At 35.6% G+C, this 72,089-nt stretch overlaps 1 protein-coding gene and 1 non-coding gene across 2 annotated transcripts; both read left to right on the top strand.

The window, feature by feature from the left end:
* Positions 1–7,764: 7,764 nt before the first annotated feature.
* On the top strand, positions 7,765–10,985 carry LOC112720533 (probable LRR receptor-like serine/threonine-protein kinase At4g37250). Its single transcript, XM_025771498.3, has 2 exons — positions 7,765–9,619; positions 10,155–10,985. Exons 1-2 carry the CDS (start codon positions 7,780–7,782, stop codon positions 10,838–10,840), a joined length of 2,526 nt encoding a protein of 841 aa, XP_025627283.1. The 5' UTR covers positions 7,765–7,779; the 3' UTR covers positions 10,841–10,985.
* Positions 10,986–63,087: 52,102 nt separating this feature from the next.
* LOC112724704 (small nucleolar RNA R71) lies at positions 63,088–63,195 on the top strand. The gene has a single exon (XR_003163854.1). It is a non-coding gene; the product is annotated as a small nucleolar RNA R71 (small nucleolar RNA).
* Positions 63,196–72,089: the final 8,894 nt, after the last annotated feature.

Genomic DNA, 72,089 nt, shown 5'->3' with positions numbered 1-72,089 from the left:
TAATTAAGTAATATAAATTATATTAAATTATATTGATATTTAAATATTTAATCAAATCAATTAGTTGAAATCATTAAGTTATTGAAATAAATTGTATTGAATGAGTTAAAATAATTAAATCGAGAAACTCTTCAGAACATCCCACATCAGTTCTATTATTAAGTACAGAAATTCGATTTTTATATAACAGAATAGATAGATATTTTGAATTAACACTTTATTTTTATACCATTAAAATTTAGAATTTAATGCATAATATTTAAGATTCAAAATTAATTGCTGACATGGGGTTGGTATTAATGTTTACTTGTCTTTTTGTTTTAAATTGCCTGACTTGGATGCGGGTTAGTTGGCATTTTGATTTGCCTAATATATGTTCCTTGCATAATTCAGAGCAGTACTATGGGAGCTAATTTTAGTTACACTGGAGTCAAAAATCTTAACCGTTCATTGGTTTGGTGCATCTTAGATCATCTCCATAATCTAATCTATTTCTTGAAGCTACCTTTTTTGGTCATCCTCCTTGAACAGCCATGGCCACCAACCAATTCTCCTTTCTAGTAGCTCTTAATTAGCATCTTTTTATATGTGGGAATTGGGAAGAGAATATGTATATGTGAATTAAAGAAAAGCACAATGTATATACTTTGCGAGCCTTTTTAACCTTTTAGGGAAAAAATGGATGCGATCTAAATAAAAAATAATTAAAGCAGCTTTTACTATTAGGGAGCTTAAAGTAAAAGATGAATAAACTTTAGTCTAAATCATGTTGGCAAATTAAGTTTCATTCCCTCCATATTAAAATAATAAAGCAGGTGTTGACCTTTTGGATCTTGGATTTAATCAAATTTTAAAGGGGGTAATTTATTTATTCTATTAAAATTCAAATCTTAATGTTAAAGATGAACTTATTTAGTTCACATAATATTTACAACCAATTTTTTTTATCCATTTTAACAAGTATATTTAGCAAAAATCGAATTCAAGATAATTTTAACAAATATATTCAATAAATTGAATTCCAGATTTAATTACATTAAAAAATATTCAGTTATATTTTGAAAGTGGTAGTTTCCTATACTTTTTGTTTTTGTGCAGATGAACTTTTGAGGTATAACTTATCTCTTATATTGTTATAATATGCTTTTTTTTAAATAAAAATAATTCGGACATAAAAAAACACAGTGAATGGTATCCTGCAAAAACACTTTCTTTATCATAATTCTTTATTTAAATATTAGGTCAATAAAGCTGCCACCAAATATTTAAAAAAAAACGCAAAACAGGGAAGCTAATAAAGAATATGATGACAATGTTGTTATAATGCAATCCCATGTGTGGTCTGAAAAATCTGAATGCCCTACCTATAATTCCTCAAGTGTGAAACAGATATACTGCAAGATCAAAACTGTTTCCCAGAATTTGTATTGGTGCCACGTTACTACTAATCTTAGGCAAATCTATAGCATATGTCTATGTTTCATAAACTAACACTAAATTATGTGAACAGATAGGTGGTGATTCGTTTGGTTTTTGTCCTCCGTCAAAAAACAAAAAGGACAAATCTTTGCACAGAATCGTTGTACAAAATAATTATTTTGGGCAAATCCTCATCACTGTTACGGACTATAATTTCATGGATAATTAAGGAAAAACAAAACTGTATGTCACGCTGATTAGTGAGCATAGGGCTATAGCATTATAATTTTTAACATTATTGATTATTGATTTGTATTATGTGTTGTCAGCATTGCTAATCAATGGGACCGTGCTTTCTCGCGGTAATGAAATTCAATGGGGTTGTTCCTTAGACCTTAATACTATTATTACTATATAAGTAATAACAACCATATATAGCAATATAATACTTACACCCGTTATTATTATTGGTGACCCGCCACTCCGCCAGTCAAATTGAAAATGGTGGCCATTTAATTGAGACCATGTTTTATATTTATGTTTTGTCTATCTATTTTCTTTTTATCCCTTTTCGTTCATTCAATGAAAGATTTCATATAATAATAATAATAATAATAATAAATCTTAGGAGCCAGTTATTGTTACCAACTTTGATCAGCATTTAGGTAATACAAGTGTTAAATTATTTTTAATATTGATTTATGTATGTAAATTTTAATAAATATAAGTATAAATTGTGTTGATTTATATGTATAAATTTAAATAATATAAATACAAATTATTATTAATTAAGTGATGATCTAATATAATATTTACTGATTAATAAAAAACGGAAATAATAATGACGTTGTGACTTGTGACGGGGTAATAGCATCGTGTTTTGGGACCCTCTTCAATAATGGTACTACTAGTCTACTACACTATATGTTTCTGCTAATTCCATTCATAAATTTATTTATTAAGAAAGAAAAAGATACAGTAGCTAGTGATGCTGATCTTCCTTCCGCTTGTGTGTGAACCAATCTCGAAGGTAAAAATATCAAACTAAGGTTATTTAACAAAATAAATTATTGGTCATGAAGTCTCATGCATGATATATTAACTATAATGCATAAGTTTGTTTCTGGTGTCAAAATATAGATGTTAAATTTTTTTATTATTCTTGTACTGTGAGATCTATACAAGATGAATGATTAAGATTTTAATATTATATTTCACAAAAAACACAAATTTTAGAATAATTATTGGTATAAAAAGACTCATAATTAAACATTATTATTTAACTAATAACTAAAGCATATTCATCACCTTCATATTTTATGGTCTCGCAAGTATTTCTCACATTATAAGCTATAGGTAGATTTTTCATTTATACTCAGGTCCATTTGAAAAGATTTAAAAGTAATTTTTTTTTAATTACAAAAAAAAAGTAATTTTTTTGAGATTTTGATTTATGAAAGTAGTAGTATTAATGTTTGGTGCGATTTTTAAAATTAAATTGTAATTTTTTAAAAAATTATTTAAGAATTTATAGAGAAATTAAAAAAAATAACTTCTCTTGTAATATTATTATTTTTTATCATATTTTTATAAAATAATTAATTTTAAAATAAAAAATCTAAATACAAAATAATTTATTTATAAGTTATTTTTAATATAGTTATTTATTATTTAAGTTATTTTTTAAAAAAATAACTTAATCAAATTGTTTATCTAAACTGAACCTTAATCTTGGTCCAGCAAGAGTAAAGCACAAAAAAAAAGAAGAAGTATAGGGAGTATGTACAATGCGTATAATGGAGGTTTAGGGATGTAGAATATCAGATGTTTATTATCCCTTGTAGCTGCATGGTTATTTTGAATAATATAGGTGTATTGTGTTTAAAAAATTAGTAATATTTTATCTTAAATGTTTATTTTTTAACTCATATTGGACCAAATAAATAATTATTGTACAAATACTCTATTAACTTCCTAGCGAAATTCAAAAACAAAAAATCGAAAAACAAATGCCAATTGCCAGCGATGACTCCATTAGAAAGTCGTACCGTTTTCAATTTATCCACAATAAAGTATCAAAGTTCTTTTTGATACTACAACCTAAGAGATCGATAGTAGTAATTAAATTAATTAATTAATTAGATACAGGGATTTGATCATTCGAGGATTTTTGAAGTCAATCACTCCCAAACACCAAAAGAGTTAACACGAATCTCACAACTCTACATGCATGTCTACTAGTGAAAAAGATGCTATTCCCCGTTACTCCACCATTAGGGAGTCCTAGTCCTACTAGGAACTAGGAAGAAAGAGAATACAACGTAACAACCGCTACATTGAGCAACAATTAATTAATTAATTAAGAATAAAATATATTTTTTATTTTTAATATTTTTTAATTAGTTTAATTATTATTAATTTTACTAAATTTTTAATTAAATCTTTATATTTCTTTTAATTAAAATTTTGTACTGTTTTTAATTAGATTTTTTTTATGTAAAAAACATTAAAATTTACCGAAAATATTTAGATGCTACATCACTCAGGTCATTAATGATTTAGACGAGGTCAACGACTAGGAATATTTTTTTATCAAATTAAAAAATAATTGGAATAAAATTGAATGAAATTAAAATCTTAGAGATATTTAAAAAAATATATTAAAAACAAAAAACATACTTTAATTATTAATTAATAACAATTTTGAGCTCAACCATAACTTATAACCAGCGTACACATACCGGGAGAGAGGAAGAGATCACCAATAAAGAGCATATTTGTAAGAGAGGTTTGGTTTTTTGTAGAGCTGTTTGTTTATCCTACAACCTCCCATTTTTTTTAAGAATCTTGTTAAGATATGTTTTAAAAAAACAATTAAAAATTAAAAAAATATTATAATCGTATTACTTATATATTAAAATTAATTATCAAATTAGCAATCAGTATAAAATATACGTTAAAATACAAAAAATAAAATAATATTAAAAATAAATTAAATAACGTATATATTTATATAGACTGATTTAGTAATTTATTTTTAATGTACATAATATATATATACAACAATACTACATGATCAGCAAAATTTAGCATTTTAGATTAGTATTTGGCCAATAATAATTTGTACCTATATTTACAAGAATTTGCACATAAAAAATACGTAGTTTATACTTATATTTACTAGAATAAAAATTAGAGGTAACTACCAAATCAATACCCAAAAGATTCAAGCGCCGACAAAAATAACTCTAAAAAATGTTAAGGACAAAATAACTCTTAAAATATTATAAAATTTGACAAAAATAACCATACGTCAATTTCTCTTGTTTTCGTTAACAATGATGAGGTGGCAAACAAAAAGGGCAACATGACAAACTCTTTCCTATTTTTCACTACCAATAATTTTCTCTTTCTTCTTCGTACTCTTTCGTATCTCTCATTCTATCTGTAACGTCCATTATAATTTTTCATAAATACAAAGTAATTTTTTAATTTTCAGAATTATATCAATGAACACAAACACAAAATAATAAAATTCAAATTAAAATTGAATCATGTTTAGAATCTCAGCATCAAAATTACAAGATCCTTTAAAAAAATTGAAAAATAAAACAAAAACAGAAAAATCACAACATCCATTAACAAAAAATCATAAAAGAGAACAAAAAAAAAAGAATAAAGAAGAACGAAGAAATATACACACATAGAGGAGGAAAAGAAAAATAGGAAAAAAAAGGCGAAAAGAAGAGGCGACGACAAAGGAAAATGGTGCTGCTGCCCCTAGCTCTGGCTTACCGGAACGAGAGAGAGAGAGAGAGAGAGAGAGAGAGAGAGAGAGAGAGAGAGAGAGAGAGAGAGAGAGAGAGAGAGAGAGAGAGAGAGAGAGAGAGAGAGAGAGAGAGAGAGAGGATGATGTTGGCGTTAGCGAAAGAAACTATCGTCGCTAAAAACGAGAGTCATGGAGGCAGCAAAAGACGTAGCTCCTCTACTGCCATCACAATGTTGCCGTTGTCGTTGTCCACTGCTATCGCTGTCGTCTCAATTTTGCTCAGCAAACGCTCCTTCCTCTTCTTTACGCCTTTTGCTTGTCGCCGGAAAAGGTTGTTAAGAAGAAGGGTATGTGGCGCAAAAAAATGTAGAAAAACAAAAAAATTGCTGACAAACATTGAGATAATCACATGATATACGATAATTTCACAAATTGAATATGAAGAAATTGTGAAGGAATAGATTTAAGTTTGAGAGATAAAAATGAAAAAAATGGTGATTAAGATTATTAGGAATTAGAATTTCTTTAATTTTAAAATAATTAATAATATCGCATAATTTTTAGTTTGTCATGTCACTTTTTTCATTTGTCACCTTACTATTTTTTGTTAATAGAAATGAAAAAGATTGACATTTAGTTATTTTTGCTCAAATTTTAAAATTTTTTAAAAGTTATTTTATTGTTAACATCTTTTAAGATGTTTTTTTATCTACTTTTAAATCTTTCAAATATCGATTTAATAATTACTTCTAAAACTTATTTATTAACTAACAAATTGATATTTGTGCTAATTAAATTTCGACTAAAATTATTAAAAACTGATGGAGTCTAAGATTTCCATGTTTGAAAATTTATTATTATACTGTACTCTCAAAATATTTCTTTAAAGCCCAGTAAAATTAAATATTGAGTTAATAGTTAAAATCGTCTCTAAAAGATATTTTGATCTCCATTTTGGTCATCGAAAGACAAAATTAATCGAAATCGTCCCCGAAAGATACATGACTTGGTCACGTTAGTCCTTCCGTCAGTTTGATGATAATGGATCACGTTAAGTGCCACTCAGATCAGTGATACCTGGCACACTACGTGTCAGATCAGTGACACGTGGCACACCACATGTCATGTGACATATAAAAAAGTTATTTATAATCAAAATAGTCATTGAAAGTTCAGACGTAAGTCATTTTCATTCCTAAAATTTTAAAAATTAATCAAATTAGCCTTATATAATTTTTTTATTTTTTCTTGATAATATTAAATTTAAAATATTTTTTGATACTACTAATTTTAATAGAAATGTAATTGACAAACAAAAAATTAGTAATTGTATCTTTTCTTCTTAAAATTTTTTTCAATAAAATTATCTCACTCATTTAATTCTTCTCAAAATCTCTCTTATTCTTTTCTATTATAAAACCTTTTTCTTATATTATTACATTTTGCTGGAATATATATATATATACTCAAAATTAAAATGCATGTATTTGTTAACCTAAACAAAGTTATAGGCTCAAAATCAAAATTTATGTATATTAACCTAAATAAAGTTATACCACTATTTTTTTCTACTACATCTTTTTTTTTTCATTACGGTATTACTTATATATAGGGTGTAATGGTAGTGATATTAAAAGTCAAAATTCAAGAAGATCCACAAATTTTGCTTCAATTTCAAACTTTACAAAATATTAAAATTTGTTGCTTAATTATTATTGTTATTATATATGCTAAACGAATTGCTTCTTAAGCGTACTACATGCAAAGATCATAATAATTTTTTGTGTGTTTCATATGTTTGAGATAGATTATATACTTTTTCTTTTAATATCACTATTATTACATCCTATATGTAAGTAATACCGTAATGAAAAAAACAAGATGTAGTAGAAAAAAAATAATGGTATAACTTTATTTAGGTTAACATACATAAATTTTGATTTTGAGCATATAACTTTGTTTAGGTTAACAAATACATATATTTTAATTTTGAGTATATATATATATATATATATATATATATAATGTAAGAAAAATGTTTTAGAATAGAAAAGAATAAGAGAGATTTTGAGAAGAATTAAAAGAGAGAGATAATTTTATTTAAAAAAATATTTAAGAAGAAAAGATACAATTACTAATTTTTTATTTGTCAATTATATTTCTATTAAAATTAGTAGTATCAAAAAATATTTTAAATTTAATAATATCAAGAAAAAAAATTATATAAGGACTAATTTGATTAATTTTTAAAATTTTAGGGATGAAAATGACTTACGTCTAAACTTTCAAAGACTATTTTTATTATAAATAACTTTTTACATGTCAAGTGATACGTGGCATTAACCCACCACGTCATCATGCCACGTGGTATTTAATGTAATACGTCATCATCCAACTGACGGAAGGACTAACGTGACTAAGTCGTATATCTTTTAGAGACGATTTCGATTAATTTTGTCTTTCAAAGACCAAAATGGAGATTGGGATATTTTTAGGAACGATTTTGACTATTAATTCATTAAATATTTTATTTTATTTATTTTTTAATAATTAAATTATTTTCTTAATTCTTTTCTTTTTCCCCATTTCACATGGCCCTCTGTCCCCATGGCAATAAATACCCGCAACATCTTACCGTCCATTCTCTCTCCGTTCTCACTTGGAGAAGAAATGTGGCAAAATCATCATCATCATCTTCCTCTTCACTCTGTAAAAAAACCATGAGCAACCATCGCCACAAAACTCTTCCTCTTTCTCTCACTTCACGGTGGTTGAAAAACGTCCTTGCATTCCTTCTCCTCGTTACCGTTAACCAATGTTATGCCCTCACTAGAGACGGCGTCCTCTTACTCTCTTTCAAGTACGCCGTTCTAAACGACCCTCTCTCCGTTCTTGCCACCTGGAACTACAGCGACGCCACTCCATGTTCTTGGAACGGCGTTACGTGCTCCACCGTTTCCGGTAACGGTTTCCAGAACAGAGTAACGGCTTTGTCACTTCCCAATTCTCAGCTTGTGGGTTCAATCTCTTCCGATCTAGGCTCCATAGAGCACCTTCAAATTCTTGACCTCTCCAACAACTCACTCAATGGCTCCATCCCCGCTTCGCTATTCCAAGCCTCCGAGCTTCGGTCGCTGAACCTCTCTAATAACCTCATTAACGGTGTGCTTCCAGGTTCGGTGGTGCAGCTTCGGAATCTCCGGTTTCTCAACCTATCAGACAATTACTTGGCGGGAAAAATCCCTGATAATTTGTCAAACATGCAGAACCTAACCGTGTGTTCTTTGAAAAGCAATTACTTCACTGGCTTTCTCCCCAGCGGGTTAAGTTCCGTGCAGTTTCTGGATATTTCGAGTAACCTGCTGAACGGGACTCTGCCACCAGGATTTGGTGGTGACCAAGTTCATTACTTGAACATCTCATACAACAGGTTTACCGGAAGTATACCGGTTCAGTTTGCGGAGAAAATCCCGCGAAACGCAACTGTTGACTTGTCGTTTAACAATCTCACTGGCGAGATTCCGGACTCACCTGTTCTTTTGAGTCAGAAAACGACGTCGTTTTCAGGGAACCCTGATCTGTGTGGGGAACCTACGAAAAATCCGTGTCCAATTCCTTCTTCACCGTCGTCGGAGCCGAGAGCTTCCTCTCCTACTTCTCCGCCGGCGATAGCTGCGATTCCGAAGACGTTCGGTGATTCTCATCCGCTGGCGCCAGCCGGCGACGGTTCAAGTTCAAGTAACGAGAAACAGAGCGGTGGTCTAAGGAGAGGAACGATTATAGGAATCGCGGTGGGTGACGTCGTCGGCATTGGCATCTTAGCTATGATTTTCATCTACGTTTATCGGTTGAAGAAGAAGAGAGAAGTGGAGAGTGCGATCAAGGACGAAGCTTCTTTTGCGAGGAGCGAAACGTCGTCGTCTTCGGAGTCGAGAGGGTTCACAAGGTGGTCCTGCTTACGGAAGAGAGTAGAGGAGGAAAAAGAATCAGATAGCACGTGCTCTTCAGACAGCGACGTGGAAGCAGCACGTGACGGATACAACTACAACCAACACCAGAATGGTCGTCAGGAGAATTCGAAGCAGCACGAAGGGTCAGGGCAGCAGAACAAGACGGGGACTTTGGTGACTGTTGATGGCGATAAGGAGCTTGAAGTTGAGACGCTTCTCAAGGCTTCAGCGTACATATTGGGCGCCACTGGTTCAAGCATAATGTACAAGGCGGTGCTTCAAGATGGAACTTCCTTGGCGGTTCGTAGAATCGGTGAGAATGGCGTTGAGAGGTTCAAGGACTTTGAGAACCAGGTTCGGGTCATAGCTAAATTGGTTCACCCAAATTTGGTTCGTATTCGTGGGTTCTATTGGGGACACGAGGAGAAGCTCATCATTTATGACTTCGTTCCAAATGGTAGCCTCGCTAATGTTCGTTACAGTAAGTACTTCCATTCTTCATTCTTCACTCTCCATTTCTTCAAGCTTCACTTACTCCTGTGTATTTTAGTATTATAACGTGTACTTTGGCTAAAATGCGCCCTGATTCCACATAATGACGTTGACGGTGGAGTAGGTGCAACTGAACCCTTTTACTTTAATGCATAAATAGTCAACCCTGTCGTCGAGAAAGTAGTGCTACTGCTAATAACGATCGTTCTATGGCTTTCTTGACAGCGATGCGCGCAGCCCATAATTGGAAACAATTTAATATGCGCATTGTTTCTTTGCTCTTGTCAGCCTTCTTTCAAAATCTCAAGTTTAACTGAATATGTTATTAGTAATATCAATATGAATATCGCTGGTTTTAGTGTCTCTGCTCTGCACCAAAACAATCTTGCTTATTTCTGGAATTCTTGTGTTTAAATAGCCAGTAATTCTTTAAAAAAAGTAACTAAGGCACCGACTTTGGTCAGTGATTGTGGGTTGTGGCACCACGCTGTAAAGTAACTTACTTTGTTTGCTTGTAATGTCAGGGAAAGTGGGCTCCTCTCCAAGCCATTTACCATGGGAACTTCGTCTCAAGATAGCGAAAGGGGTAGCACGTGGGCTAGCTTACCTCCACGAGAAGAAGCACGTGCATGCGAATCTGAAGCCCAGCAATATTCTATTGGGCAGCGACATGGAGCCCAAGATTGGAGACTTTGGGCTCGAAAGGATTGTGACGGGTGATACTAGCTACAAAGCTGGAGGATCGGCACGTATTTTTGGGAGCAAGAGATCCACGGCATCACGTGACAGCTTTCAAGACATAACACTTGGGCCTAGCCCAAGTCCAAGCCCAAGTTCGATTAGTGGTGTATCTCCTTACCATGCTCCTGAGTCGCTCAGGAACCTTAAGCCTAATCCAAAGTGGGACGTGTACTCTTTTGGGGTCATGTTTCTTGAACTCTTATCAGGGAAGATTGTTGTCTTGGATGATATGGGCCAAGGGACTGGGCTTTTAGCTGAGGACAAGAATCGGGCTTTGCGGATGGCTGATGCGGCTATAAGACCTGAGATGGAGGGTAAGGAAGAGGCTTTGTTGGCTAGCTTCAAGTTGGGTTACAGTTGCGTGTCTAGTGTTCCGCAAAAAAGGCCACCAATGAAAGAGGTGTTACAAGTTCTTGAAAAGATACCATCGTCATCAACTTCTTCTTCCTCATTTTTTTACAGCCACTAAACCAGGATTTGCCACACTGGATTTGTAGAAAAAGATAAAAATTGTAGTTATGATTGACTAAAATAGGTTTTTGTGTTTTGTATTTGATGCGCGTTGTAATTGTTCCAAAGTCCATTGACTAATATATCTCTGTTGCTTGCACTAATTCATTTTCTAATTTTTCCAGGAGCAAGCAAAATCTCTCTTGTTCCCTTTTTCTTTGCTATCAAAACATTTTATTATTATGATTATTATTATTCTTATTAGAAAAAGAAAAAAAAATATACATCAAAGATCACATGGTGAATAAAATTTTTCATCAATAATTTAAAGGTCATTTTTAGCCAACCATATCATAAATAAAGGGTTAGTAACCCTTTATAACATGTAAATGGTTATTAGTATAGAAGTTCTATAAAGGTTGCTAACGTAAGAAGGAAAATGCAAGAGAGATTAACAAAAAGATTAGAATTAAACTAACTCTCTGGAATCTAAGCTTCACTCTCTATATATACAACTAGAATTAGACTTATATAACATAACTGATGTTGCCAAATTAGTTACAACAGTCTAATTGATTCTTGACAGAATCTTAAACTGCACCATTGTCTTCTGTCTTTATATCCCCCTCAAGCTCAAGTTAGACCTCGGGACAACTCTGAGCTTGGGCTTAAGCTTTTCAATGGTTGCGGTTGATAAAGGCTTCGTTAAAATATGAGTAATTTGTTCTATCCTCGGTATATGCACTACTTGTAGCTTCTTACTCTGAATTTTCTCCCTCACAAACTGAATATCTAGATGGAAATGCTTCGTTTTATCATGTAAGACATGATCAGCAGTTAACAAAACTGTACTTAAGTTGTCACAATACATAATTGGAGTAGTATGAAGCTTGATGTTTAATTATTAAAGTAGATTCTGAACCCATGTGATCTCTGCCTCACAAGCTGCCAAGCTTCGGAACTCAGCGGTAAAAATACAAGGATTAGAAGCATCTGAATGTGAACTAGATGCTGCAACATTAGAAAAGTTGTATATACCTCCATTTTTAAATCCCTGCAATAAAATTTGGTTAGTAGTTTCACATTTAACAAGACATACATGTGCATAAAATTGAAAATATACTTGGTTATCTTGTGCAAATTTAGAAACACTAACCAAGTTCTTTACTATTTCTGGTGATTGTATGAAATTATGTAAAGAAAAATATCTTTTAAAGTCGAGAATATAAGAAAGAATTGCTAATTCTTGAAATCTTTAAACCTGTTCTGTTTCCAATCTGAACTTAGTAAGGGCCTGAGTATTCAGATGATGACAAGAATGATGAGGAGTCTGGGATCACATAATGTGAAGCACCAGTATCAGGGTACTAGTTTGGACCTGTCACGGTTGATGGAGTAACCATGAATGCTGTAGGATGGTAAAATGTTGATGTAGGGGGTGGAGGTGTGCTACTAGAGTTGCTATTTATTGACGGAGTAGAATTGGTGACTGAATTTTGAAATTGAGATTGTTGTAATCCTTGAAATGTAATCAGATGCTGATAAACCAAGTTTTTTAATTGTCTTGATTTGTGCCTTAAGTTGTTTGACTCGATATTTTGTGATTCAACAAAATAAGCTTCTATTTTGCTCCAGATTTCATGGCTGTACTTGATTCCAACCATTTTATTCTTGAAGTCTGTTTCCGTAGAGACAAGAAACCAGGATTATAGATTATAATCATCTTGCAACCATTGTTTATATTAAGCAGATTCTTGGCCAAGAAGTTGGTCTTAAGCACTAGCAAATTTTGAAGGAACATATTCTTGATGAGATGATCCTCCAACTGTATATTTCATTCACTTCTAAAAGTGTACATAAACAACAACACTAAATTGTTTACGAATAGCATAAAATTGGATTTGTCTTAGCCAAATCCAACTCTAAATATTATTTGAATCTATTTTTGAGATTTTTATCCGATGTTAAATTTGATAAAATTTTATTATTTTTGGGCTAAAATAAAATCGGACCTAGACTAAGTAAAAACCGGGTCTAAATGAAATATTGAACTTTATATATTATGTTATGCTTGTATGACAATATAGGAAAATAGAAAAAAAAAGTGAATAGTTTTAACATTAGTTCATCACAGTTGAAAAACTAAACATATCTAATAAAGATCTACCTTGTCACAAAAAATGTATTAAATATCAAAATCAAATGATCAAAGAACAAATTACATGCATAAAAGTACCATATATTATTCTCATAAACAATATACATAAATGTATCAAAAAAAAAAAAGAATAGAATAAAAGATATAAAAAATAAATTACAAAAATCGAAAGAGAAACCTACATGAGAAAAAATAAATTGCAAAATTTTGGTTTAAATAGTATAGTATTTTACCCACGCTGTGTGGACCTTTTGATGCAACGTGGCATAAATTAGTTAACTAGGGTTGGTATACAGTTGAAACTAATTAGATGGTTACTTTAGCATGTTTTCGGATGGTTGGTTTCTTTTATACGGTATGATGTTTGGTTTTACTAAGATTTTCGCTTGTTTGACTGAAGTGTGGTTTGACGATTTTCTGTTTTTTCTTCTATTTAACCAACTAAGCTTGGTATCTGGGTTACATATAAGATTCTCTGAGCTATAGTAAATGTATATATGCTAATCAAGGCGAGCTACGTATTGCGAAAGTCAATAATTTATGAATGAGTTCTCTTTTTTCGTTGATGAAAATTCGATATAACCTTGTTGCCTTGATATTAGATGTATGATTTCATCTATATTTAATAATTTGATGTACGGATGATGAGATAAAGTACAAGTCCGATGGTTAGTTTGTCTATCAATTGGAATGTTGATTTTCATAAGGGTGATTGCAATTTTAATTTTAGTATATTGACAGCTTGGTTTTATAAGGTGATGTGTGATGGATGTCTTTTTTGTAAGTAAGCAAGTGTATATATGGTCAACAAAGTGGGTTTTAGTCTTAGATATTCAGTGCTGAGGTTAACTGAGACAGAAGGTTACGTTAATTTCTTTTGGGGTGGTTGTTTTTCACTGTAGACATTGTGGTTTAGGACTAACATGTTGTTGCGTTGTGTGAATCTAGTTTATCTTGCTGATTGTTGTGTTTATAATTGGTTGATTCGGTATTTTGGACCACTTAAATTCCTTCTCAAGACATGCCTTCTCTTCATGGTTCTTATAATAATTTTTATTAGTGGAATGATTACAAAGTTTATTTGTCATGTTATTAAAATTTTTTTTACATGGGTATAAATTGCAAAGAAGCTTGCATTGGATTGCAGAGGACCAATTGCGTGATTAGCTATTCACCGCATTCCAACCATCCATAATCCTACCATTGTTATGTGTACTGAATTGCTAGATTCGTCATGTGCATGCTTCGCAAGTCTTTTTAATATAAATTGGGTTTGATTAGAGTCATTTAAATTGAATGCATCGGTGATATTTTGTTCAATGATTTAGTTGTTACCTAAACAATAAGAATGTTCATTTTAGCATTTATATGAACGGTTATTGTAGTTCAATAAAGAGATGTTTGTTTGAATTATACCAATGGTTTTCGGCTTGAATTCCTATGTGGCTTACCCATGAAGAGGACCATGACACAACGAATTGAAGAATTATCCAAGAAAAAGATGGACAAAAGAAGAAGAAAATAAGTTGAATAAAAATGAAAATAGTACAACCCTCTTTGATATTGTTTATTTGTTGACTAGTTAGAGTTTAGTTATAAGACATTATGATGTTTTTTTAGTCACAAATGTCTAGATATTCCTGTTTTTTTTAACTTGTGTCTTAATCGAATAAACATCTAGTTAAAAATAAAAATAATCATCCGTATACCTAGTGAATTGAACATCCAGTGTATCTTAATTAAAAATTATGATTTAGAATTAACCATTTTACTAGTGATTAATGATTATGTACTGCAGTTAGCCAACAATAGCAAGATAACTATTTTGTGACAAAACTAACTCTTTTTGTTTAATGCATTTTATTATTCTATTATTTCTTTGGATTCTAATAGGTAAAAATTAATTACTTAACCTTTCATTTTTTTATTATTGTTACTTTTCATGCATTGATGATACAAATATATTATACTATAAAGAATTGCAATAATCTAAATGATGTAAATGCATGAACCACATACATAGATGTAGGTTAATTTAGAAAAACATTAAAATCAATGGTGAGTTCACTCTTATCTAATTTTTGTCACAATTTAATTTACACCATTATCTATAAAATTTATATATATTGAGAAGGATAAAATTTTCTAGTAACTCTTTCTAATGACTAAAAGATCAATTTAATTTTAATACATTGTCAGCGTAAATTAGTTTTATGCATGTATCTAATTATTGTTACTACTATTTCACTTTGATTGCATGAATAATCATCTAAAAAGATAGGTGTGATTGGTCGATTGGATAAAACATTTTACACAATCAGTGCATGAAAATTAAATTCCTTAAAGATATAAAAAAATTTTGCTTTTTATGTATTCACATAAGGTACATAATACTTAATTAATACATACAATCAAACACCCACTTGAAAATGAAAATAACCATTTGCATACCTATTAAACTAAACATCCAGCATAATTTAATTGTATCTACTTGAATCTAATACTAATAACCAAACATCCATGTAACAACGAAAATAACCATCCGTATACCTAGTAAAATGAACATCCAACATAATTTAATTGTATTTATTTGAATCTAATACTAACAACCAAACATCCAATGAACAATGAAAATAACCATCCGTATACCTTGTAAAATGAACATCTAACATAATTTAATTGTATTTACTTGAATCCAATCCAAACAACTAAACACTTAATGAAATTAACCATCCACAAATTTAGTAAAATGAACATCCAGCATAACTTAATTTAGTCTACTTGAATCCGATACAAAAAACTAAACATCACTTAGTTTATGAATCCTAATCTTACTTACGAAACCGACTTTATTTATATAGTTCGCATAAAAATCCTGTGCCAGTTGCAAACATCAAACCGCAATCCAACTCTTGGTATTTCGTCTTCACGGAGGCCACTGTAATTCGGTAAATATGTATCAATTCACAACAAACATTACTCAATATCACATATGAATATTACTGGATTGTAAAATCTACTTATTGTTAAATCAACGATAAGTTAAAATTTGAACCTCATGCCTCAGTTCCATCACATCCAACATAATTTATTTGTATTTACTTGAATCCAATCCAAACAACTAAACACTTAATAATGAAATTAACCATCCATTTGTCATTTCTTTAGTCAAAAATTTTTTATCAGATACCTTCACAACTATGGATCCAGTTTTCATATTGATGCCATCTCTTCGGAACTTGTCCTCAGCAAAAGAAGTTATTGTTTTGTCAAACCTAAAAATGAGCAAAATCACACATCACCTTTGACGAAAGTTTTATGGTCAGATTAGGTATTTAACAATTAATACAACTACTTCATAACTTTTATGAGCATTGCCTACTTTACATGAAAGAAATCTACCATTATTAAGAAACAAAAACCATTATCATTGTCTATCTCTTTAAATAACTATCTTAAATCCTTGTAGTTGTGTTATACTTTCAAGATTTTTACTATATAACACACAAGATTGTAAGCAGAATGTTAAATATATTTCCAATTGTTCCTTTTTAAACACTTCGGCTTGTCAACTTTTCAACCCAATGATTTCACATCCTACTCAACACTAGTAGCTGATTTCTTTGGGTCTAACATGTGCAGACACTACAACACCTATTGAACCATGTCATTATGTTACTAAATCACATAAGTTATTACCAAATTTTAAACAAACAAAACCACCACCCACATGTATAAAAATCCATAATTTAGTCAAATACTTCGGATGCCTACTCATAAAATGCAAATTGGATGGTAAGGCATCGTTCATCAATTTTCTAATAATGGAAGCAAAGGAATAACGAGAGTTAGATGCTCACATGCTGAAAATATGTTCCCCTTTCAACAGATGCGACGCAGGGGAGCAGAGGGCGATCTTCTTCATCGTCGGGAACGCGATGCAGGGATCAGAGGCGTTGCGGCTGCGCTGCTTGCGGTGCAGTGGCACGACTTTCGAGTGCCGTTTTGGCCTTGGATTTCTTCGTCGTGAGTGGGAGACTCGCGGTGGTGTTGGGGGTGGCTCTGTGCATGGAGAAAGCCGCGGATGTCTTGCCTCGTGGGTGGGGGAGTCATGGCGGAAAAGAAGTCGCGGTGGGCTGCATGCTGCGCCGATCAATTTCATGTGGGAAAAAAATTTCAGGGGACGGCGGGATGCTCGAAGATTATCGTAAAGGGGGGCGGCGTCGGTTGCGGATGCACGGCGATGGTTGGCGTCCAGCGGGTGGGAGGGTCCAGCGAGAGGAAGATAAGATGAGAGGCTAGTTGCAGAGCCTTAATTCACCAATGTGAAAATCTAATTTTTTTAAATTTGAAAATTGAAAATTATTAGCAATTAATTAGTCATGCCACTAATTAAATTTATGATTAATTTACTTTTTTAATCTCATTGTACACATTGTATACTATATACATTGGCTTCTCATACTTTCTCTTAATAAAAAATAATTATTAAATAATAATAAAAAAATGAGATGTAAAAAAAGGCAGTAACCCTAATCCTAATTACCCCATGGCCTATAGGATGTTGTTGCCATTCTCATACTTTTCATTTTCTACTCTCTAAGATTCTATCACTTTAAGTTTGCCAATCGCCACTGCGAAGTCGCCAACCGCGGCGTTCCACGCCATCGTCATATTTTTGGTGCCACTGGCTTTGTTGTAGCTGCTTCGGTATCATTTTCCATTTCTTCCCCTGCATTCGCTACTCGAATGCTCGCGAGACCACGACTCACATATGCGATTCTGAACTTTTATTTTACAGCATCACTAGATAGACCAGGCTCCAGTTCTCTAATCTCCACTCTTCAATTTATTCAATTTCTTGGTTAATTGGTTATTCTACAATAAATTCTCTAATTTTTTTTTCTACGATTGGATTGCTAAATTATTTTGTATTTTGTATTGTGCTTTTAGATTTTTGTGGGATTGTGAATTGTATTGCTATGCAGCATGTATATGGTTTCATTCAACTATGATAATACACGAAAAACAAATATTTTGGACAGAATTTGACTTCAAACAACCTCCAGGTCTCTTATATGTTCTCCTCTCCAAAATTGTGGTACTAATAACATGAAAACACAAATAAAAGGATAAAATTTTAATATAAGTTTTGAGTGAAGTTAGTGTCCTAAATCTTTTTCATAGAGTTGTTAGCTATTATGTAATGGTGTGTTCAATATATAACGTGGTAGATGTTTGGAGTCTTTGTTAAAAATATCTTCTGCCATAATTTTTATTGGTTTTTTTTTTGTGACTAAATAGAAAAAAAAGAGACAATAATTTTTATTGGTTTGTGAATTGTATTTCGATGAGAATATTATATTTATTAATCAATTAATTTATATTTATATTTTATAATTTAAATTACTATAGATTTATATTTTATTATTTAAATTACTATTTTAGTATTTTAAATTATTATTTAGACAATTTGAAGACTAATTATGTTTTATAATAACAAAATATAATTATAAAAATTATTGTTATATTATATACTTTGTCCTATGGTCAAAATTTTTAAGATCCGCCATTGTTGTACACTAGTATTTGAATTTAAATGCACTAAGGAATGGATGTGGCTTGCTCTAATTTATATTTTTTGTTTTCTTATTCAACTGAGTTGGACTAGGTGACCCAAACACTGATCCTAACTTGGTTGAGTAATTTAATTGGATAAAATTATTAGATTTTCAATTCAACTGAGTTCAAATGAAAGCGAGCCAAGTTTGACCCAAACTAACAAGGTTTGGGTCAAGTCTTCATGGTAGACCGAGAAACAAATATCTACATCTATTTTTTAATGCACTTTAATTATTCCAAACTATTGTATTCAATAAATTCTTCACATCTTCATCATTCTTTTTAGCAGAATAAGTTATGCCTTATTTTTACATATGTTTTCTATGAAAGTTTTTTTCAATTCTTTCTTGTACACCCAAGATTTATAATAATAGCTTCAGTTTTATTAGTTTATATAAAATACTCACAAATCACATCTACAATAGTTTCTTTGTATTGATAAAATTTAGTAGTGAAAATTTCAAAAATGAAAGAAACAAAAATTAATATCATGGATAGAAAGAATAGAAGTTAGCATAGAAAAGCAACAATGTATCTCCCATAAAAGATCTCAAAAGAATCATCTTCCATAATTTCACTCAGTGGCAAACTTGAGTATTAGTGTAATAAGACCGTGTAAACACTTGTCCTTATTGTAATCATCATCATCTACTACTACTATTACCACCACCACCACCACCACCACTACCACCACTACTACTACTACTTAGAGATGAACCACTATAAGCACAGACACAGATTTTGATACGAGTTCAAGAGAGCATTTTTCTCATTCTAGAATCAAAGGACATAATGTATCGTATATATAGGCAGAACACTTTACTTTTGTATCGTATACTTTACTCTTTCGAAAACCTATTGTTCACTCCAATACTAGTTCTCTGTATTTTCAATTCTTCTTATTTATTTTTCTTGCTGTTGGTTCTTTCTTGTTTTATATTTTTTTAGTGTTCATATAAGAATCTTTACATGGACGGCAAGTCAAAACATTATATTTATAGATTCAAGAAAATTTTCTATCATTAGTGATTTATATTTCACCAGATTATTATCTCATATGGTTTTTTTAAGATAAATGTGGTTGATAATATATACTAGTTTAAAAAAAGTATGTTTTCGTTAGCCTTGTGTGCTAGTAACATTCCTCTTTCATATTAAGAATTTGAATACATTGAGATAATTCTCAAAGTATTTTCAAATTATCAAAAGGAATTATGTTGTAATACTTTAAAAGGATTTGACATACAAGATGACAAATAAAGTTATATTTCTTTAACTCTAATAGAGACAAGTATGGTCTCATTAAACGTCGCAAAAGTATATAAATACTAATTAATTTTAAACTCAAAGTCTTATAACTTTGATTTAATTACTTTTGGTAAAAAATAACTTTATGAAAATAAAACTATAAATAAACATAATAAATTACAAATAATTCATTATTTAATTTCTAAAAATTTGAGATTTTACATTCTAACCTACTTACAAAAATTTTTATCCTCAAAAATTGATATAAGATGAAAGAGATTCATATTAACTTTATTTTCGAACACATTAGAGAAAAAGCAAAAAGTTTTGGCATATATAATTTTAAATACCAAAAAAACATATGACATGAATACAATGGAGAAGGTGTGATGCGAAGTATAAACTACAAGATAGGCTCGATACAAATCTAACCTATTAGAATCTAAAACTTAACAAGTAGGTTCAACACTCGGTCAGAATCCTTTTAGCGAAGCATAGTCGTCTTACCTCCTCCTTACATCCAAAATTAGAATTTTCTAAAATATTACTTTCACCAATCTCGTCTTCTAATCAATCACCCAGCTCATTGTTACCCAAGCTCACCTTTCCACATGCTTTGTGTAATCCCAAACCCAATACTTCATTAATCTCGTGACCATCTGATAACTCGACTCCACCTTCTGCGTCCACAATTTGTGTCCTAAAGAGCTAGTGTATCACCAATTGTATCTAAGGATTGCACGTGATATCAAACAAGCTCAAGTTTAATCAAAAGGACATAAAACCCAAGAGAAAAATAGCAAATATCGCAGATAGTGTTTGCAAGATTTTGGAAGAGTGCTTAAAATCGTAACTAAACAAGGATATACATAAACAATGAGATGTGCTAGGAAGTGGGTCAAGTCATATCTTAAGGAGGAAATCTAAATCAAGAAACTTTGATAAGAACAATAAAGCATAACAAATCAAAATAGTTTCAGCTGATTCAAGGTCATACGAGTTCATAAACGAAGGCAATTCAACTCAATAGCAAGTTTTCAAAGATTCAATCTCACATTAAAGAGTACAAGATTCATGAAGAGAAGTATAATAACAAAGACAAATATTCCAAAAATTCAAATAGTAGTTTACAAATAAGATCAAGTAAGGATACATGAGAACAAAGGAATAGGATTGGAAAATAATCAAATCATTTTTCAAGAAAGGAATCTGAAACAAGAAACTTCAATACAAACTATGAAAGAAAAGATATATCAACTCATAAAGATCCAAGCAAAGATTAAGATTCAAAATCAAGCTAACTTTGAAAAGAAACTTCTAACGTTCTCAAACCCCATAATTCGCATTATCTATTATTTCAATTTCGTCTATGGTAACCCATTAGTGTTTTCAAATACACATACCAACAGTATTAGGTTGGCCAGACCAAATACCATGAAATGTACATAGTAGACTAACAGAGTTAATCAATAAGCAGTCATGTACATAAAACTCTAATTCTTGTTATCTGGATAGGACCTACTATATGATAGATACTTAGAGTATGCAATGAAGCATAGTCAGTCCATTCCCCAAGCTCTACAGGAAAGACTGCTCTGATACTATAATGTAACACCTTCACCACCAGAATGTCATGCTTTCGACTGCGCCACTCTGATAACAAGGATATTACGATGACTTCTATATATAACTATATTAAGTAGGAGCCTTTACCTGAAATCCTTATTGACTTTTCTTTGAAAAACTGAAAATATTTTTTTTATACGTACATGTATACATACAAATTCTCACAATACTTTTACATTTACAAGAATAATATATACAAGTAATATACAAACATATAATATAAAATCACAACTCCTATCCCTCTTTACAAAATATAAATAATGATAAAAAAAAGTGAGAAAAAATATCTAAGATAAGACAACAAATAAAGCACTACCAAATACTCAGGAAACTCTTCATAGGCTTCCTTGTAAACCCTGGGTAGTTAGTAAATAATTAGTTAATAAATTAACTATTATTCAAAGAAATTAAGAAATTAAATTTGATAAGTTAGAAGGATAAAAATAATTAAAATATGATTTTCGATGTTAATTTTAAAGGTTTTGGCCCAAAATTGGGCCAACGGACTAAATCGAGCAAACGAGCACAAGTTGTAAGACCCAGAACTTTTCAAGAATCTTATTATGAGTTGATTTCAAATTTATTTATTATTAGAGATTTTACTTTTAGAAATTATTTCATTGAAAATAATTAAATTAAGTTTTGATAATTAAAACGAAGATTTTACTTAATTTCATAATTATTGAGTTATTTTCTATGGACTAAATAATTAATATTTTAAAATATTAATACTGCTATTTTAAAAAATAAAAAAATTAATTATATTATCTTTAATTATTAAATTTTAGCATTTTATTGAAAATAATTTGTGAAATTGATGAACAAATAGTATTTTATACATTATTATTATTGGATTAAAATTTACTTCTAATTACTATATTATCCCTATTTTTATTTAAAATTACAAAACTACCCCCTAAACATAATTTTACCTAAACCCTAATTCCTAAATTGGAAAAACCCTAACCCTGAAACCTTAACCCAGTTACCCGTTTCCCCTCCTTCAGCAAACAAACAACATACACCTATGCTTGCAGCTTCAGTTGAAACAGAAGGAGAGGAAGAGATGCGAGCCAGCACCGTGGGCCTCGCCGTCGCCGCCGAGCTGCTCGCCGCTCGTCGCTATCGCGAGGAGGAGGTGTCGGCGTCCCGTGGAGCCGCGTCGCCGTCGTCACCGCGAGGAGTGTAACACCTCGATCAGCCTAAGCCTTACTTCGAGTCGTAAAGTAAAAGTTAATCAGAGGTTACAACAGTTCTAAGCTTATACATATAATATATAGAAGAATAATATAATATCTAGAAGCCCGATGAAAGATATAGCTCAAAAACAGGATTTCAAAAGCGCAAGCGTACTAGCGAAGCTACTATCTTAAGGCATAAGAAACAGAAGTGATATGAACAAGGTAACAATATCATAGTATAATATCATAAGAAACTAGCTTTGACTCGCGGAGTTTAAGCCGACTAGCCATATACAAGTATATAGAACCACATAGATACCTGACAGTTTTTAAAAAAAAAGCTTATACAAGTTGTTCTCTCAAATACAAGCCTCTAGGCTAACCAAAATACAAATGTGAGAGACATAAAAACAAAATAAACCAAAAGACTCCAACGGAAATCAAGATCCTTCGCTCCTGTCACCATCCAAAATAACTCACCGAAGTGGGTTGCGACCTGCATCTGAAAAACACAACAAAGATATGGTATGAGAACCGGAGGTTCTCAGTATGGTAACAGTGCCCAATGATGTAGGATATAAGACCCCGGGACGCCAAAGGCAATCCTAAGCTCCATATCCATCACAAGATTCAAGCTTAAAGCATTCTAAAACAGATAAGTATAATATAAACTTTATCATAAGTAAACCGGGTGATCTATCTTAAGGGATTTTCTATTCTAACCAAACACCGCTGTCCCACAGCCTTCACCAACCTATCCTCCATGCGATCCCATCACCACCGCCTTCCGAACCTCCTCAATCCCAGTAGAAAACACATGTAATATACAATGCAAGTAAAACACAAGTAGAAGCATATAAGGCAAATAATTCAGATAGCAAGTAAGCATGTTATTCAATTAGGCAAGCCATTACAAGTAAACAAAGCATATCAACAGATAGAAAATGCATATGATGAATGCCTGCCCTACTGGCTGTGATATCACATTGTCGGTTCAACTGCCAACCCGACACATCTCCATGGAGACGTCCCCCTTCGGATTTCTCATATGGGAACCTCCGAGATATAGTGCCCAGATCACTGTCCAGGTACCGGTGCCTGCTCGCCTATAGGTTCGAAGGGATGCGAGCGGGATACTCTTGCCACAGACCTCACATCTCAACGCAAGCGGGACGAACCACCGCCCTTACGCCGCCGCTGCTACCTCGACAAGCAGGATCCAACCCTGTCCCTGCCGGGCGCATAGCGTCTTATATTCTCAGTAAAAACAATATTTCAGTGGTTTTCAGAAAACATTTTCAGTATACATGGATCCATCGTCTCAATCCGAGTCCTCGACTCATCTCAACCACTGTCCATTCATAACTCATTTTTCAATGTCAAAAGTTCATCATTCCTTATCTCATATATCAATCATCCTCTCCCAATCGTCAAATCATTCTCAGCACGCCATAAACCTAGGCCTCTATTTTCTAAGTTATCATAAAACCATGTATTAGGACTCTTAAGTTATATCCCATGCCCTAATACTCAAAACTAGGCCCAAAAGTCTTAAAATGGTGTTAAAGGAACTTGCAACCTTGTTGGGAAGGTAGAATAGTTGAAAAATAAAATTTTGAAAAGCAGGACGTGTGCGGCCGCACAAGGGTCTGTGCGTGCGCACACTCCTGAGAGTTTTTAAAATGCGTGCGTACGCACAGGGGTATGCGTACGCACAGGTGTCAATTTTATAAGGATCTGTGCACTCGCACAACCTGTGCCAGCGGCCCCAACAGACTGACCTTCTTGACGTGTGCGTCCGCACAGACCTGTGCATCCGCACAGGTTGAAGTTTTTCCATAGATGTGTGCGCGCACAAGCTGTGCTGGCGCTGTGAACAGAACGCACTTTCCTGCCTGTGCGTGCGCACAGATGTGTGCGTCCGCACAGGTCAAAATATTTGTTGGTTGTGCGTTCGCACGAGAGTGTGCGCCCGCACACATCAAAAATCATGAAATTCTTGAACTTTGCAGAATTTCAGATTTTTAACACCAACTTTGAAGGATCATAACTTCCTCTACAAAATTCCAATGTTCACAAATTTTATATCGATTTAAAGAGTTTTCAAAGATCTTTAATTATAAACAAATTTCAATCAGTTTCGAAAATCGAGGCAAAAGTTATGATCGAGCAAAGTTCACCAAAAACTCCATTTTACCAAAAGTTCACAATTTACCAAGTTACTTATTTTCACAACTCAACCCAACCAATACCAAATAGAACCATTCCAAAACTCTATTCTCATTAATACCTACACTTCATGACATTTTGCACCATTCTTTCCACATTTTCCTTCACATATTATTCTCAACCTCAATATCACATATATCACATATTCACCAATCAACATTATGTCACTATCAATTTTTCTTATCAACTCAACCATGATTCATATTAATAATCAACAATATTCATTCATCCAATCCATCATATCTCAACTTCATCATTCAATCAGAACAACAACAACATCAACTTATTATACATTATCAACCCAAATAATCATCAACAACATATAAATTTCCAACCCTATCCTATAGGTCACTAGCCTAAGTGTCCATGAATATTATATACTATATAGAGGAAACCAAAACTATACCTTGGCTGATTTTCCTTTATGCACCAAAACTCAATTTGATCACCAAATAGCTTTTAACAAATTTCCAAGCTTTCACTTCCACTCCAATAAGCACAATTAAGTTCCAAGAGCTCCCAAAGCCACAATAATCAAACTATATACATATAAATTAGCTCAAATCAAACTAGGGTTCTAATTACACATAAATTCACAAGAGGTTAGTGGTTCTTACCTCTTCCCACAGATTTACTAGCAAGAATTCAAGGCTAAGCAAGGATTAGAGCAAACCTATACACCAAGAATCACAAAAACTCATTTAGGCACAAACCATAAGTACCCGAAACTTTCAAGAGAGAAACTGGGAAGATTTCGTGATTACCTTGAGGGTTTCTTAGATGGGTTTTGTAGAGCTCTTCACAAGAAACGCGTAGCCGCTGACAGCACACAAATCGGAGCTCTCTAGCTCAAGATATGAGCTTTGGAAGAAGATGATGAATAGTAACCAAAAGGGTTTCTCTCTTCTTCTCTTTTCAGCATGTATGAGTGTGTTTGTTTAGTGTTGTGGCTGGTTTGGTTCATTTAATGAGCCTTTTATATGTTGGACTTGGGCCCAACTTGAGCTCGGTCCAACCCGTTAGTGTTTTTAACCCGTTTGGCCCAACTTTGGGCCAAACCTTTAAAATTAACACCCGATTTTCCATTTCTAACATTTTTCTAAGGTTTTTGTCGGTTTTCACTTTTTCTCATGCGGTACCGGGCAGACTTGAACCAGTTCAACTGCCGATTCACGGTTTTTTACGTTTTTCGCAGAAAGCACATTTTTTGGCTCAGAAAGACCTACTGAGTCCGAAAATCACCTCTAAATCCTCAAATTCTCACTCTAACTTTTCGGAATCTGATTTGGACAATTAATCACTTAATTAACCGGTTCATTAGTTACGGTTTTTACAAGGAGCGCCGTCACCACGCTACTGCTGCGGCCTAATCGCGTCGCCGTCAACCCGTGAAGCTGTTGCCAGATTGTTGCGCGTGAGGAGCCCGTGCCGTTGTCGCCATTACCGTCGCGGAGGAGGAAGCCAGAGGAGAGAGAGAGACCGCGCGACTCTGAGTGAGGAGGACGCGGCCAGTGACGCGAGGAGCGCGACCCACTGCACAGAACTGCGCCGCCGTGTGCTATCGCCGTTGTCGAGCTCCCAGGGCAACCACCGGCAAGATTCAAAGAGAGAGAAGCTCGAGGAGAGATAGAGATTGGCAGAGAGAGGGTTTCTGTTCGTGTGGCCGTGCCTCCCCTTCTCAGATCCGTCACCGTCTCCACTGCCTTTCACCGCCACTGATGTCGTCCGTCGTCGTTGCTTGCCATTCGGAGCGGCTGCACCACTGTTTCCACTGTTCTGCTCACCGGGTGTGGCGCGAGTGTTGCTGGAACCACCATCGGAGCTGCCGCTACTCGGTGTAGTTGTTCTTCCCTTGTTGTGGTAAGCTTTTTCATTTCAGAAAGTCGTTTTAGTCAGTATTCTATTATGCTTGGTTAAAGACTCTGAGGTTTGGTAACATAGGTTCGAGTTCTGATTGCTGCCGTTATAGTCATCGGGTGTAGCACGGTTGTTGCCGGAACCACCACCGGGGCTACCGCTACTTGATTTAGCCGTTCTTTCTTAGTTTCGGTAAGCATTTTCATTTCAAAAGCCCTTTAGTTACTGTTCTGTTATCTTACGATGAGATTTTATGGCGTTAATTGCTATAAGATTGAGTTTCGGTTGTTATATGTCACGATTAGTGTTGCTGTGGTTACCGCAAAAGTGGCTTGGAGCTGAGGTTGCGGTTGTCGGTGATTTCGGGTTGAGAGAGAAGGTTCCTATGACGCGTTTGGGTTATTGTTTCGACGAGTTGAGGTAGGGGCCTTTTCAGAAAAAGAATATTTTATATACTGGAATTATTATATATGGATATTTTGGGGTAAAATTGTAGCCTTGAGTGATTGTATGAGTCTTATGTGATATTGGTTGTCTTGGATGAATATGAATGCTTGTGTGACTGGATTATTATTCAGTTTTATAAAGCAGACTGTTACTGAAGTGCTTCTTTAAAATTGTTTCTTAAAAAGTTGTTGAAATCAAGTTTAATCTGTTGTAAAGGAATTGAGTCCGAATTTGTTTTTCTTGAAAGATGAGAATGATATGAATTTTCGGAATCGGTCTAATTTGAAATTGATTTGGTTTTGAACCCGTGGAAGGGGTTGTGGAATGGTTTGGTTGGGACCCGAAAAGGGCGGCAAATTCCAAGTTTTAGGGGAAGTGCTGCTAAAATTTCTATAAAAACCTTAGACTTTGTTTAAAAAGTTATTTAGAAAGGCTTGGGATTTGAGAAATTGTATTATTTGATTTATTAAGAAAATAATTATGTTTTCGAGTTTCATTTATTTGAGAAAACTATATGTCTTGAGTTCGATTTACTTAGAAAGGAATTACTTTACCATTTTGAATCACTGAAGAAAAGTTCTATGTTCTAATATTGACTTTTAATATAAAAAGGGCTTATGCTTTTAGTGAGACTTAAGGATTTCGTTCAGAGGAGCTTTTACTGATTTTGAAGGAAATTGGATTCTTGATTGAATAATTGCGTTTGTGACATTTTAGAATAAGTCAAAGAATTGGTATTAAGGAGGAATTTGAAAAGTGGTTTTGATTTAAAGGAATCGGTTCCGTTTCAAGTGAATTGGCTTTGGATTGGGTTGGGACTTGTGACTTTATATGATCCGGTTTTACAATAAACTCTGTTTTTATTTACTTAAACCAAAAATCTATGATTTTAAAAGTTTCAATGAATTTTTAAGAAATTGAGATAGGTTGTCCTTCCCTAAAGTCTTGAGACTCTGCTGAGAAATTTCTATTACCAAATTCAGTTTTGGGATGATTGATTTTTGGAGCTTTCATAAGAGATTTTTAATTTGGCCTAGTTGCCGAATTGTTTGGAAGTTTTAGAAGGATGTTGTGGAAATGTGGCTTGTTTTGAAAGAGGAAATTTCTTTTAAGAAAGATGGCTTATAAGCTAGAAGTGATTTTAGAATGCGGATTTTGAAGTTAAGGCTGAGATGAATTGAATTTGATTTTCAAAGAAAAGTGCTTTGAGAAAAGTGATTTATGGCTTGAATGATGATTTTATGAGTTTTATGATGTTGCATGGTGGAAGTGCTATATATTATGTTATGAGCCGGAATGACTGTATATGATAATGAATTATGATTGTTTGTGGAATATGTTATGAGCCGGAATGGCTGTATATGATAATGAATCATGGCTGGTTGGGGAATATGTTATGAGCCGGATGGCTGAGTTTGAATATGAATGGCTATTGAATTGATAAAGTGATTGTTTCACTTCCAATTATCTGATACAAGTTTTCCTGGGTAGAAGCAGTGGCTAGCCACTACGTATTCCAGGTTGAGACTCGATACTCTACTTACCCTATGTCGTAAGTGTGGCCGGATACTGTGAAAGTTCTGGATGAGCTCGCCCCTGTGAATATACACTATTGAGGGTGTTGGATGTGAATTATGATTATGACTGTGAATAACTCGAGTTGGGGATGCACGACAGAGGGACAGTCCAATGGTTAGCTACCAGGACTTGTCGGGTTGGCTTTATAACCAACAGATGAGACTCATCAGCCACTAGGAGTCTAGGACAAGCATTCATCATTTGCATCTATCTGACATTGTTTGGGTGTGCATATTTTACTTGGTTTGCCTATGTGATTGATTGTGTTTAATTGCTAATTGCTCTACTTGATGTAACTGCTTGTTTGTGCTTGAGCCTCCTACTTGTGTTTACGACTAAAACTCTGTTGGATTGTAGTGGATTGGCTGCTGTTTGGATTGTTTGGGCCTAGGGTCGTGGTTGATTATGAGATGGTCCGATGGTTGGTTTTGGTTTTGTGTTTCTGGTTTAGAAAAGTATGAAAAACTAATCTGGTTCAGTATAGATGAACTTTTTGAAAGGCTTTAGAACTTTTAGAAAATGAACAATTTTCTCTTTCAAAAAAGATTTTAGATTTTTTTTATATAGTAAGTCTTTGCTTTTAAAAAGGTGCATAAGGCGGTTATTAATCACTGTAACGATTTTATCTCGCGTATTCTACTATAGTAATTCTGCAACCCTATAGTGTGAACCCTTTCGAGGATGATATTCTCACTCCCCTACAGATCTTCTCTTTTTCAGGTTACGGATGATGAAGTTCAGAAGATATTATTTATTTTCTGTTAGACGATATTTTTGTATTATTTTAGTATTTATTGTTCCCCCGCCTTTATCTTTATACATTTTGTAAGAGGGATAGGAATTGTATTAGTTAATGCTTGTAAAATTATTTAATATATATACATATGTATGTACTCCTTGTGAGTTTTGTAAGTTGTATGGTATGTATGGATGTACGTTACCTAACAGAAGTATTTTGGAGCGGTATTGCGGTTTAAAGTTTTAAACAAGCTCATATTTTAGTATTAAATATTATAAGGGTCGTCGTAATACTCGAGCTATCAGAGTGGCATAGCCGGAAGCGTGACATTTTGATAGTTAGGGTGTTACACAAGTAGGCCCAAGCCCATTCACATAACCCATATATATAGCATGAAAACAGCTTCCTCCTCCCTCAAATGTTCATGAAACATGCTGATCTTATGGAAGAGGGGGGGGGGGAAGCAAATCTAAACCCTTGTCTAATTTTAAATCCACGTAACTTTCAATCCCAAGTTCCGATTGACGAGCCGTCAGTGGCCATGCGTTCGTCTCAGAATTCTCTAAACCGATTTGATAAGAAATCTAATTTTTCTCACCCAAATTTTCTCCCTTCAGAATTATAAAATTGAGAATTATGATGTTTTGATATTTTATGATCGAATTAGCTTGTGAAAATTATTGGTGTTGTTCTATTAGTCCGTGGATAAGGTAAGAAGCTTTTAACCCTTATTGAATTTCCAATTTATTAAATCCTATATTGAATTATGATGAAATTATATATTGTTAGATTAAATGCTTGAGGTTTGAAGTGATTGGTGGTGTTGGATACTTAATTGAACTTGTTGAGTGGAGAATTGGAGCTTGGAACTCGTGGTGAGAAGGACTTTTGAAGTGCTTTGTGGTTTAGGGAGGAATCGGCCAAGATAAAGTTTTAATGTCATGTGAAAACCTAGACTAGATGACCATATGATAGGTTGAAAATGTGGGAGTATGTTAATGCTAGTAACCTTGATGGAAATGTGGAATTATATTTTGAATGAGTTGATGAATGATGATTTTTGTTGAGTTTGGTGTTTGATGATGGAAATATTGAATGATGAATTTGTTTGGGTTTGATGGGAGTTGGTGTTAGAGTTAATTGAATCAATTGATTGGTCTTGTATGGATATGATTATGGAATGATTGAAATTGATTATGTGTTAGTATGTTGATGGTTAGTAATTGATGAAAATATTGAACTTGTTATGAGAATTGTTGAGTAATATGTATGAAATTGAGGAATTCTTGAATGGTTTGAGGTGATTGTGTCTTGATAAAAGGAATGGAAGTGTGTGGACATGTTGTGATTTGAAGTAGTACTGTTTGGGATTTAAAACATTTGGGGTTTTGAATGAAAAATTGTAAAGATAGAGGTTTGGAACTTTTTATGAAAAACTAATTTTTGACTGAAATTTGACGGGCTATAACTCGGTTTTCGGAACCCCAAACTTTCCAAACTTATCTGAAATGAAAATTGGGTCCGTGAAGTTTACACCTTCGTAGAACAAACCAAAAATAATTTTTTAAAAAAAGTTATGCTCATCGAAAGTTTAGTACATAAAAGTAGATTCTGCAGCACTTAGCAGCTTTTTTTACCATTCTGCAGAACTCGCGTACGCGAGTATAAACGCGACGCGGCCATTTTATTTTGTCTAGGGGGCTCGCATACGTGAGATCATGCATGCATACGTGAAACCCTATTTTTGGAAAAAATGCAATTTTTGTGATTTTAACTCATTCTAACTTCCAAATCTCTATAGTTACCTTCTAAAGTTCCTAATTTGGTTTCTAATCATATGAAAAAGGGTGAACCTAGAGAGGAAGGTAATTTGGAAGTGAAGAAAGATTTTGGAGTGATGATTTATGATGAGAAGTGCGAAAATGTTGGAAATATATGAATGGTGACAATGTTGAATGAATTTGAGATAAAATGGGAGATGAATTAACGATGATAATGACAATGAATAATTTTGAATGAAGTAAAATATTATATGATGACGAAAATGAACTTGATTTGAAATTGTTTTGTGGGATCGTGGTTATTTATTGCCCACCAGATTTTAAAGAAAAATATTTTGTGGGATTGTGGTTATTTACTGCCTACCAGATTTGATATGAAATTATTTTGTGGGATCATGGTTATTTACCTCCCACGTGTATGTTGTTTTCCAATTGAAAATATCTGTGGGGATCGAAGTGGTTTACCATCCGCAGATGGTGGGGATCGAGGTGGTTTACCATTCACCAGGCGAGGATTGTGGTACTATATTGCTCACCAGTTTTCAAGAGGACGATGCCCGGGTTAGCTACCGGACATGTCGGGTTGGCTATATAACCAATAGATGAGACTCATCATCCATAAGGCAGGCATGCATCATATGCATATGTTTGTCTTGTTTGATTACACATTAATTGGGTTTGCCTACTTGATAATCTAAGTTTAACTACTATATGCTCTATTTGCTGTAACTGAATTTTACTTGTGATTTCTTTCTATGCATTCTATGTTTGTGCAACTGAGATGCCCCTTCTCTGGTGGATGAGTGATGAGGACAATTTCACCGGAGTTTTGGAGGATTGGAGGTAGACGAGAAGCTGAGGGAACAAGTTAGAATTAAGTTAGAATTGAGTTAAGATGAAGAGCTTTAGACAACTACCCTACTTATAGTTTCCAGTTTTAATCTTTAAGTTTTAAATCTGAGTGTCGAAGTTCTAGGATCATCTCTGGCTTTTCCGAGACCTTATATATTATGTATGCAGGCACCATTACCATGCTGAGAACCTTCGGTTCTCATTCCATACATATATTGTTATTTTCAGATGCAGGTCGAGAGACACCTTGCTGGGCGTCTGAAATTTCTTTTGCAGGCGAAGTCGGATTTATGTATTTTGATATTTGGGCTATGTATGTATGTATGTATGTATGTATGTATGTATGTATGTATGTATGTATGTATGTATGTATATGTGCTTAGATTTCTCCTTTGTGTAGTTTTCACTTTGTACCTCTTAGATGTTGGATGGAGAATTAAGAATTTATGTTAAGTATTTTGAGTACTTTTGGGATGTATATGTATACTTATGTATGTAATAATCTCCGGCCGGCCTTGGCTTCGCAGGTCGAGCCTAGAGTTTGATATTTTGTATCATTGATATTCTACTCTCTGTGTTTATACTCTTTACCCTTTTTCTCGTACGTAAGTTTCTGTTACGTGAGCTGTAACACCCTACCACACAGAGTCTTATGCTTAAGTCGTAAAGCAGAGGTGGCGAGGTATTACGATCTCTAAAAGTAAAATATGTACATAACTTTAGTTGAAAGAATTCATATCTAGGAGCTTTGGAGAATATGCTAAACAAAAGCGAAAATAGAAAATCGTGTCACACTTGCATGGATAATCGTAAAACGGATAGGTAAGATCAAAAGATTGCTAAAAACATAATATACAGATCAGAGTTCCAAAATACGGATATCAAGCTCCAGACTCGACCTGCGAAGCTAAGGCTGGTCAGAGTATGTAATTGTATATATATATACACACACACAACCCAAAATATAACTCAAACTACAAAATAAACATCTGTTTCTTCAAGTCTCTAGGAGGGACAAAATACAAAATACACATGCGGAGATTATATATACATATATACATAACCTAAAACAAAATATAACAGCACAAAAGACAGTTCTTCGCTTGTAAGGAGGGTCTCCAGACGCTCAACGAGGTGCCTCTCGACCTGCATATAAAAAACAACAAAAATATGTATGGAATGAGAACCAGAGGCTCTCAGCATGATAAAGGTTCCCACATAGTTAATATAAAAAGGTCCCGAAAAAGGCAGAGACATTCCTAGAACTTTGACACTTGGATTAATCTTAAAATTTATTCTAAACCAATAATATCTATAATCTAACTAAAGGATTCCAATCTTATTCTATCTCTGCACCTTCTGTCAACTCTAAACTTCCAAATCATCGAAGACACAATCCTCCTTCACTCTTCCACCAAGAGAGGGTCTCTCAGAAGCATACACATACAATTCAAGCAAAGAAAATACAGATAGAGGTGCAATTACAGCAAGTAGAACAAGTAGCACATAAGTAAAGTTAAGCAATTAAGCAAACCAAAACAATACAAACTCAAGTAAAACATACAAATGCACATGATGTATGCTTGTTCTATGGCCGATGAGTCTCATATGTTGGTTATAAAGTCAAACCCGACATGTCCGGTAGCTAACCCTAGATAGAACACCAAACACAGAGCAAGTGGGATAACGCTGCAACCCTTGCATCTTATCTGTGTACCCGGAGCAGGGGATAATTTCACCCTTGCCTCTTACCCAGGAGGTGTTACAGTTCTTAACCTGGAGCAAGCGACGACAGAACTCAACCCTTGTATCTTACCTGGAGTCTCGAACTCTTATCCGGAACAAGTGGATAACACCACTACATCTCACCCGGTCACACATATCTCATTATCATTATAATTCATACTCAAAACACAATTCATTATTTTCTAAATAAAGAAAACTCAAAATGTAATCTTTTTATTATTAAATCAAAATCAAATCATAAAATCCATAAAAATTCAATCTTTCTAAATAACCACTTCAAACGGAGTCTCCTATTTTCATAAAAATGTCGGCACTATTTCCTCTAAAACTTGGACTTTTGCCACCCCTCAAGGGTCCCAACCACCAAACTAAACACCTCTCGATCATTCAAATCATTTTCAGTATCAAATTATTTCAAAATTAAACCAATTCTAAAATTAAATCTTTTTCAAAAATCAAACAACTCCAATAGCAAACCGTTTACAAAATTGAATCACACATCACATACCATATACACAATCCATTAATAATTATTCAGTTCATTCCTATCGTAAGGCCTTCTAGCCTAAGTTTTCACGTGACGTTAAATATTAACCACGAGAAACCAAAATTATACCTTGGCCGATTCCCCCTAAACTCGGAACACCTCAAAAACCTCTCATTTCACAAGCTCCAAGCTTCCAAACGTCAATTTCTCAAGCTTAATCACCCAGATTTCGTTCCAAACTGCCCAATTGAACTCCAAATCAACAAGAACACAATCTAATTAACACAATATCACTATAATCATCATAGAGTTCACTAATTCAATAATTCACAAGGGTTCAATAATTCCTTACCTTACCCACGGATCAATTGGACAAAACCCAATGATTATCCGCTACTAGAGTTTACATAAACCATCAAAATCATTCAATTCCTCAATACCTAAACTCAAAATCCACGAAATTTAGGAGAGGAAGAACTGGGCAAGAAATTCAAGTTTCTTACCACTTTGTTCAGATAGAATTGAAGAGAATTTCGAGACGAACACGTGGCTGTTGATAGCTCGTTAATTGGAGCTCCGGATTGAAAGTTACAGACGATTAAAAATTAGAAGGGAGGGTTAGGGTTTGTAACGTGATTCTCTCTTCTTCAACATCCCGGGAGTCAAATGAGGAAAGAAAGCTCGTTGCTTAGTTTATAGGGTGGGCCTTAGGTCCGATTTGGACTTGGTTCAACCAGTTCGGTCTGTTGGCCCATTTTTGAGCTAAAATTTTTAAAATTGGTGTCAAAACTCATATTTTAATTATTTCTACTTCATTAAAATATAAAATTTAATTTTCTAATTTCTTTAAATAATAATTAATTTATTGGTTAATTATTTATTAATTTGCGAATTTTACATGAGCGTTGCGCTTCTAATTTTTCCGATTTTGGTTTAAACTTTTCTTCAAGGATCCTCGATTATTAAATTCCTTCAACTACTATTATATATATACTTTTATTTTAATGGTCGTAATACCTCACCACCTCAACTTTACGACTTAAGCGTAAAGTTCTGTGTGGTAGAGTGTTATATTCCTCGTCCACTTTCTGAAAAATATCAGCTGTAGGGGTGAAACCTAACCTAAAGGTCTCAGTAGAGAAGTTTTATAATTGTCTTAAAAAGGATGTATATAAAAGAAAGTTTATTTTACGGCTATGATCATTGCTTGTCTTATGAATCTTTCTCTTGGAAATTTCTTATCTTTTCAACTTTTGGAATTCAACTATCCCTCACTCATATACAATTGCATATTCAAAAAAACTTCTTAGTCATTTATGTTTTGGAAAAATCAAGATAAATCTTAACTTTTTTTAGGATTCAAAGACTCACCTAAGGATTTTCTATCCAATAAACTACCATCTCGCTTTCTCTATACATCGTGTAATACCCTACCACATAGAGTCTTATGCTTAAGTCATAAGACAGAAGTGGCGAGGTATTACGACCTCTAAAATGAAATTTAGTACGTATAGTATTGCAAAAGTGTTCATAACTAGGAGCCTTTGAAGAAAATGAGTAAATCAAAACCGTTTTAATTCAAAAGCGCAACACTCCGATCGATAACGCAAGCGAACCATTAGAGATTAAGCTAAAGCGAAGAGATATACACAAGAGTGCCAAGATACATATATCAAGACTCAGGACTCGGCTTGCGAAGATAACCGGTCCGAGCATACAGTATACATACATATATAATGAGGAAATTCCAAAAGACAACATACAAATCCTGTTTCTCCAAAATAACCTCTAAGAGAAGGTAATACAAAATACATATATAGTGGAGAACATAGTATCTAAACAGACATGAAATAACCAAAATAAAATCCCCAGATACAAGGATCTCCGCCAAAAGAAGGTCTTCAGCATGCCTCAGCGAGGAGCCTCACGTCCTGCATCTGAAAACCACAAAAATCCGCATGGGTGAGAACCGGAGGTTCTCAGCATGGTAACAGTGCCCAAATATCTAACATGTAATGTCCTGGGAAAGCCGAAGGCAATCCTAGAACTTCCAAATTATAATCAAAGCATATAAACATAACTGTTCATGCCCGGGATTGAGCTATCCGACCCGGGGTGTTTGACGCCAAGTCGACCGACTTCTTCAGATCAGAACTACCCAACCTCTTCTCAAAGAGCTCGACCAAACCGCTACAGAAGTCCAAGAAGGCCCAGACCAAGAAACACGGCCCAAATCTAAAGGCAGCAAAGCCTAAGAAAGATAAGGACGGTTCCCCCTAAAGATAAGATAACTCCACTCAAAGATAAGATAAGATAACTATCTTATCTCCAGAAAGGTCACTCCACACCATTATAAATACACTGGAGCACCCAGGTATAACTCATACTCTGATTTTACTAAAAACCTGCTTAATACCCTTGCTAACTTAAGCATCAGAGTCCCTTGCAGGTACCATCACTCTCTGGTGACGAAGGATCAGCATCACCAACAAGTCCAACAAGTCAGACACGGCGATCCAGCCACCACCCATAAATCGGACGCATCATCGCCGACCAGCACAGAAGATCTCGTCTGAGATCGACCTACAGTTTCAGGTAACCCTTGGAACAATAACTAAACCATAACGAAAGTAAACAGGTGACTAACTTAAGGATCTTCGGTCTAGCTATACATATCCCTTTTCCAAATCCTGCAAACCTCCCAACCGCCAACAGTGAAATAAATGCAAGCACAAGTATACCAGGCAAGGAAATGTACAAGTAGGAAGCAGATAGAACAATTAAGTAAGTAGCAAGTAATGTAGTCAATTAGGCAATTCAGACAAATCACATATAATGCATATGATGCATGCCTGTCCTAGTAGCTAACCATTGGACTGTCCCTCTGTTGCACATCCCCAACTTGAGTTATCCACAAACATAATCATAATTTATATCCAACACCCTCACTGGTGTATATTCACGGGGGCGAGCTCATCCGGAACTTTAACAGTGTTCGGCCACACTTGCGACATTGAGTCAGCAGAGTATCGAGTCTCCACCTGGAGAACGTGGTGGCTAGCCACTACTTTCACCCAGGGAAACTCGTGTCTCAGATAGGTAAAGTGCAACAGTCATAATAATCATCAATTCAGCATATATGCAATAAACACAGCCATACATTAGTATACATCTCAGCCATTCCGGCTTACCAATCATAATTCCATACTCAGCCCTTTCGGCTCAAAACATATTCAGCACTCCACCATCCTTCCCAACCGCTCACATCACCATTATACATCATACTCATCATTACATCCCTTTTCTTCCCCACAAGTTATCCCTTTCCTAGCCTTCTCGCAATCACTAGGCGTTAATAATCAAATTAAGACTTAAGGGATGAAATTGGGGGCTTATAAGTGCAAAATAATAATCCAGAAGGTTACGAGCTTGTTGGGAATGTGAAGAGCTTGAAAACAAAGTTTTGAAAAAGAACTGGGTCGCGTGTGGACGCACAGGGGTGTGTATGCGCACGCCCAGAAATATTTTTAGACGTGTGCGTACGCATAAGTCTGTGCGTACGCACAGAAAGCAAAATATTTAGGGTGGGGGCGTGCGCACAACGTGTGCTAGCACTGCCACCAGTGTGTCATTCCCAACGTGTGCGTGCGCACAAGCTTGTGCGTACGCACAGCTCGCAATCTTTTGCTGGTTTTATGTGCGCACAGGGCGTGCTGGCGCTGCCACCAGTAGCCCTGTCTCCGCGTGTACGTATGCACCAGTCTGTGCGTATGCACAGGACCAATTCTCGTCGAGTGTGCGTGCGCACAGGGCTGTGCGTCCGCACACAAACCAGAAATCACAAATTCTGCAGAAGTTGCAGAATTCATATTTTTGGCCCGAACTTCTAACGATCATATATTTTTCTACAAAATTCAGATTTCAACCAATTTTAAACCGTTTTAAAGCTTATGAAATTATCTTTCAATTGATGTAAAGATCATCAAATTCTGAAAACAATTGCTCCAGATATGATCCGTCGAAGTTCGTCAAAATTCCAGTTTTACCAAAAACTCATAAACTCCCCATTTCATAACATACACCTACCAAATCCATTAAAAATCAACCCTTCCACAATTTACCATTTCCAAACCTTATTCAATCATCAGTCCATCAATTTCACCATATATAACCAAATCTCACATCATAAATCAACATATCACATTCCAAACTCCCAATAAACATTCAAGGTATCCATCACCATATATATATATATATATATATATATATATACACACACACACATAACAAGTTAATTCTTCAATTCATGCTCACCAACAAGGTCCTCAACTCTATCATCAATCCAACATGTTAATTCACATCACATACCATGTTTCATACTTTATCAACTAGTACAACCACACACAATCATTTATACCATCATTCATACATATTCCATTCAATCCAAATTGACCAACAACCATACCAAAAATTCCAAAGACCTATCCTAGGGTCACTAGCCTACGTTTTCACACCACATTACATTTTAGATACAGGAAACCGAAACCATACCTTGGCCGATTTTCGTTCCACCCGGAACACTCTCAACTCAACTTCCAAGGTTTCAAAAGCCTCACCAATAGATTTCCAAGCTTGGAATTTCACACCAAAGCTTTCCAAAACCACCAATCAAGCTCCAAAACACATATATACAAAGCCTAAGCCACAATATCATATAAAAATACAATAACTCAATCACTAAATCACAAAATATCAAGCCTCTATTTTAGGGTGGAGAATCTCACCTTATCGAAAGACTAAGGGAGTTAGAGGAAGCCTTCCCTTCAAGTTAAATTGAGCCTACAATATCCAAACTAAAAAATCTCAACACTTTATCCACAAAATTTCAAAAATGATGGCTGAGAATTCGAAGAGGATTCTGTGACTTATCTCAAGATTTCTTGGGTGGGTTTTGTAGAGCTCGACGCTGCGGTCACGTGGCCGCAAACGGTACGTCAATTGGAGCTCAGAGCGAAAAGTTATGCCACCTTGAATCAAACCAAGGGTTTGCTTCTCCTTTCTCCTCCCATGGTGAATTTCAGCGTGTTTGTTGTGTTTGGGAGGGAAGAGAGAGCTGAGCTCTCTCATTAAAGGGGATTTGGTTGGGCCCTTGGGCCCAAATTGGGTTCGGTTGGCCCGGTTTGGTCCGTTCGGCCCAATCTTGGGCTGATTTCTTTAAAATTGGTGTAGAAATTATCGTTTCGAATTTCTCTACCATATTAAATCATAAAAACTTCATTTCTCACTTCCGAGAATATATTTTAATCTACGAGTTAATTAACTATTAGTTAACCGGGTTTTACACATCGAACACATAAACCAGAGTCTAAGGGCAATACCGAGTTCAATCCACCTAACTTCCATCACCTCCATGCATCAGCAATCACAATCAAGTCAAACAATTTAATCACACAAATGCAAACACATATAAAGCACATAACAAATAGCACATAATCAAATAAATCATATAAGTACAACACAGCAATGAAAATCACAGCCAAATAATTAAAATAAATGCATATAATGCATACCTATCCTACTGGTCGTGATCTTACGTGTTAGTTACGTTGCCAGACCCGACACATCCGGTAGCTAATTCGGATATTGTTTTTCTGTTGTGCATCCCCAAGAGAAAAATATCTCATGTATATATATAAACTGGTCTTATAGGGAGAGTGTCCTGTCACCTTCTCTTGAAAACTAGCTAATCTGGGGATTGAATGCTCGGCCACACTTATGAACAGAAAGAATGTGGGCGGGATAAAACCACTATCCCTACATCTACACTGCAACACTGAGCAAGCGAGATAAAACCACTATCCTTGCATCTACCAAGTGTAGGTGCCTCATTAGTCGTACAAGCGGGACAAAACCCACATCCTTGCCAAGCAATAGTCATGTCTCAATCAAAATCATGAAAGCGGGATAAAACCCACGTCCTTGCCAAAGTAATAATCATATCTCATAATCACGCAAGCGGGAGAAAATCTCCGTCCTTGCCAACCAATAATCATCATCAAATTCATAATTAATCATAATTGCTAGCATAAATCTAAATCATAATTTTCATCATAAACCTCAAATTGGTACTTTTGTGATAAGCCTCAAATCAATTCTCATTTCTCATTAATAATTTCATAACAACATAATCTTCATCATAACCATCTACTCAACTCCACTTTTTACTCCGCATACTTTAATATTCACCGGGTTGGGTTTAGGCCGTTACATACGGCTTGCGGGTATAAGACGTATAACATAATACCCTATACTCATATACTCGACGTCAAAGTTGCAAATAAACTAACTTATACACATAATCATTTATAAACAATCTCAAGCTAACTCAAACACATCATCAATAATTAACATCAATCTTTTTCTCATTCAATCTCGTTATATTTTTTTTTAATTAGTCACCTTAGGGGCTAACAAACCAAACTTTTAAGATTCTCAAGTTCCATTTATAATAGACCTAAAGATCCTTAACATTTATCTCATGACTCTTAAAAATTATAATATTGTATTTTTGTCATCACATTCTTTAAATAAGTCTCTTTCCCACAACTTTAATATTTGATTCTTTCTAAACATCATACTCACATTTTCTATTCCCAAACCCTTAAGTTGATAAACAATTAACTTTTAAAACTTTAATTATTTATTTACTCTTTTTGTTGTTGGTGCATGAAATCACAATCACACTTTTGCAATTCCGCACAACTAACTAGCAAGTGCACTGGGTCGTCCAAGTAATACCTTACGTGAGTAAGGGTCGATCCCATGGAGATTGTCGGTTTGAAGCAAGCTATGGTTATCTTGTAATTCTTAGTCAGGATATCAGTAATGATTCTTAGTTTTAATTGTAAAAAATAAAAGAACATGAAATAAATACTTGTTATGCAGTAATGGAGAACAGGTTGAGGTTTTGGAGATGCTCTGTCTTCTGAATCTATGCTTTCCTACTGTCTTCTTCTTCACGCACGCAAGGCTCCTTCCATGGCAAGTTGTATGTTGGTGGATCACCGTTGTCAATGGCTACCATCTGTCCTCTCAGTGAAATGGTCCAAATGCGCTGTCACCGCATGACTAATCATCTGTTGGTTCTCACTCATGTTGGAATAGGATCCATTGATCCTTTTGCATCTATCACTACGCCCATCACTCGTGAGTTTGAAGCTCGTCACAGTCATCCCATCCCATATCCTACTCGGAATACTATAGACAAGATTTAGACTTTCCGGATCTCAAGAATAGCCACCAATAATTCTAGCCTATACCACGAAGATTCTAATCTTAGATTAGAAACCCAAGAGATATGCACTCAAGCTATTACAGATAGAACGAAGGTAGTTGTCAGGACGCGTTCATAGGTGAGAATGATGATGAGTGTCACAGATCATCACATTCATCAGGTTGAAGTGCGAATGAATATCTTAGAATAGAAACAAGCGTGATTAGATGGAAAACAGTAGTAATTGCATTAATTCATCGAGACACAGCAGAGCTCCTCACCCCCAACCATGGAGTTTAGAGACTCATGCTGTAGAGAATACAAGTTCTGATGTAAAATGTCATGAGGTATAAAATAAATCTCTAAAAGTGATTTTTATAATGAACTAGTGACCTAGGGTTACAAAGAAATGAGTAAGCTAGAATAGTTAGTGTAGAAATCCACTTTCGGGGCCCACTTGGTGTGTGCTTGGGCTGAGCACTGAAGCTTTCACATGTAGAGACTTTTCTTGGAGTTAAATGCCAGCTTTTGTGCCAGTTTGGGCATTTAACTCCAGCTTTTATGCCAGTTCTGGCGTTTAATGCTAGAATAGGGTAGAAAGTGGGCGTTTAAACGCCAGTTTCCGTTATCAAAAATCGGGCAAAGTATGGACTATTATATATTGCTGGAAAGCCCAGGATATCTACTTTCTAACGCAATTGAGAGCGTGCCAATTGGGCCTTTGTAGCTCCAGAAAATCCATTTCGAGTGCAGGGAGGTCAGAATCCAACAGCATCTGCAGTCCTTTTTCAGCCTCTAAATCAGATTTTTGCTCAGGTCCCTCAATTTTAACCAGAAAATACCTGAAATTACAGAAAAAACACACAAACTTATAGTAAAGTCTAGAAATATGATTTTTAAATAAAAACTAATAAAAATATAATAAAAAGTAACTAAAGTATACTAAAAACATACTAAAAACAATGCCAAAAAGTGTATAAATTATCCGCTCATCACAACACCAAACTTAAATTGTTGCTTGTCCTCAAGCAACTGAAAACAAAACAGGATAAAAAGAAGAGAATATACTATAAATCCCATAATATCAATGAAGCTTAGTTCAAATTAGATAAGCGGGGCTAGTAGCTTTTTTATTCTGAATAGTTTTGGCATCTCACTTTTTCTTTTGAAGTTCAGAATGATTGGCATCTATAGGAGCTCAGAATTCAGATAGTGTTATTGATTCTCCTAGTACAGTATGTTGATTCTTGAACACAGTTACTTTATGAGTCTTGGCCGTGGCCCTAAGCACTTTGTTTTCTAGTATTACCACCAGATACATAAATGCCACAGACACATAACTGGGTGAACCTTTTCAGATTGTGACTTAGCTTTGCTAAAGTCCCCAATTAGAGGTGTCCAGAGTTCTTAAGCACACTCTTTTTGTTTTGGATCACGTCTTTAACCTCTCAGTCTCAAGCTTTTCACTTGGACCTTCATGCTACAAGCACATGGTTAGGGACATCTTGATTTAGCCGCTTAGGCCAGGATTTTATTCCTTTGAGCCCTCCTTTCCACTGATGCTCAAAGCCTTGGATCCTTTTTGTTTTACCCTTGCCTTTTGGTTTAAAGGGTTACTGGCTTTTTCTGCTTGCTTTTTCTTTTTCTTTTATTTTTATTATTTATTATTATTATTATTATTATTATTATTATTATTATTATTATTATTATTATTATTATTATTATTATTATTATTATTATTATTATTATTATTATTATTATTATTATTATTATTATTTGCAAGCTTTTGTATTCATTGCTTTTTCTTGCTTCAAGAATCAATTTTATGATTTTTCAGATTATCAATAACATTTCTCCTTTTTCATCATTCTTTCGAGAGCCAACAATTTTAACATTCATAAACAACAAATTCAAAAGACATATGCACTGTTCAATCATTCATTCAGAAAAACAAAAAGTATTGCCACCATATCAAAATAATTAAACTAATTTCAAGATAAAATATGAAATTCATGTACTTCTTGTTCTTTTGTAATTAGGCACATTTTTCATTTAAGAGAGGTGAAGGACTTATGGGACATTCATAACTTTAAGGCATAGACTCTAATTTTTATTTATTATTTAATAAAAATAATATAAAATAAACATAGAAGCAGACAAATAATAATAAAAGAAAGGAAATTAAAGATATAAAGACAAATGACTCTAATACTAATACTCATGTACTCTTAGAATGGATAAAAGGTTATCACAGAGTTAGGACTCAACAACCTGCATTGGGGGAGGCGAGTACACATTCATGTTGTGGGACGCCTGGCTCTTCAAGGGAGAGCTTCTGCCGCTTCAGCTTCTGTAGCTCGCGCCCCTGCTTCTCCTGTTCCTTAAGCAGCTTGCAAAGCATGCTGTTTTGATTTTGTTGTTCCTCCTTAAGTTGATCCATAGCTTCTTGTAGCTTGGTGACAGATGCTTCTAGGCGGGTCCAATAGTCAATTTGAGGGATCTCTGGGAGGAACTCCTGCGCCCTCCGTTTGATGGAGTTATCTTGCACTTGTTGTCCTTTCATTGACTTCTTGGTGATTGGGTGCTCGACTGGGATGAACTCATCTACTCCCATCTTCACCCCAGCATCTTTGCACAGTAGAGAGATCAAGCTTGGGTGAGCCAATTTGGCTTCAGTGGAGTTCTTATTTGTAATTGTGTAAATCTCACAAGAAATCAGATGATGAATCTCCACTTCGTTTCCCAACATAATACAATGAATCATCACTGCTCTTTTGATAGTGACCTCAGAGCGATTGCTAGTGGGCAGTATAGAACGCCTAATGAAGTCCAACTAGCTCCTTGCGACTAGTTTGAGATCTCCTCTCTTGAGTTGGTTTGGGACACCTTTTGAGTTGGTTATCCACTTAGTTCCAGAGAGGCATATGTCCTCTAGAACTTGGTCCAACCCTTTATCTACTCTCACCATTCTCCTATTAAAGGATTCTGGATCATCTTGTAGTTGAGGCAGTTTGAAGACCTCTCTTATTTTGTCCAGATGGAAGTAAATAATCCTCCCTCTGACCATAGTTTGGAAGGTATGAAAGGCGGTTCCAGTCATTCTCTGCTTATCTGTCAGTCACAGATTTGAGTAGAATTCCTGAACCATGTTTCCTCCCACCTTTGTCTCAGGATTAGCTAGAATCTCTCATCCTCTGTTTCGAATTTGCTCTTGGATCTCTGGATATTCATCTTCTTTCAGATTGAATTTGAATTCCGGGATCACTGACCTCAGACCCATTATTTTGTGGTAATGGTCTGTATGTTCTTTGGTTAAGAACCTCTCTTGATTCCAAAGACTCTTTGGAGTATTCTCTTTCTTGCCTCTTGAATTGGTTTGTTTTCCCTTAGGAGCCATGATCTTAATGAGTCTTAGCTCGGTGATCACGGAAAAACACACCAAACTTAGAGGTTTACTTGCCCTCAAGAAAAAGAAAGGAAAGAAGAGAGATAGAAGGAGAGTTAAATTCGAATGGTGGAGAGATGGGGATGGCCGAATGTGTATTTATAAGTGGAGGGGAGGGATTTCGAAAATTTGAAAAAAAGATATGATATAAAGATATGATTGGTGAAAAAATAGAATCATGATATGAAAAAGATGAGATTTTTAAAATGGAAAAGATATAAAGGAGTTAAATTTGAAAATTTGTTGATGCATCTAAGAATTAAAAGATGATATGATGAGTTGGAAAAGATTTGGAAAGAAATTGAGAAGATAATTGAGTTTTTGAAGAAGATTTGGAAAGGATTTGAAAGAAAATTGAAAAGGAATTTAGACAATTATTGAATTTTGAAAATTGAAGGTGAATGATGAAAATTTGTAACATGTTTATGCAGAAAATTATGAATCAAAACATGAAAGTTTGAAAAATTTTGAAGTGGAAAACAAAATCTTCTCCCCCTGCCTTTCTAGCGTTAAACTCCTAGAATGGTATCCATTCTGGCGTTTAACGCCCATATATTGGCCATTGTGGGCGTTTAACACCTAGCCAGGTACCCTGGCTGGCGTTAAACGCCAGAAATCTTTTGTCACTGGGCATTTTTCTGAACGCCCAGGATGCTGCAATTCTGGCGTTAAACCCCCAGAATGGTACCCATTTTGGCGTTTAACGCCCAAAATGGTATCTTTACTGGCGTTAAACGCCCAGAATGGTATCCATTCTGGCGTTTAACGCCCAAAATACCCCTTACTGGCATTTTCTTGCCAGTGAGCTCTTTTTCTCTGCTTTTTGCGCTGAATCCTTCTGTAACTCTGTGAATTCCTAAAATTTGATGATTAATCTTGAATATAATTTATATCAAACTCCTATAAATATTAATTAAAAAGCAAATAACTTGCTAATGGCTGGGTTGCCTCCCAGCAAGTGCTTCTTTATTGTCTTTAGCTGGACCTTGACTGAGCTTTATTCTAGTCTCAGTTTTGAGCATTCTTGCTCAAAATTGCTTTCAAGATAATGGTTGATTCTCTGTCCATTAACAATGAACTTTTTGTCAGATTCAATATCCTGAAGCTCAACATATCCATATGGTGACACACTTGTAATCACATATGGTCCCCTCCACCAGGATTTTAATTTCCCAGGGAATAATCGGAGCCTAGAGTTAAACAGCAGAACCTTCTGTCCTGGTTCAAATACTCTAGATGACAGTTTCTTGTCATGCCATCTTTTTTATTTTTCCTTATAAATTTTTTTCATTTTCAAAAGCATTGAGTCTGAATTCCTCTAGTTCATTCAGCTGGAGCAATCTTTTCTCTCCAGCTAACTTAGCATCCAGGTTTAGGAATCTGGTTGCCCAGTAGGCCTTATGTTCCAGATGACAGGCCTTGCCATACACAAGCTGGTATGGAGAGGTTCCTATAGGGGTCTTGAATGCTGTTCTATATGCCCACAGAGCATCATCCAATATTTTTGCCCAATCCCTTCTACGGGCAATTACTGTCCGTTCCAGAATTCTTTTTAGTTCTCTATTAGAGACTTCAGCCTGCCCATTTGTCTGTGGATGATATGGAGTTGCTACTTTGTGGCTAATTCCATATCGAACCATAGCAGAGTAAAGCTGTTTATTGCAGAAATGAGTGCCCCGTCACTGATTAGTACTATGGGGACACCAAATCTGCTGAAGATATGTTTCTGGAGGAACTTCAGTACTGTTTTAGTATCATTATTGGGTGTGGCAATTTCTTCTACCCATTTAGATACGTAGTCTACTGCCACCAGAATGTAAGTGTTTGAGTATGATGGTGGGAAAGGACCCATGAAGTCAATACCCCATACGTCAAACAACTCAATCTCTAAGATCCCTTGTTGAGGCATGGCATAACCATGAGGCAAGTTGCCAGCTCTTTGGCAACTATCACAGTTACGCACAAACTCTTGGGCATCACTATAGAGAGTAGGCCAGTAGAAGCCACATTGGAGGACCTTAGTGGCTGTTCGCTCACCTCCGAAATGTCCTCCATACTGTGATCCATGGCAATGCCATAGGATCTTCTGTGCCTCTTCTCTAGGTACGTATCTGCGGATCATTCCATCTGCACATCTCTTAAAGAGATATGGTTCATCCCATAAGTAGTACTTTGCATCAGAAATTAGTTTTTTCGTTTGCTGCCTGCTATACTCCTTGGGTATGAACCTCACAACTTTATAATTTGCAATTTCTGCAAACCATGGTGCTTCCTGGATGGCGAAGAGTTGCTCATCTGGAAAGGTCTCAGGGATCTCAGTAGGAGGGAGGGACGCCCTTGCTACTGGTTCTATCCGGGACAGGTGATCAGCTACCTGGTTCTCTGTCCCTTTTTCGTCTCTTATTTCTATATCAAACTCTTGCAGCAGCAACACCCATCTTATGAGCCTGGGTTTTGAATCCTGCTTTGTGAGTAGATATTTAAGAGCAGCATGGTCAGTATACACAATCACCTTTGAACCTACTAAATAGGATCTAAACTTGTCAATGGCATAAACCACTGCAAGTAACTCTTTTTCTGTGGTTGTGTAGTTTTTTTGTGCATCATTTAGAACACGGCTGACATAGTAAATGACGTGCAGAAGCTTTTTATGCCTCTGTCCCAGCACTGCACCAATGGCATGATCACTGGCATCACACATTAGTTTGAATGGTAATGTCCAGTCTGGTGCAGAAATAACTGATGCTGTGAGCAGCTTAGCTTTAAGAGTTTCAAACGCATGCAGACACTATGTGTCAAATACAAATGGTGTATCAGCAGCTAGCAGGTTGTTCAGAGGTTTTGCAATTTTCAAAAAATCCTTTTTAAACCTCCGATAGAATCCTGCATGCCCCAGAAAGCTTCTGATTGCCTTAACATTGGCAGGTGGTGGTAATTTTTCAATTACCTCCACTTTAGCTTGATCCACCTCTATTCCCTTATTTGAAATTTTATGCCCAAGGTCAATTCCTTCAGTCACCATAAAGTGACATTTTTCCCAGTTTAAAACTAGGTTGGTCTCTTGGCATCTTTTCAGAACAAGTGTTAAATGGTCAAGGCAGGAGCTGAATGAGTCTCCAAATACTGAAAAGTCATCCATGAAGACTTCCAGAAATTTCTCTACCATATCAGAGAAGATAGAGAGCATGCACATCTGAAAGGTTGCAGGTGCATTGCACAGACCAAAAGGCATCCTTCTGTAGGCAAATACTCCAGAAGGGCATGTGAATGCTGTTTTCTCTTGGTCCTGAGGATCCACTGCAATTTGATTGTAACCTGAATAGCCATCCAAAAAGTAGTAATATTCATGACCTGCTAGTCTCTCTAGCATCTGGTCTATGAATGGTAAAGGAAAGTGATCCTTCCTGGTAGCTGTATTGAGCCTTCTGTAATCAATACACATACGCCACCCTGTAACTGTTCTTGTAGGAACCAGTTCATTCTTTTCATTATGAACTACTGTCATGCCTCCCTTCTTGGGGACAAATTGGACAGGGCTCACCCAGGGGCTATCAGAAATAGGATAAATGATCCCAGCCTCCAGTAACTTGGTGACCTCTTTCTGCACCACCTCCTTCATGGCTGGGTTTAGCCGCCTCTGTGGTTGAACCATTGGCTTAACATCATCCTCCAATAGGATCTTGTGCATGCATCTTGCTGGGCTAATGCCCTTAAGATCACTTATGGACCACCCAAGAGCTGTCTTGTGTGTCCTTAGCACTTGAATTAGTGCTTTCTCTTCCTGTGGATTTAAAGCAGAGCTTATGATCACCGGAAAAGTGTCACTTTCTCCCAGAAATGCATATTTTAGGGATGGTGGTAGTGGTTTGAGCTCGGGTTTAGGAGGCTTATCCTCTTCCTGAGTAATTCTCAGAGGTTCTTTTATTTCCTCTGGCTCCTCCAGATCAGGCTGAACATCTTTAAAGTTGTCATCTAGCTCTGATTCGAGGCTCTCAGTTATATTGATCTCTTCTACCAAAGAGTCAATAATATCAGCGCTCATGCAGTCATTTGATGTGTCTAGATACTGCAAAGCTTTGACAGTATTTAACTTGAACTCATCCTCATTGACTCTCAGGGTCACTTCCCCTTTTTGTACATCAATAAGAGTTCGTCCAGTTGCTAGGAAAGGTCTTCCTTGAATGAGATTTGCATCCTTGTGCTCCTCCATTTCCAGCACTACAAAGTCAGTGGGAAAGGCAAATGGCCCAACCTTGACAATCATGTCCTCAATTATGCCTGATGGATATTTAATGGAGCCATCAGCAAGTTGGAGGCATATTCGGGTTGGTTTGACTTCTTCAGTCAAGCCAAGATTTCTGATAGTGGATGCAGGTATTAGGTTGATACTTGCCCCAAGATTACATAGAGCTGTCTTGGTACAAGCACCCTCTAATGTGCATGGTATCATAAAGCTTCCGGGATCTTTAAGCTTCTCTGGTAAGCTTTTCAGAATGATTGCACTACATTCTTCAGTGAGGAAAACTTTTTTAGTTTCTCTCCAATCCTTCTTATGACTTAAGATCTCTTTCATGAACTTAGCATAAGAGGGTATTTGCTCAAGTGCCTCTGCAAACGGGATCTTTATTTCAAGAATCCTGAGGTAGTCTGTAAAGCGGGCAAATTGTTTATCCTGTTCCGCTTGGCGGAGTTTTTGAGGATAAGGCATCTTGGCTTTGTATTCCTCAACCTTAGTTGCTGCAGGTTTATTTCCTACAGAGGCAGGTTGAGAAGCCTTCTTAGGAGGGTTACAATCAGCACTTGTAGGTGTCTGATCCCTCAGTGGCATTTGAACACCAGGAGTAGAGGTTGGATGGGAGTTTAACGCCAATTTTCCATCCTTTTCTGGTGTTTGAACGCCAGAACTGGGCAAGGAATGGGCGTTTAACGCCAACTTTTCTCCCTTTTTTGGCGTTTGAACGCCAGAAGTGGGCATCCACTGGGCATTTGACGCCAATTTTTCACCCTTTTCTGGCGTTTGAACGCCAGAATTATTCCTCTCTGAGCTCTTGCTGTCCTCAGAGGGATTTTAGACAGTGGTTTGGTCATCCTCTGTCAGTTGTTCCTTTCTTGGCTTTCTGCTACTTTGAGCTGAATTATTCAATGTCTTTCCGCTCCTTTGTTGAATAGCTTGGCATTTTTCTGTTATCTGTTTAGATAGCTGCTGTCTTGTCTAATTCAATTGTGCTTCTATATTCTTGTTAGAATTTTTAGTGTCTTGGAGCATCTCTTTAAATTCTACTAATTATTTTGTCATAAGGAGCAATTGCTGATTAAGTTCAACAATCTGTTCTTGAGGATTAGGATCAGTAGTTACTTCCCTAGCCTCTTCTTTTATGGAAGACTCACTGCTTGAGTACAGATGTTGATTTCTAGCAACCGTATCTATGAGTTCTTGAGCCTCTTCAATCGTCTTTCTCATGTGTATAGATCCACCAGCTGAGTAGTCTAGGGACATTTGAGCTTTTTCTGTAAGCCCATAGTAGAAGATGTCTAACTGTACCCACTCTGAAAACATTTCAGAAGGGCATTTTCTTAGCATCCCTCTGTACCTCTCCCAGGCATTATAAAGGGATTCATGATCCTCTTGTTTAAAGTCTTAGATGTCCAGCCTTAGCTGTGTCATCCTTTTTGGAGGGTAAAATTGATTCAGGAATTTGTCTGATAACTGTTTCCATGTTTTTATGCTTGCTGTGGGTTGGTTATTTAACCATCTCTTAGCTTGATCTTTTACAGCAAATGGAAATAATAATAATCTGTAGACATCCTGATCCACTTCTTTATCACGTACTGTGTCAGTAATTTGTAAGAATTGTGCCAGAAACTCAGTAGGTTCTTCTTGTGGAAGACCAGAATACTGGCAATTTTGCTGCACCATGATAATGAGCTGAGGATTTAGCTCAAAACTGCTTGCTTTGATGGGAGGTATACAGATGCTACTCCCATATGCAGATGTAATGGGGTTAGCATATGACCCCAGAGTCCTTCTGGACTGTTCATTTCCACTTTTGTCCATGATGGAGAAAAGGGAATTGATATGAATTGCAAATAAATTATATTTTTATTTTTATTTTATTTAATTAAAAGCAACCGAATAAAAAGAAAGAAATAAAATAATTGGAAAATAAAATATAAATTTCGAAAATTAAGAGAAAAAGTAAAATAAATAAAAAGATAAATAAATAATTCGAATGCTAAAATGGCTAATTAATTAAAAAGATTTGAAAAAGATATTATTTTAAAATTTTAAAGATTGAAATTTTCTTAACAAGGAAATACCAAACTTAAAATTTTTCAATCAAAATAGTAAAATAGAACAAGAATTTCAAAAATTATGTCTAAAAGGAAAAAAAGATTTTGAAAAATTTTATAAAAGATTTTCAAATTTTGAAAATTGAAATTTGAAATAAGATAAAAGATAAGATTTTAAAAAAATATGAATTTTGAAATTTAAAACTAAGATAAGATAAAAATTTTAAAATAAAAATCTGAATTTTTAAAGGGAATTTTCGAAAATTCAATTAAAAAAAGAGAAAAGATATTTTTGAATTTAATGAGGAAAGAGAAAAACAATAAAATGACACCAAACTTAGAATTTTTAGATCAAAACAAAGAAAACAAACAAAAAAACTTTGAATGTCAAGATGAACACCAAGAACACTTTGAAGGTCAAGATGAACACCAAGAACAAATTTTGAAAATTTTTAAGGAAATAAGGACACAAAGGACACCAAACTTAAAAATTTTTATACTTTACACACTAATAATTCGAAAAATTGAAAGAAAAATAAAGGCATGCAATTGACACCAAACTTAAAATATAAAACTAAACTCAAATAAAAGACTCAAATTTAGTGACTCTAAACCAACAAAAATAAATTATTCCTAATCTAAGCAACAAAATAAACCGTCAGTTGTCCAAACTCGAACAATCCCCGGCAACGGTGCCAAAAACTTGGTGCACGAAATCACAATCACACTTTTGCAATTCCGCACAACTAACCAGCAAGTGCACTGGGTCGTCCAAGTAATACCTTACGTGAGTAAGGGTCGATCCCACGGAGATTGTCGGTTTGAAGCAAGCTATGGTTATCTTGTAATTCTTAGTCAGGATATCAGTAATGATTCTTAGTTTTAATTGTAAAAAGTAAAAGAACATGAAATAAATATTTGTTATGCAGTAATGGAGAACAGGTTGAGGTTTTGGAGATGCTCTGTCTTCTGAATCTCTGCTTTCCTACTGTCTTCTTCTTCACGCACGCAAAGCTCCTTCCATGGCAAGCTGTATGTTGGTGGATCACCGTTCTCAATGGCTACCATCCATCCTCTCAGTGAAAATGGTCCAAATGCGCTGTCACCGCACGGCTAATCATCTGTCGGTTCTCACTCATGTTGGAATAGGATCCATTGATCCTTTTGCGTCTGTCACTACGCCCAGCACTCGTGAGTTTGAAGCTCGTCACAGTCATCCCATCCCAGATCCTACTCGGAATACCACAGACAAGGTTTAGACTTTCTGGATCTTAAGAATGGCCGCCAATAATTCTAGCCTATACCACGAAGATTTTAATCTTAGATTAGAAACCCAAGAGATATGCACTCAAACTATTGCAGATAGAACGGAAGTGGTTGTCAGGCACGCGTTCATAGGTGAGAATGATGATGAGTGTCACGGATCATCACATTCATCAGGTTGAAGTGTGAGTGAATATCTTAGAATAGAAACAAGCATGATTGGATGGAAAATAGTAGTAATTGCATTAATTCATCGAGACACAGCAGAGCTCCTCACCCCAACCATGGAGTTTAGAGACTCATGCCGTAGAGAATACAAGTTCTGATGTAAAATGTCATGAGGTACAAAATAAATCTCTAAAAGTGGTTTTTATAATGAACTAGTGACCTAGGGTTACAAAAAAATGAGTAAGCTAGAATTAGTTAGTGTAGAAATCCACTTCCGGGGCCCACTTGGTGTGTGCTTGGGCTGAGCATTGAAGCTTTCACATGTAGAGACTTTTCTTGGAGTTAAACGCCAGCTTTTGTGCCATTTTGGGCGTTTAACTCCAGCTTTTATGCCAGTTCTGGCGTTTAACGCCAGAATAAGATAGAAAGTGGGTGTTTAAACAGCAGTTTGCATTATCAAAACTCAGGCAAAGTATAAACTATTATATATTGCTGGAAAGCCCAGGATGTCTAATTTCCAACGCAATTGAGAGTGCACCAATTGGGCTTCTATAGCTCCAAAAAATCCATTTTGAGTGTAGGGAGGTCAGAATCCAACGGCATCTACAGTCCTTTTTCAGCCTCTGAATCAGATTTTTGCTCAGGTCCCTCAATTTCAACCAGAAAATATCTGAAATTACAGAAAAACACACAAACTCATAGTAAAATCTAGAAATGTGATTTTTAAATAAAAACTAATAAAAATATAATAAAAAGTAACTAAAGTATACTAAAAACATACTAAAAATAATGCCAAAAAGCGTATAAATTATCCGCTCATCAGTTGTTAATCAAGCCAAATAAATTAATTCACCAAATAATTTCATAAATTAACACAACCACACCACTTATTTTGTTTAACCAAGTTATTAGACTATCTTCAACTCTACATTAAGTTTATTTCAATTGTCCCTTACTTTAATTTCATAAAGACTCTCCAAAACATAATCCTTTAATTAGAATTAATTAAATAAAAAACTCATTTTTGTTTAATCAATTTTCCAAAACTAATTTCAACTTCACTTTTAAGTTTAAGACTTTTCCAAAAAGACTCCAAAATAATTTCATTTTCACCAATCCAATTCAAATACTTTAAATTCACTAAAACTTCTCAAAACATAATTTTTTAATCAAAATTAACCAAATAAAACATCAAAATAAAATCTCTAGTTTTTATGAAAATAGCACCAGTTTTCATTATTCTTATTATTCAATTTCACTCAAACTCCTATGAAAATTTCGGCAGAACCTCCCTTAAAATTTGGACTTTTCCATCCAAACCAAAAATCTCCCAAACTCTTCTCAATCATTTTCAATACCAAACAATCTCTCAACATATACCAATCAAACATAATCATAATCAAACATACCCAAGGTCATGATCAAAATCACATTTTTTTATAATCACATTTATCATAAAAATAGTCCAATTAATTCATAAGACTCACATAATCGCTGAAAAATATATTTTTTACGTTGATATCAATTTATAACAATTTCTTAAAATAAAAGTAAGTTTTAAAAAAAGTCCCTACCTTAAACGTATCTTAACTATGTGACAAACTCCCTTTTATTCTTATTTCGTAGTAGCGGCAGCAATTTTGACCGTTCCCGTGGCAGCAATATCATCGAACACAGCTTACAATAAGTTAACCCTAAGACATCAATTCATCAAAATCTTTAATGAACTAATAATAGAACACTAACAGCAAAAATTTCAGAATAAGAATACTTACTATAACTAAGAGGAACATAGCAATAGAGTGGCAGCAATTCCGGTGACCCTCACTGACGACAACGGCACCGACGAATAGGACAGAACAGGAGCAACCAAGGCAGAACTCGGGCAAGTTGGCAGTGGCTCCATCGGTGGTGGTTTTTGATGACGTCAATGGTGCTTTCCAGCGGCCAGAGGAGTGGTGACACAGCTACAACAAAGACGATGGCGGACGGCTCCTCTTCCATCTCGTTTTCCTCTCCTTCCCCTGTTCTCTCTCCCGTTCGCGTTTCTCTCTCTTTGGGTTCCTCGGCAGCCCTGACCACGGTGACGACGACAATCTCGACAACAACAAGGTGCAACGACGACAAAGCTGGTAGCGACGAGCATGAACGGTGGTCTCTCTCTCTCTCTCTCTCTCTCTCAGCAATGGCGTTGGCGGCGATGGTCGCAGTGACACCCACTGCCACCGTCTCCCTCTTTTCTCCTTTCTCTCTTCTTCCTTTCTATTCTCCCTCTTTCTTTCTTTCTTTCTTCTTTTACCGTGTGTGTGAATATGAGGTAAGGGGAGTGTCGGCTAAGAAAGGAGTGTGTGTGTGTGTGTGTGTGTGTGTGTGTGTGTGTGTGTGTGTGTGTGTGTGTTAGTTAGGATAAAATTAGGGTTAGGATTTGGTTAGGATAAAATTAGGGTTAGGATTTGGTTTGAGAATTATGGTAGTTTGGTATTTTTTAAAAATAAAATTAAGGGGTAGAGTAAAAACTGAAAATGAAATATAGTTCAATATAATTATTTTTGGGAATACTATTTATTTATCAACTTATAAATTATTTTTAAATAACTACTTTAATTTAAAATTAGAGATAAATCAATTAATTTTCTTTTATTCATAAAATAAAATTCAAAATCTCAATATTCAAACTAAACCATATGAAATTCTCATTATTTTTCAATTACTCAAACTTTAAATTTTAAATAAGAAAATACCCTATTATTATGAAAAATATATAAATCATAATTAATTTTAAATTTAAAATCTCATAACTTTAATTTAATTACTTTTGGTAAAAATAACTTTCTAAAAATAAAACTATAAATAAACATAATAAATTACAAATAATTTATTATTTAATTTCTAAAAATTCAGAGTGTTACATCAACAATGATCTGATAGATACCGAGTCTGTATACTTACAACTATTGTATATGTTATTGATATCTTTTGTTAGAAACAAGAGACTAAACTGGAGAAATGATGGTATATTATTGAGTATGTATTCAAGTTGTCTATTCAAGTTGTCTGTAATGATACAATATAAAAGGGTATTTATAAGTACTAAGAGAATCGTAATAATAAAGATGTAATCTCCTATAATAAATATTCAGATATGCTAAATAATGTTTAATTGATCCTAATTATATTCTAACATCCCCTCAAACTCAAGTGACAACTTGAGTTTGAAACTTATTGAAAACAATGAATAGAATGGGTGCAGACAAAACTGCCGGAAGGAAGCGCAGATGAAACTGCCGTTTGTCTGAAGGAAGCGCGCAGATGAAACTGCCGCTTGTCTGAAGGAAGCGCAGACGGAACTGCCACTTGTCTAAAAACGCAGATGGAACTACCACGAGAGAACACAAACGGAACTGCCGAAAGAGAGAAAAAACTATATGATTTCTTCATGAGAATAGGTAAGCAGCAGATGACAATGGTGTTTGATCATTCAACTCGGAAAAACACAAGACAAGGAGAACATGCCTAGTTGGTGAGGTGAAAAAGTATCAAAGGAGTGACAAAAGGTAAGGAAAAATAGCATAGAAAAAAAAGTGCAAAAACTACGGTGATTTCATCGCAAGGAAAACAACCTATCCTCTTCAAGGAGGATACCATGGCTCTGATACCATGTTAGAAACAAGAGACTAAACTGGAGAAAGGATGGTATATTATTGAGTATGTATTCAAGTTGTCTATTCAAGTTGTCTGGAATGATACAATATAAAATGGTATTTATAGGTACTAAGAGAATCGTAATAATAAAGATGTAATCTCCTATAATAAATATTCAAATATGCTAAATAATGTTTAATTGATCCTAATTATATTCTAACATCTTTGACAGATATTTGAACAAGTTAAGAATGGATCACTAATAACAATGAAATAAGTTTTTGGTGCACAAAATCGTGATCGTTCATTCCTTGGTAACGGCGCTGAAAACTTAATACGCACGTTCATAATCTTAATTCTTTGTCACAACTTTGCACAACTAACCAGCAAGTGCACTGGGTCGTCCAAGTAATAAACCTTACGTGAGTAAGAGTCGATCCCACGGAGATTGTCGGCTTGAAGCAAGCTATGGTCACCTTGTAAATCTCAGTCAGGCGGATTCAAATGGTTATAGAGTTTTAATAATTAAAAGATAAATAAAACGTAAAATAAAGATAGAGATACTTATGTAATTTATTGGTGAGAATTTCAGATAAGCGTATAGAGATGCTTAGTTCCTTCTGAATCTCCGCTTTCCTACTGCTTTCATCCAATCCTTCAGACTCCTTTCCATGGCAAGCTGTATGTTGGGCATCACCGTTGTCAATGGCTACATCCCGTCCTTTCAGTGAAAATGGTCCAAATGCGCTGTCACCGCACGGCTAATCATCTGTCGGTTCTCGATCATACTGGAATAGGATTCAGTAATCCTTTTGCGTCTGTCACTGCGCCCAGCACTCGCAAGTTTGAAGCTCGTCACAGCCATCCCTTCCCAGATCCTACACGGAATACCACAGACAAGGTTTAGACTTTCCGGATCTCAAGAATGGCCGCCAATAATTCTAGCCTATACCACGAAGACTCTGATCGTAGATCAGGAGGCTAAGAGATATGCATTCAAGCTTGTTTGCATGTAGAACGGAAGTGTTTGTCAGGCACGCGTTCATAAGTGAGAATGGTGATGAGCGTCACATAATCATCACATTCATCATGTTCTTGTGTGCGAATGAATATCTTAGAAAAGAAATAGGCTTGAGTTGAATAGAAAAACAATAGTATTTTGCATTAATTCATGAGGAACAGCAGAGCTCCACCCTTAATCTATGGTGTGTAGAAACTCTACCGTTGAAAATACATAAGTGAAAATAGGGTAGACATGGCCGAGTGGCCAGCCTCCCATGGAGGTCTCAGAATGTAAAAGTTACATAATGTGTTCTAGAGATGAAATAAATCACTAAAAGTAATTTTTATACTAAACTAGTAACTAGGGTTTACAGAAATGAGTAAATGATGTAGAAATCCACTTCCGGGCCCACTTGGTGTGTGCTTGGGCTGAGCATTGAAGCTTTCACGTGTAGAGGTCTTCCTTGGAGTTGAACGCCAGTTTGTAACTTGTTTCTGGCGTTTAACTCTGCTTTGCTGGAAAGCCCTGGATGTCTACTTTCCAACGAAATTAAGAGCGTGCCATTTGGACTCTTGTAGCTCCAGAAAATCCACTTTGAGTGCAGGGAGGTCAGAATCCAACAGCGTCTGCAGTCCTTCTTCAGCCTCTAAATCTGATTTTTGCTCAAGTCCCTCAATTTCAGCCAGAAATTACCTGAAATCACAAAAAAACACATAAACTTATAGTAAAGTCCAGAAATGTGATTTTTATTTAAAAACTAATAAAAATATATTAAAAACTAACTAAATCATACTAAAAACTATGTAAAAACAATGCCAAAAAGCGTATAAATTATCCGCTCATCACAACACCAAACTTAAATTGTTGCTTGTCCCCAAGCAACTGAAAATCAAATAGGATAAAAAGAAGAGAATATACTATAAATTCCGAAATATCAATGAAACTTAGCTCCAATTAGATGAGCGGGACTAGTAGCTTTTTGCCTCTGAATAGTTTTGGCATCTCACTTAATTCATTGAAGTTCAGAATGATTGGCATCTATAGGAACTTAGAATTTAGATAGTGTTATTGATTCTCCTAGTTCAGTATGTTGATTCTTGAACACAGCTACTTTATGAGTCTTGGCCGTGGCCCTAAGCACTTTGTTTTCCAGTATTACCACCGGATACATGAATGCCACAGACACATAACTGGGTGAACCTTTTCAGATTGTGACTCAGCTTTGCTAGAGTCCCCAGTTAGAGGTGTCCAGGGTTCTTAAGCACACTCTTTTTTTGCTTTGGACCTTGACTTTAACCGCTCAGTCTCAAGCTTTTGGCTTGACACCTTCACGCCACAAGCACATGGTTAGGGACAGCTTGGTTTAGCCGCTTAGGCCAGGATTTTATTCCTTTGGGCCCTCCTATCCACTGATGCTCAAAGCCTTGGATCCTTTTTATTACCCTTGCCTTTTGGTTTAAAGGGTTACTGGCTTTTTGCTCTTGCTTTTTTTTTTCTTTTTCTTTCTCTTTTTTTCTTTTTTTTTTTTTGCAAGCTTTTCTCTATTCACTGCTTTTTCTTGCTTCAAGAATCATTTTTATGATTTTTCAGATCATCAAATAACATTTCTCCTTTTTTCATTATTCTTCAAGAGTCAACAATTTTAACATTCATAAACAAAAAATTCAAAAGACATATGCACTGTTCAAGCATTCATTCAGAAAACAAAAAGTATTGTCACCACATCAAAATAATTAAACTAATTTCAAGGATGAATTTGAAATTCATGTACTTCTTGTTCTTTTGTAATTAAAAGCATTTTTCATTTAAGAGAGGTGATGGATTCATAGGACATTCATAACTTTAAGACATAGACACTTAAACACTAATGATCATATAGTAAAGACAAACATAAATAAAACATAAGGCTCAAAAACTGAAAAACAGGAAAATAAGAACAAGGAGATTAAGGAACGAGTCCACCTTAGTGAGGGTGGCGTCTTCCTCTTCTTGAAGAACCAATGGTGCTCTTGAGCTCCTCTATGTATCTTCCTTGTCTTTGTTGCTCCTCCCTCATAGCTCTTTGATCTTCTCTAATCTCATAGAGAATGATGGAGTGCTCTTGGTGTTCCATCCTTAGTTGTCTCATGTTGGAACTTAATTCTCCTAGGGAGGTGTTGATTTACTCCCAATAGTTTTGTGGAGGGAAGTGCATCCCTTGAGGCATCTCAGGGATTTCATGGTGAGGAATTTTCTCATGCTCTTGTTGAGGTCCATGATCTCTTGTTTGCTCTATCCTTTTCTTAGTGATGGGCTTGTCCTTATCAATGAGGATATCTCCCTCTATGTCAATTCCAGCCGAATTACAGAGGTGGCAAATGAGGTGAGGAAAGGCTAACCTTGCCAAAGTGGAGGACTTGTCAGCCACCTTGTAGAGTTCTTGAGGTATAATCTCATGAACTTCCACTTCCTCCCCAATCATGATACTATGGATCATGATGGCCCGGTCTACAGTAACTTCAGACTAGTTGCTAGTAGGAATAATTGAGCGTTGGATGAACTCCAACCATCCTCTAGCTACAGGCTTAAGGTCCGGTCTTCTCAATTGAACCGGCTTGCCTCTTGAGTCAACTTTCCATTGAGATCCTTCCACACATATGTCCATGATGACTTGGTCCAACCTTTGATCAAAGTTGACCCTTCTAGTGTAGGGGCGTGCGTTTTCTTGCATCATTGGCAAGTTGAACGCCAACCTTACATTTTCTAGACTGAAATCTAAGTATTTCCCCTGAACCATGGTAAGCCAGTTCTTTGGGTTTGGGTTCACACTTTGATCATGGTTCCTAGTGATCCATGCATTTACATAGAACTCTTGAACCATTAAGATCCCGACTTGTTGAATAGGATTAGAGAGAACTTCCCATCCTCTTCTTCTAATCTCTTGTCGGATCTCCGGATATTCGCTCTTTTTGAGCTTAAAAGGGACCTCAGGGATCACCTTCTTCTTGGTCACAACTTCATAGAAGTGGTCTTGATGGACCTTTGAGATGAATCTCTCCATCTCCCATGACTCAGAGGTGGAAGCAATTGCCTTCCCTTTCCTCTTTCTTGAGGTTTCTCTGGCCTTATGTGCCTTTGATGGCTATGAAAAAACAAAAAGCAATGCTTTTACCACACCAAACTTAAAAGGTTTGCTCGTCATCGAGCAAAAGAAGAAAGAAAGTAGTAGAAGAAGAAGAAAATAGAGGAGATGGAGGGAGAGAGTGTATTCAGCCAAGGGGGAGAAGTGGTGGTTGTAATGTGTGAAATGGAGTAGTGTTGAGGGGTTTATATAGGAGTGGGGTGGAAGGTAGGTTTCGGCCATTAGGGTTGGGTTTGGGAGGGAAAAGAATTTAAATTTTAGAGGTAGGTGGGGTTTATGGGGAAGAGTGGATGGATGTGAGTAGTTAAGGGTATTTAGGGAAGAGGTATGGAGGTGATTGGTGAAGGGTATTTGGGGAAGAGAGTTATGAAAATGTGTGAAGAGGAGAGAAGAAGAGGTGGGTAGGTGGGAATCCTGTGGGGTCCACAGATCCAGAGGGGTTAAGAACTTAATATCTCTGCTCCATTTAGGCGTGTAAAACGCTCTTAGAATGCATGTCTGGCGTTAAACGCCAGCTTGCTGCTTGTTTCTGGCATTTAACGCCAATTCCATGCTCTGTTCTGGCGTTAAACGCCAGTCTGGTGCTTGTTTCTAGAGTTTAACGCCAGCTTGATGCTTCTTTCTGATGTTAAACGCCAGTTTGATGCTTCTTACTGGCGTTTAAACGCCAGTAAGCTCTTCCTCCAGGGTGAGCTGTTTTTAATGCTGTTTTTCATTCTGTTTTTGATTTTTTAGTAGTTTTTGTGACTCCACATGATCATCAACCTAAAAAAACATAAAATAACAATAGAAAATAAATAGATATAACTAAATAACATTGGGTTGCCTCCCAACAAGCGCTTCTTTAAAGTAAATAGTTTGACAGTGAGCTCTCATGGAGCCTCACAGATGTTCAAAGCATTGTTGGGACCTCCCAACACCAAACTTAGAGTTTGACTGTGGGGGCTTTGGTTGACTCTGCAGTGAGAGAAGCTTTTTATGCTTCCTCTCCATGGTTACAGAAGGAGATCTTTGAGTTTTAAACACAAGGTTGTCCTCATTTAGTTGAAGGACCAACTCTCCTCTGTCCACATCAATCACAGCTTTTGCTGTGGCTAGGAAGGGTCTTCCAAGGATGATGGATTCATCCCCATCCTTCCCAGTGTCTAGGATTATGAAATCAGCTGGGATGTAAAGGCCTTCAACCTTTACTAACAAGTCCTCTACTAATCTATAAGCCTGTTTCATTGATTTGTCTGCCATCTTCAGTGAGATTCTTGCAACTTGTACCTCAAAGATTCTTAGTTTTTCCATTACAAAGAGTGGCAGGAGGTTTATCCCTGACCCAAGGTCACACAGAGCCTTCTCAAAGGTCATGGTGCCTATGGTACAAGGTATGAAGAACTTTCCGGGATCCAGTTTCTTCTGAGGCAATGTCTGCCTTATCAATGCACTGAGTTCATTGGAGAACAAGGGGGGTTCATCCTCCCAAGTATCATTACCAAATAAACTGGAATTCAACTTCATGATGGCTCCTAGATATTTAGCAACCTACTCTTCACTGATGTCTTCATCCTCTTCATAGGAAGAACAGTCATCAGAGCTCATGAATGGTAAAAGGAGGTTCAATGGAATCTCTATGGTCTCTAGTTGAGCCTCAGATTCCTTTGGTTCCTCAAAAGGAAAACTTCTTATTGGTCAGTGAACATCCCAGGAGGTCTTCCTCACTAGGATTCACGTCCTTCTCCTCCTCTCTGGGTTCGGCTACACCAAGTAAGGTAATGGCCTTGCACTCTCTTTTTGGATTCTCTTCTGTATTGCTTGGGAGAGTACTAGGAGGAGTTTCAGTGACTCTTTTACTCAGTTGGCCCACTTATGGCTCCAAATTTCTAATGGAGGACCTTGTTTCATTCATGAAACTTAGAGTGGCCTTAGATAGATCAGAGACTATATTTGCTAAGCTAGATAGACTCTGCTCAAAATTCTCTGTCTGTTGCTGAGTGGATGATGGAAAAGGCTTGCTATTGCTAAACCTGTTTCTTCCACCATTATTAAAGCCTGGTTGAGGCTTTTGTTGATCCTTCCATGAGAAATTTGGATGATTTCTCCATGAGGGATTATAGGTGTTTCCATAGGGTTCACCCATGTAATTCACCTCTGCTATTGCAGGGTTCTCAAGGTCATAAGCTTCTTCTTCAGAAGATGCCTCTTTAGTACTGTTGGATGCGGTTTGCAATCCATTCAGACTCTGAGAATTCATGTTGACTTGTTGAGTCAATATTTTATTCTGAGCCAATATGGCATTCAGAGTATCAATTTCAAGAACTCCCTTCCTCTGAGGCGTCCCATTACTCATAGGATTCCTTTCAGAAGTGTACATGAACTGGTTATTTGCAACCATGTCAATGAGTTCCTGAGCTTCTGCATGCGTTTTCTTTAGGTGAATGGATCCACCTGCAGAATGGTCCAATGACATCTTAGATAATTCAGACAGACCATCATAGAATATATCCAGGATGGTCCATTCTAAAAGCATGTCAGAAGGACACTTTTTGGTCAGTTGCTTGTATCTCTCCCAAGCTTCATAGAGGGATTCACCTTTTTTCTGTTTGAAGGTTTGAACATCCACTCTAAGTTTGCTAAGCTTTTGAGGAGGAAAGAACTTGGCTAAGAAAGCCGTGACCAGCTTATCCCAAGAGTTCAGGCTATCTTTAGGTTGAGAGTCCAACCATATTCTATCTCTGTCTCTTACAGCAAATGGGAAAAGCATAAGCCTGTAGACCTCGGGATCAACCCCATTGGTCTTAACAGTATCACAGATTTGCAAGAATTCAGTTTAGAACTAAAAAGAATCTTCTGATGAAAGTCCATGAAACTTGCAATTCTGTTGCATCAGAGAAACTAATTGAGGCTTTAGCTCAAAATTGTTTGCTCCAATGGTAGGGATTAAGATGCTTCTTCCATGTAAGTTGGAATTTGGTGCAGTAAAGTCACCAAGCATCTTCCTTGCATCTCCACCATTATTATTATTATTTTCGGCTATGTCTACTTCTTTTTCAAAAATTTCTGTCAGATTTTCTCCAGAGAGTTGTGCTTTAGCTTCCCTTAGCTTCCTCTTTAGAGTCTTTTCAGGTTCAGGATCAGCTTCAACAAGAATGTTCTTATCCTTGTTCCTGCTCATATGAAAAAGAAGAGAACAGAAAAGAAAATATGGAATCTTCTATGTCACAGTATAGAGATTCCTTATATGAGTATAAGAAGAGAAGAATGGAAGAAAGAAAAGATAAGAATTCGAACACAGAGGAGAAGAGTTGGTTCGAATTTTTGAGTAGAAGAGAAGTGTTAGTAGATAAATAAATAGAAGGAGATGAGAGAGGAGAAAATTCAAAAATTAAAAATAAAATAAAAAAAATATTTTTTTGTTTTTATGTTGACTATTAATTAGAATTCAAAATTTAAGATGGGAAATAAAATTGAATTAAAATTTAAGACAATTAGTTAATTAAAACAAATTTTGAAAAAGGGGTTAGTAATTTTCGAAAATAAGAGAAAGAAAAGTAGTTAGGTGGTTTTGAAAAAGATATGATTGAAATAGTAAACTTTTAAAATCAAACAAAAAGTTAAGTGGTTAATTGAAAAAGATTTGAAAATCAAATTTTGAAAAGATAAGAAGTTAGAAAAGATTTTGAAATTAAGTTTTGAAAAAGATATGATTGAAAATTTAATTTGAAAAAGATTTGAAATGGAAATTAAAAAGATTTGATTTTGAAAATTAAAGTTGATTACTTGACTAACAAGAAACAAAAAGATATGATTTTAAAATTTAAAGATTGAACCTTTCTTAATAGGCAAGTAAAATTATTTTTTTTGAATCAATCACATTAATTGTTAGTAAAGATTTTGAAATTATGAAATTGAAATAAGAAAAAGATTTTGAAAATAAATTTTGAAAATTTCAAAAGTATGAAATAAAAAATGAAAAAGATTTGATTTTTGAAAAAGATTTGAAAAAGATAGAATTTTTAAATTGAAAATTTGATTTGACTCATAAGAAACAACTAGATTTTAAAATTTTTTGAAAAAGTCAACTCAAATATTCGAATTTTATGAGAAGAAAAAGGGAAAGATATTTTTTTTATTTTTGAATTTTTAATGATGAAAGAGAAAAACAATGAAAAGACTCAAAACATGAGAATTCAAGATCAAAACACATGATGCATGCAAGAACACTTTGAATGTCAAGATGAACACCAAGAACACTATGAATGTCAAGATGAACACCAAGAACTTTTTTTGAAAATTTTTTAGAAAAGAAAGACATGCAAGACACCAAACTTAGAAATTTTCAAACTTTAGACACTAACAAATTGAAAATGTATATGAAAAACAAGAAAAGACACAAAACATAAAAATACAAAGATCAAACAAAAGAGATCATCGAGAACAACTTGAAGATCATAAAGAACATATGATGAATTTTCGAAAATTAAAGAAAATTATAAAAACATGCAATTAACACCAAACTTAAGAATTGACACTATACTCAAACAAGAAACACAAAATTATTTTTGGTTTTTTATGATTTTATTAAAATTTTTGGTATTTTTCAAAAATTATTTGGAAAAAGAAAAATAAGGATTTCAAAATTTTTAATGAGAATTCCAGGAATCATGCAATGTTAGTCTAAAGCTCCAGTCCAGGAATTAGACATGGCTTACTAGCTAGCCAAGCTTTCAGTGAAAGCTCCGGTCCAAAATACTAGACATGGCCAATGACCAGCCAAGCTTTAGCATACAAATTAGGCATACAACAGCTGATCAGATGGGAGTCCACGGACTCTTGTGATGATAAGTTGAAATCTCGGTCCAAAGGATTAGACATGGCTTTACAGCCAGCCAGAATTCAACAGATCATCGTGAAACTCTAGAATTCATTCTTAAAAATTCTGAAGCCATAGAATAATTTATTAATTTTTTTTAAAAATTTTTCGAAAATAAAAAGAATAAAAACAAAAACTTAAAATTAAAATAAAATTACCTAATTTGAGCAACAAGATGAACCGTCAGTTGTCCAAACTCGAACAATCCCCGGCAACGGCGCCAAAAATTTGGTGCACGAAATCGTGATCGTTCATTCCTTGGTAACTGTTCCGAGGGTTACCTAAAACTGTAGGTCGATCTCGGACGAGATCTTCTGTACGGGTCAGAGATGATGTGTCCAGCTGATGGGTGGCGGCCGGAGCTGTCGTCTCCGACTTGTTGGACTGGCTGCACTGCTGATCCTTGATCACCGGAAGGTGGGGGGTACCTGCAAGAGACTCCGATGCTTAAGTTAGCATGGGTATTAAACAGGTTTTTAGTAGAATCAGAGTATGAGTTATACCTGGGTACTCCAGTGTATTTATAATGGTGTAGAGTGACCTTTTTAGATAAGATAAGTTAGTTATCTTATCTTATCTTATCTTATCTTTGAGTTGAGGTCAGCTTATCTTCAAGGGAACCGCCCTTATCTCTATAGGCTTGGACTACCTTTGGATTTGGGTCGTGTTCCTCTATTTGGGCCCCTTACTGGGCTTTCCTGTCGATTTGACCGACCTCTTTGAGAAGAGGTCGGATAGCCTGACCTGAGGAGGTCGGTCACTTTATTACTGAACATCCCGGATCGGATAGCTCGACCCAGGGTGTGAACAGTGCCCCTGCTTGAGCTTGGTCTTCTGCTTTGAGGTCGAGTCCTTGAATTCGATCTTTCTTTAGTGAAGCCGAACTCGAGCATTTTGTCGATTCCTTTCTTTGTAGAACCTTTTTTTGAGTGTGGAACATTTTCCTCTAAAAGAGCGTGCTTTTATATCAGCGCTTTGTTCTTAGGAACGTACGAGAGTTTAATACCTTCATTAATTGGTATTAATTGCCCCGTTTTCCTTGGCTTTTATTTTGAATTTTTGCAATCAGAAACGGTTTCACTCCTTCATTTTTCTTTGTAACTTCTCCCTTCGTTCTCTCGCTTTCTGTTTTTCGCCTACATTTTGCCTTTCTTGCGTTGCGGCGTCATTCAGCGATTTTGCCGACGATTCCGTCTTTCCATCTTCAACCTCCCTCGAAGCTTCTTCATTCGTTCAGGTTGGTTTTTCTTTCTTTGTGCCTCTTTCGTCATTTTTGCCTTCGATTTTTTATAGGGTTTCGATTTTCTCTTGAAGTCTGAATCTTTTCGCATTACTGTGTGCCTGCTTGTTTGCTGCTTAAGAGTTTTCTTTTTGCTTTTGAAATGGTCCCTTTGCATTCTTGGGGCTCACACTGCTTGTTTTCTTTGAAAGAATGTTCCTTTTGTCATGCTGATAGCTTCTACTGATGAATTCTGTCATTTTGCTTTTTCTGGGGGTTTTTTATTTCCTTGGAAAAGGTGGCATCTTTGATGACTTTTTCTTTGATATGCTTTGCCATTGTGTTTATTGATAAGCTAAGACTGTGAATTTGGAATATAGCTGTTTTGGCTTTGTCTGATTTGTAGCTTTCTGGGATGCATGCTGCTTTCTTTTTCACTTTAAAGAGTTTTTCTCGTTAGCTTTATAGGTTGTTCCCGAATCCTTGTTCTCTGACTGTCTCCAAAGGACGCCCCTGGACCTTCTGTGCGAGTTCTGGGGTTTTCCTTTTGTTGTTTGTGTCGTCTGAATCATATTAGCCGAGTTGTTTTGTCCTTCATTCGAGATGTTTTTTAGTAATCCGATCTTCTTTTCTTGTTGTAGGATTAGTTGGCCTCATGTCTTCTCGCAAAAATATTGTTGAGACGTCTTCCCAAGTCCCTGAGGGCATGGTTGATTGGGTGGATTCTATGGTTTTGTTGTGTGTTTCTTTGGTTGACTCTGAGTTCTGTCAGCAACTTAGACAATTTCATAAGATCTGTGGTAGTGGTGGTGATGAAAAGAACTATGAACTTGTATCTCCAAGTTCTGAGGAGAGGGTCTGTTTCTCTACTCGGATTGCCGGAGAGAAGAACTTTTGCGTGGTCTAGAAATTTGTGGATAAATCCTCGTTACAAGTATAGTTTCTAAACCTTCAAAAGTCCTTTCATACAAACGTTTTGGTTGTCACAAGTAACAAACCCCTTTAATTTTGATAACCGAGTATTTAAACCTCGGGTCGTCTTCTCAAGGAATTGCAGGGAGGTATGTTCTTATTATTGGTTATGAAGATTGTAAATTAGGGGTTTTAGAAAGTAAGGTAGGGGTTTTAGAAAGTAAGGGAGCAGTATGTTGCATAAGAAGAATAAAATAAATAAACAACTATAAAATAAACTCTTGGCAAGGTATGAGAAATTGGAGGTCCTATCCTAGTTATCCTCATCAGGTGTGAAGAGAATTGGGTTTTAATCCCACTTGGTCAGCCTTTACTAAGCAAAGGAAGGTTGAGTGGACTGATTGGCTTGATTCTCAAGTCCTAGTCAACTCCTGTGGAGAGACTAGCCTTAGAGAAATCCTAGCTCAAGCAGAATCTGCCAATTTCAATCACTTGCTGAGTTTGATAACTCAAGTATTACCAATCACTTGACCAAAGCCAAAAGGGAGAAAAAAATATCTAAATTAAATTGAAAGCAATCTTAAACAGAGCAAAGCAATCTTAAATCTGAAATACCTCAAATAACATTAATTAAGAAAATTATATGTAACATGGAAGAGTTCATAAATTAAATTGGGAAAATAAATAAAAATAAAGAACCTGGGATTGAGAGCCACTCCTAAAACTAAGAGAAATCCTAAATCCTAATCCTAAGAGAGAGGAGAGAACCTCTCTCTCTAAAAACTACATCTACTTCTAAAATTGTGAATTGTGAAAGCTTTTTTTTTGAATGGATGAAATCCCTTTACTTTATAGCCTCTAATCTGTGTTTTCTGTGCCGAGAACTGGGTCAGAAATAGCCCAGAATTCGCTGGTTGTGAATTCAAACACGCTGATTTTTGTCACTGCGACGCGTCCGCATGGAGCACGCGGTCGCATCACTTAGCATCAGGGTGACTATGGTATATTATATATTAAATCGAAGCCCCAGATGTTAGCTTTCCAACACAACTGGAACCGCATCGTTTGGACCTCTGTAGCTCAAGTTATAGCCATTTGATTGCGAAGAGGTCAGGCTGACAGCTTTGCAGTTCCTTCAACTTCTTGTATGCCTTCCACTTTTGCATGCTTCCTTTCCATCCTCTGAACCATTCCTGCCCTGTAATCTCTGAAATCACTTAACACACATATCAAGGCATCTAATGGTAATAAGAGAGGATTAATTTTAGCAATTACAAGATCAAAGAAGCATGTTTTCAATCAAAGCACATAATTAGGAAGGCAAATGTAAAACCATGCAAATAGTATGAATAAGTGGGTAAAGAGTTGATAAAAACTACTCAATTGAGTACAAGATAAACCATAAAATAGTGGTTTATCAACCTCCCCACACTTAAATATTAGCATGTCCTCATGCTAAACTCAAGAGAAGCTATAAAGATGAAGAGGAATGGTAAAATATATGAAATGCAACCTATCTATATGAATGCAACTACATGCAAAATATTTCTACCTACTTGGTTAAAAATAAACAAATCTTTCAAGAACAAATATGAATTGGATTTCACTAATTCAAATCATAAAAATGAAGCACAAATAGACTTGCAAGAAGAAAATAGCTTATGAAAGCAGGGAACAAGGAATTGAGCATCGAACCCTTACTGATAGTGTATACACTCTAATCACTCAGGTGTTTAAGGTTCGATCTCTCAATTCTCTACTAACCTTGCTTTCTAAGGCTTGCTCTTCATCTAACAATCAACACAAATTTAATGCACATATACACATATCAAGAGGTCTTTTAAGGGTCGTAATGGGGTTAGGGTCAAGGTAGGATTGTATTTGGCCAAATGGGCTAAAATCTGAATCCTTAATTAACTTAAACTTTCCACCTAACTTAAACAATCCATGTAATCATAATACAAAACCTAACTATCCATTAACCATATTTTTCTACATATTCATGCATTCAGATTTCAAGTACAGTACATATGCATTGCTTTCAACACTTAACTTTGGGGCATTTTGTCCCCTTTTACTTATTTGCTCTTTTTCTTTTCTTTTTCTCTCTTTTTTTTCTTTTTTTTTTAAATCTGAAAAAAATGCAGAATGCAATGTTAATATGAATGTGATGCAAAACTCCAGGTTCAATAATAAAATAAAATAAAATAAAATAAAATTCGAAAACAAATAAAACTAAATAAAAATGAAAAAGGAACGATCATACCATGGTGGGTTGTCTCCCACCTAGCACTTTTAGTTAAAGTCCTTAAGTTGGACATTTGGTGAGCTCCCTGTTATGGTGGCTTGTGATTGAACTCATCCAGGAATCTCCACCAATGTTTGTGATTCCAGTAACCTCCGGGGTCCCAAACTAGGCGCAGAAAGCCTTCAAGTAAGTTAAAGCAAGTTACAAGGCCCCAAGAGTGTTGATTGCCAGAATGAATTCCGGGGTCCCAGATCTTGCTTTTACACCCGTCTTCTTGTTGAGCAATATTGTTCCAACCGGGTGGCAAACAGTCTAAATTCTCACTGAAGCGGTCAAACAACTTCCTAGACCCATTCAGTTGAGCTTTACACCAACCTTTGCGTTTAAACTTAAAGCTTCCAACCATGATGAACCCTGTAGGACAATTCTTACCACTGGCCATCTTCCTCTTACTCTTGATGTTACAAAGAGCTCTAAGTTGACCATCCGTCTCCAGTAGCCCATATTCAAGTGGAATTAGAAAGCTAAGGGATATGAATTTTACCCACTTGAATGTTGTGAAGGATGATGGCAACTTAGGGGGAGGTGTTTTTAATGAAATTGCAAGCTCCACTCCCTTGTGCTCTTCTCTGATAATTAGCACCTCTTTGCAAGCTTTTTCAATTTCAACCTCTTCCTCTTGGTAGCTTTCTTCCAATTCAATCTTCTCTTCATTGCTTTCCAAGGGCATGGGAGGTTGTGCTTCTTCTTCTTGAATCTCCATCTCTTTATTAACCTCTTCCAAGTCTTCAACTGTGATATGCCTTGGAGGTTGTACACCCTCCTCAGCATCAATTTCAAACGTCTTGAAAGGGGGTTCTATGACTGGACTTTCCCATGGAGGTTCTGCATCTCCTAAGTCTTCAACCACTTCTTCCTCTTCAATAATTATAGTTTCCTCCACTTGTTTCAGTACAAAGTCATGCTCCGTACTATCCACGGGAGTTTCTAGTATCTCCTTCATACTACGTTCTTCATTAGATTGTCCACATGAAGCCATGGGGTTCCTTGAGTGTCCGAACATCGGGAAGATAATTGATTTATTGCTTGATTCAATTGGTGAAGGGTTGCTTGAAGTTTTGCACATGTTTCCGTGAGACGATCACTTGATTCTTGTTGCGCTCGGCTATCATAAGTAGGATCATAGTGCTCTTGGATTGATAGATATGGAGATGGCAAATATTGAGGTGGTGGTTCTTGGGAGTGATTGGGTTGGAATTGGGGTGGTTCTATATATGGTTCATATGGCTCATAAGGTGGTTGGTGTGGTGGATACGGGTTAGGGTCATGTGATGATGTCTGGTAGTAGGGGGCTTATGAGTATGGTGGTCCAGAGTTGTGTTGAGGAGGCAGTTCATAATCATATGGTGGGCCTTGTTGGTAACTACAAGGGGTCCACCATATCTATCGTCTTGACATGCATTTGTAAATGGTTGTTGTCCATGGTAGTTTGGAAGGTGTTGTTACCTAAAGGGTTGATCAGATCCTGGCTCCATCCATCTCTGATTATTTCTGACCTTGATGTATGTTCCTGTTATAATTTCCATTCCTTACAACAACATTGGAACCAAACTCAAAGTGATAGGGGTGAGAACTCATAGTAAATAATAAAAATTAAAAACAAAAATAAAAAAAATAAGCAAAATAAAATAAAATAAAATAAAGTAAATAAAAGGTTTTTGAAATTTAAATTTTGAAATTTGATTTTGAAATTTGAAATTTGAATTTTGAAATTTAAATATTGAAATTTTAAATTTGATTTTTTTTAAAAAAGATTTGAATTTTGAAAATTAAAACTAAGATAAGGCAGGATAAAACTTTTTAAAATAAAAATTCTGAAATTTTTTTTTAAATATTTACAATAACCAATAATAAGGCACACGTTTGCAATTCTCCGGCAACGGCGCCATTTTGATGAGAAAAACTTTTGCGTGGTCTAGAAATTTGCGGATAAATCCTCGTTGCAAGTATAGTTTCTAAACCTTCAAAAGTCCTTTCATACAAACGTTTTGGTTGTCACAAGTAACAAACCCCTTTAATTTTGATAACCGAGTATTTAAACCTCGGGCCGTTTTCTCAAGGAATTGCAGGGAGGTATGTTCTTATTATTGGTTATAAAGATTGTAAATTAGGGGTTTTAGAAAGTAAGGTAGGGGTTTTAGAAAGTAAGGGAGCAGTATGTTGCATAAGAAGAATAAAATAAATAAACAACTGTAAAATAAACTCTTGGCAAGG

Source organism: Arachis hypogaea, chromosome 11 (genome assembly GCF_003086295.3).
Source record: "Arachis hypogaea cultivar Tifrunner chromosome 11, arahy.Tifrunner.gnm2.J5K5, whole genome shotgun sequence".
In the NCBI taxonomy this organism is placed as follows: Eukaryota; Viridiplantae; Streptophyta; class Magnoliopsida; order Fabales; family Fabaceae; genus Arachis; species Arachis hypogaea.
Note: the sequence above shows the minus strand (reverse complement) of the source record. Positions and strands in the feature narration are given on the sequence as shown.

What these genes read in the sequence shown, in the direction of transcription:
- LOC112720533 (XM_025771498.3), top strand. Translation starts at nt 7,780, where the DNA reads ATGGCCCTCTGTCCCCATGGCAATAAATACCCGCAACATCTTACCGTC. An exon ending in CCTCGCTAATGTTCGTTACA is followed by an intron (nt 9,620 to 10,154) that starts GTAAGTACTTCC and finishes TTGTAATGTCAG; the next exon opens with GGAAAGTGGGCTCCTCTCCA.